Below are 72,089 nucleotides of genomic sequence, written 5' to 3' on the forward strand. Positions count from 1 at the left end.
CATCACATACACTTCTTATATTCAAATATATCCAACAACAGCATAATTCATCATCAATCTTATTCATTTCTCATAACAATAACAAGCATACTTAAAAGAAATCTCTACTTACTTGATCTTAAACTTTAACTTGAGTTGATTTTGAGTGAATTACTACCTTATGCTTGAGTCTTCTCTACTAAGCTCTCTACTCTTGTTGGATTCAAAACTTCTTCTAACCCTAAGCATAAATTCTAAGACTCACTTTTAACACAAATAAATCTAGATAAAGAGGCATGAATTCTTACCTTTTGAAGTCTTGAATCAAACCACTATTAAAAATCACTTATGAAATCTACTCTTTTCACTCCCCACTTTTTCAATAATCTTGAGTGAAAAGACTATTTTTACCCTAATACAAGTTTAAGGCATTTTTCTATTCTCTTAAAAAATTATTAAAAAAATTAACTAAGGGCTAGAAACAATTTAAATCATGTACCTCCATGGTTGGGCATTACATTCTCTCCACCCCCCCCCCCCCCAAAAAAAAAAAAAAAAATTTGTCCCGAAATTCAAACGAACAGACTCCAGTGAACGTTCTTGCATGCTTGCTCTTGTCTCCCAGTAGCTTCTTCAACTTTATGTTTCTCCAGAGGACTTTCACTAAAGGATACTCCTTGTCCAGAGCTCTTTATTTTTCTGTCCAAAACTGTACAGTTGCTCCTCATACACAATATTTTCTTCCAGTCTACTCCTCTATGCTCAGAATGGGGGATCACTATATACTTGCGAAGCATCGAGACATGAAATACATATGAACCTCTGTCCATATAGGTGGTAGTGCTAATCTGTAGGCACATTTCCTACTCATTGTAACACCTCAAATGGACCAATGAATCTCGGTGCTAATTTTCCTTTATTACCAAAACGCATCACCACATTTAGGGGGAAACTTTCAGAAAAACTTTGTCACCACTTCAACTCAACTTCCTTCTTTTCAGATCAGCTAGCTTTCTGCCTATTCCTGGTGTGTTTCATTCTACGTCTGATCAGCTTTACATCTTCTATCATTCTGAGTCATTCTGGCCTAGAGAGCTATATTCAAACTCATCTCTCCTCACCCATCTCATCCAATGCAGTGGAGATCGACATCGTCATCATACAAAGCCTCATAAGGACCATCTTAATTGTAGACTTGTAGCTGTTATGTATACACACTCCCCAAGGGTAACATCTCATGCAGTGATACTTTATAATCCCACGCATACTCTCACATGTCCTCAAGCACTTGATTGTGTCTCTCTATCTGGGCCATCTGTCTGAGGATGATAGGCAGTACTAAAAGCCAATTTGGTACCCAAATTCCTCTGTAAACTCATCTAGAAAGCTGAGACAAATCTGGAATCTCTGTCTGATACTATGTCTTGGGTACCACATGAATCTCACTCTTTCTTTAATATATATCTGGCCAATTGACCGAATGGTACTCTCCTTTACTGGAAGAAAATGGGCTAATTCGTCAATCCTGTCTACTATCACCCATATAGCATTGTATCATTTCTGCACTCTAGGGAGACCTGTAATAAATCCTCGAAATACTCTCCCATTCCATTCAGGATACTAAGTGGCTGAAGCACCCTAACGCCTTTGGTGTTCTGCTTTCACTTGCTGACAAGTCAATGCATTTAGCTACAAACGCTGCAATAATCTTTCTTCATCCTGGCCCCAATAGCCTTTCTTTAAATCTTGTACATCTTGGTGCTCCAGGAGTAATTGATGGTGTATCATGAGCCTCTGTCAGGATTCTCTTTCTTAACTCATCATCTTGAGGAACACACAACCAACTCCTAAAACAAAGAACATCATCCAACAATCTAAACTCTGATGTCTTGCCCTCATGCACTTGCTGAACTGTTTTCTCTGCACCACTCATCATTAGCTTACTGCTTTTTTTTTAATTTCTCCAGTAAGATAGACTGAACCTCTAATCGCTAGCATTTTTCCTAGTATTACCCAATCTGCTCTTTACACAACTCTTTTTATAACTTTTCTATCTTGTGAGTCGGGACAATAAGGTTCCTGCTCAGAGCAGCGCTACTACATTAGCTTTCCCGCTGTCTACTTATCTCACACTCAATCTTTAACCAGCTCCGGACCATCTTCTCTGTCTCATATTCCAACTCCTTTTGAGTAAGAAATACTTTAAACTCTTATGATCGGTGTAGATATTACTCTTGGCACCATAAAGGTAATGCCTCCAAATCTTAATGCGAAGACCACGGCTGCAACTCTAATCATATGCGTAGGGTATCTTGTCTCATACTCTTTCAATTGCGAGGGCATATGCATCACCCTACCTAATTGCATAACACAGCACCAAGTCCTTGCAGTGAGGCATCTATATATGTCATAATCTACACCCTCATGCAATAACACTAATATAGGAGCTGTCATTACCCTCTTCTTCAACTCTTGAAAGTCTCTCCTCACATGCTTCTGACCATGCAAAAGGAGTCTCTCTGTGCAAAAGAGTTCTCTGCTTGGTAAGCGTGTAACACCTTCTTCTACTATCATATTCATAAAATATATCAATAAAAGACAAGTATATTGTCAAAAGGTGGGTCCAAAATTTTCTTTACTTAATAATACATTCTTTACATAGTACACATCATTTGTACAAAAGCCTCTCAAAAAGACAGTGACAGTGCAGCCAAGTCTCCCCGCTTGCCGACATCCATCGCCCAGGTCCTCACCTATGTCCTGTATAACAAGAAAACAACAGAATGAGCCAAAGATGCTCAGTAAGTAAATCTTCTACCCTATAATCCCCGTGCATTACTTATCAATTCTTTTCGTACTCTTGTCACTTTCTCTAATCCTAGTTCTCACTATTCTTCTTCTTTTCTATTCTCATCACCCATGGGAATATCATAACCATGCATGGACGAGACATTAAAGCCTAACAATGCATTTTCTTTCGTTTCTTTTTTCTTTCTATTCTTTTCTTATTCTTATTCTTTGCCGGTCCTGGTTGATGCGTGGATTCGGACCCTTGACCATGTGGTGTACTCCTTTTCGTGTATAGCTCTCTTTCGTGTATAGCTCTCTTTCTTGTATAGCTCTCATCCGCATGTATCTCACGGCTATACAAATTCTTTTTCTCATTCTCATTCCGCTCTCTCATGGTGGAGACCGCTCTCTCTCATGCGGTTTACATGAGGGTAACTCTACACTCACGGGTTTCCCATCCACACAACCTATTTTCTTTTCTTTTCTGTAGCACTTAATAATCATTTTATTCTCTATCTGTTCTTTCTTTCTCTCTTTATTCTAAGAGAATTGGTTCTTTTCTTTTATCTCTATTCTTAGAGTGTTTCTTTCTCATTTCATATTTCTTTCTCATGTGATTACTCAATTAAACATATGCATAAGGATGGCTCATGCCTAAAATCTTTCTTATACGCATTCATGACATGCAAATATGCTATGTTGCATAAAGTAAGGTCTCTACTTCTATCATACTCCTTTTTAGACATTTCATCAAACAATAGTTGTGCATACATAACTCTATTCAATTTTTAATGATACGTCTTCTTAATCATCCAAATAAGATTTCAACTCCTTTAAATCTCACACATCCTACAAAGAAACCACACTTCAAATATTCCTCTCAAATTCTTCTAATTCTCCTCCATATTTCTACCAAAACTTATCAACACATCCACCCTACTCATGGTGGAAATTCTTTTTATAAACAACATTGAACTCATTCTGAATTCATCAACTCATTTCAAACATAGAAATTCAAGATTAAGCATATATAAATCTCTACACATCTTCATCATACAAATCACAACTTAGGTGGATTTACTTCTTAAGCTCAAGGAGACCCACTTAAGCTCTCTACTCTTTATGCTTGATACTTCCTCTTAAACCTCAATACAAACTCAATAAGGATCCTACTCTTTCAACAATAAAATTCACATCTAAGTAAGGATTCTCACCTTTTAGTGCTTAGGATCAACTTGTATCAATATCTATTCAAAAGCTCTTCAAAGATCCTTGGAAAATTGAATGAAATTTGAGAGAATTGAAGGATGAAAGAGGCGGTGGTGAAGAAGCAAATGAAGGGTTTCTAAAGCTAAACCCTGTAATATCTCATATTTTCTTCTCTCCACTCTTTCCCAATATACCCTTGCTCCTTCTTTGAAATTCCACCTATGACCTTTCATCTTGCAAAACATCCCCATTCAAACTATTCTCCATGTAATTTCCTTGCATTTCACTCCCCACTTTTCCTGCTAATTAGGGGTAGAATGGTCAATGATCCGAAAGGGAAAATCCTCTAAAACTCAAGGGAAAATTCAGCCGAGTCTTCGCCGCGACGAAGCTATTTCTTTGCCCCGGCGAAAACTCACAGCAGCTACACGGGGTGTGCACTTCATCGCCGCGGTGAAGCTTCTTCTTTGCCCCGATGAGACTGTACATCAAGATTTCGCCAAGTCTTACAAATTTTCAGGCATCACTCAACCAAACTAACACAACCCTTTCACCCAAAGGTCAACCAAACCATATTACAACATACAGACTCAAATGAGGATAAATCAACAAACATTCAAGCCATTCATCAAATCTTAACTACGTGCCTTAAGGTGGGCGTTACAGAGCTGTCAACGATTTAGCCAATTGGGCGAACCTTGCTACAAATACCGGTAGTAACCTGTTAGCCAATAAACTTCTAACCTCTTTAACTGTCTTCGACCTTTGCCATTCTAGGATTGCCTTTACTTTACTAGGATCCACTAAAATTCCTTCACTAGAAATAGTATGGCCCAGAAATATCACCTGATCAAGCCAGAACTCACATTTAGAAAACTTGGTATACAACTTCTTTTCTCTTATCGCTGCAGCACAAATCTCAAGTGTTCCCCATGCTCTTCTCTTGACTTCGAATAACTAGGACGTCATCAATAAATACCACTATAAACTGATCCAGACAATCATGGAACACCCTATTCATTAAGTCCATAAATATCGCTGGGGCATTAGTTAACCCAAACGGCAATCACTACAAACTCATAATGCCCCCTTATACAAAGGCAGTCTTAGCCACATCTTGCTCAGCCACTCTTACCTGATGGTACTCTGACCTTAAATCAATTTTGGAGAACACTGCGGCGCCTTTCAACTAATCAAACAAATCATCGATATGAGGATGCGGGTACTTAATTCATCACTGTCACTTTATTCAATTCTCTATAATCAATACACATCCGTAGGGACCCATCTTTCTCTTCACAAACAGAATTGGGGCTCCTCATGGAGAATGACTTGGTTGGATAAACCTTTATCTATGACTTTTGGAGTTGCTTTTCAATTCCTGGAGCTCGGCTGGGGCTATTTGTTAGGGGCTTTAGAAATCGACGCTGTCTCTGGTGCCAATTCATACAAACTCAACTTCTCTTTCCGAGGCAACCCGGTAAGTTCTTCCGAAAATACTATGGAAATTTTCAAACTACTGGCACACTCTGCACTTCTTGTTGTTGGACATCTCTACTTTTGCAGATTGTCGTCAGTATGCACTTTACTAATCTGCACGTCTTTCCTCCTAACTATCTCTCTAATGAGATGGAATCATCTGAGTATGTGTCTGGATTTATGATTAGACTATGGTTCCCTGGCTTGAGCAATAGCTCTATTGTTGTCACAATAGATGTCTATAGGATCAACAATCGTAGGAATCACACCAAGTTCAGTAATGAACTTCTTAATCTTGATAGCCTCCTTGGCCGCATTTGACAATGCAATATACTCAGCCTCCATTGTAGAGTCCGCTACAGTGCTTTGCTTGGAGCTCTTCCAGCTCACTGCACTGTCGTTGAGACAAAATACAAACCCCGATTGTGATAGATAATCATCTTTGTCCGTTTGGAAACTAGCATCACTGTATCCTTTTACAGTGAGCCCATCTTCCCTTCCATGAACCAAGAACATATCCTTAGTCCTCTTCAGGTACTTAAGAATATTCTTGACAACCATCCAGTAATGCTTACCTAGATCCGATTGATATCTACTACAAGTGCTCAAAGCACATGAGACATCAATCCAAGTACATAGCATGGCATACATGATGGATCCAATTGCTGATGCATATGGGATCCTTTTCATCCTATCTCTCTCATATTGTGTTTTAGGACACAATTCCTTAGAAAGATAAACACCATGTGACATCGGAAGAAATCCCTTCTTAGATTCTTCCATATTGAATCTTTTCAGTACCTTGTCAATATACGCACTCTGACTTAGGCCAAGCAACCTACGTGATCTATCACGATAGATCTTTATACCAAGGATGTAGGCTGTTTCTCCTAAGTCTTTCATGGAGAAGCACTTGGATAACCAAGTCTTTACTGACTGCAAGTTCGGTATATCATTCCCGATCAGAAGTATGTCATCGACACACAACACTAGGAATGCTACTGCGCTCCCACTCACTTTCTTGTAAACACAAGGCTTATCTTCATTTTTGATAAAACCGAATTCTTTTACGGCCTCATCAAAACAAATGTTCCAGCTCCTTGAAGCTTGCTTGAGTCCATAAATGGATCTCTGCAACTTGCATACCTTATTAGCTTGACTATCAAAAACGAAACCATCAGGTTGTGTTATATACACATCCTCCTCAAGGTTTCCATTCAGGAAAGCAGTTTTGACATCCATTTGCCAAATCTCATAGTCCTGATATGTGATAATCCGCGGATTATACAGTTTTCATTAGACTTTTTAGTCGGATTTCAAGTACTTTCTAGTGCATTTTTACCTGAATTGTTTCTTAATTCTCGACATTTTGTGTTTCAGGTTAAAATGGACATTTGGAGCAAATAAGGACAAGATTGGAAGTTTTTGACTCAGAAGTTAGCGGATCTTAGAAGACAGGAGAGTTCTGAAGCAGGATAAAGCACGATGAGGTCTATTCCAAAGAGAGAGAGCACCGAGAATCGGAGAATCAAGCGAAGAAACAAGAAGAGTGGCAATTCTATAATTTTAGAACTTGTCAAGAAGCTTCGCCGCGTTGAAGTAGGCCAGAGACGAGCATGTCTGATTCTCTCTTCGCCGCGGCGACAGTTATTATTTTCAATTTTGTTAAAAGCACAGTTTTACTTTGTGCGTGTTTTTGTTGGGTAATTGGGGCGAGGTATAAAAGAAACACTTAGCCTTTTATCCAGGGACTTCGTTTTTTTTTTAGGTTAAGCAGCTTTTACATTTTTTGGCTGAGTTTTGAGTGATTTTGAGTGGTAACAAGGGTGAAGATTCGATTCTAACTAAGGGATTCATCTTTTGGGGAGATCTCTTACCTTTTATCTCATTTTTCATTATGCTAGACGTTGATATTCTCGTTTTTCATTGTTGTATTGTTGATCTAGCTATGAACTAACCCATTTTGGGTTAGGGTTTTGATTGTAATTTGGATTTTAATGGGTTAAGTGTTGGATTGTTTTATTTTCATATGAGTATGCTTTGGTTGTGTGTTTACTCTGAGTTTTAATGCTTTTATATGAAGAACATGATGAGATTGAGAAATGAATCATGTTAGGTTTCTTGGGTAATCACCATTGTAGTATTGGATGCTAGAGATAGATGCAAGAATCAATGAAATCATTGTAGGACTCTCTTGCTTAATGAGTTTGGAATTGTTAACCTTCAAATTGTTGGGTGCAGAAGGTTAATAAGGAAGAATAGGAAAACATAGCCCGAGAGGGTATGTTTAACACCTTAGTGAGTTTGTTTTACAACCATTGTGTGTGAATATGAATTTAGTAAAATTTTAGGTTCAACCCATAAAATCTGAATGAAGTCAAAACCCTACCCTTTTTAATTGAATTGATTTTATCCGCATTTTACATCTTGCTTTGTTAATTAATTTGCAGTTAGTGAATTTGTCGTAGCAATAGGTTAAATTGCTCCCAATTATCCAAAAGATTTCGCTTGCTCCAACTTGAAAACGGTAGAGAACTTAGTGATTAGCTAACAATCCTCGTGGGAACGATACTCTCACTCATCATTATATTACTTGTGCGATTAGTATACTTGCTACATATTGCATGTTGTAGGAAACACGCATCAAGCTTTTGGCACCGTTGGCGGGGATTTGTTTTAAGTTAACATTGAGTCAGTCTATAGTTAGCTAGATTGGAGTTTTTAATTTTGTTTTTATTCTTTTTTGTTCATTTGGTTTGTGATCTCACGTTCTTTCAATTATGTCTTTGCAGTTTATGCAAAGAATGAGATGTCAATCAGTGGTTCCTGTTGATCCTGAGATTGAGAGAACCGTTCGATGACGTAAGAGAGAGAGAAGAGAAAGAGAGGGTTTAGTTGTTGAAGCAGAAGAAATAGTTGCTGAAATGGCTGAACCAGAAAACAGGACACTGAGGGAATTTTCAGTTCCCACAGTGAATGGAAGTGGGTCAAGTATTACTAGACCTACTGTGCAAGCAAACAACTTTGAGATCAAACCGGCTATCATCCAAATGATCCAGCAGTTGGTCAGATTCAACGGTTATTTGAAGGAAGATCCGAATTAGCACATTGCAAATTTCCTGGAAATTTGTGACACCTTCAAGTCGAATGGAGTGTCGGATGAAGCTATTAGGCTATGGTTATTCCCATTCTCATTGGGAGATAAAGCCAAGGGGTGGTTAATGGCATTACCACCAGGGACTATAACAACGTGGAATGATTTAGCATAGAAATTCCTGACCAAGTTCTTTCCTCCAGCTAAATCAACAAAATTGAGAATGATATGACATCATTTCTACAAGATGATGCCGAGTCATTGTACGAGGCTTGGGAGAGATACAAGGAGTTGATAAGGAAATGTCCACACCATGGGTTGCCAGTTTGGCTTCAAGTCCAAACTTTTTACAATGGATTGATGGGTAATGTGCAAACCATGTGGATGCAGCTTCAGGAGGGGCCTTGCAGAATAAGACACCAGAAGAGGCCTATGAGTTGCTTGAGGTCTTGGCAAGCAACAATTATCAAAGACCAAACGAGAGAGCAACAACAAGGAAATCTTCGGGTCTTCATGAAGTTGATGCCTTCACAGCCATCTCAGCCCAACTCACTGCACTTCAAAAACAGTTGGTAACTATGCAGGTAAACTCTATACAAGCACCTCAACTAACATGTGATTTTTGTGCAGGGAACCATGTGAGCAGCGAGTGTCAAGTTGGGAATACCTTTGCTTCGTCATCTTCATCAACGGAGCAAGTGAATTACTTGGCAGGAAATCAGAGACAACCGAACAACCCGTACTCCAACACATACAACCCGGGGTGGAGAAATCATCCAAATCTGGCTTGGGGAAATCAGAACCAGCAAAATAACCAATGTAACCAGAGGCCAGTTCAAAATAACCAACCAGGGGTGACAAATCAACCGGGAGANTTTACAACCATTGCGTGTGAATATGAATTTAGTAAAATTTTAGGTTCAACCCATAAAATCCGAATGAAGTCAAAACCCTACCCTTTTTAATTGAATTGATTTTATCCGTATTTTACATCTTGCTTTCTTAATTAATTTGCAGTTAGTGAATTTGTCTTAGCAATAGGTTAAATTGCTCCCAATTATCCAAAAGATTTCGGTTGCTCCAACTTGAAAACGGTAGAGAACTTAGTGATTAGCTAACAATCCTCGTGGGAACGATACTCTTATTCATCACTCTATTACTTGTGCGACTAGTATACTTGCTTCATTTGCATGTTGTAGGAAACACGCATCAAGTTTTTGTCGCCGTTGCCGGGGATTTGTTTTAAGTTAACATTGAGTCAGTCTATAGTTAGCTAGATTGGAGTTTTTAATTTTGTTTTTATTATTTTTTTTTTGTTTCTATTTTTATTTTATTTTATTTTATTTTTGTTTCATTTGGTTTGTGATCTCACGTTCTTTCAATTTTGTCTTTGCAGTTTATGCGAAGAAGGAGACGTCAATCAATGGTTCCTGTTGATCCTGAGATTGAGAGAACCGTTCGACGACGTAATAGAGAGAGAAGAGAAAGAGAGGGTTTAGTTGTTGAAGCAGAAGAATTAGTTGCTGAAATGGCTGAACCAGAAAACAGGACATTGAGGGAATTTTCAGTTCCCACAGTGAATGGAAGTGGGTCAAGTATTACTAGACCTACTGTGCAAGCAAACAACTTCGAGATCAAGCCGGCTATCATCCAAATGATCCAGCAGTTGGTTAGATTCAACGGTGATTTGAAGGAAGATCCGAATCAGCACATTGCAAATTTCCTGGAAATTTGTGACACCTTCAAGTCGAATGGAGTGTCAGATGATGCTATTAGGCTGCGGTTATTCCCATTCTCATTGGGAGATAAAGCCAAGGGTGGTTAATGGCATTGCCACCGGGAACTATAACAACGTGGAATGATCTAGCATAGAAATTCCTGACCAAGTTCCTTCCTCCAGCTAAATCAGCGAAATTGAGAAATGATATCACATCATTTCTACAAGATGATGCCGGGTCATTGTACGAGGCTTGGGAGAGATACAAGGAGTTGATGAGGAAATGTCCACACTGTGGGTTGCCAGTTTGGCTTCAAGTCCAAACTTTTTACAATGGATTGATGGGTAATCTGCAAACCATGATGGATGCAGCTTTAGGAGGGGCCTTGCAGAATAAGGCACCAGAAGAGGCCTATGAGTTGCTTGAGGTCTTGGCAAGCAACAAATATCAAAGACCAAACGAGAGAGCAACAATAAGGAAATCTTCGGGTCTTCATGAAGTTGATGCCTTCACAGCCATCTCAGCCCAACTCACTGCACTTCAAAAACAGTTGGGAACTATGCAGGTAAACTCTATACAAGCACCTCAACTAACATGTGATTTTTGTGTAGGGAACCATGAGAGCAGCGAGTGTCAAGTTGGGAACACCTTTGCTTCGTCATCTTCATCAATAGAGCAAATGAATTACTTGGCAGGAAATCAGAGACAACCGAACAACACGTACTCCAACACATACAACCTAGGGTGGAGAAATCATCCAAATTTGGCTTGGGGAAATCAGAACCAGCAAAATAACCAATGGAACCAGAGGCCAGTTCAAAATAACCAACCAGGGGTGACAAATCAATCGGGAGATCAAAGGTGACAAAGTTGGAGGATATGTTTGGTAAATTTATGCAGGAGACTACGAGATTCATGCATGAGATGAGGACGAATTTTAGAAATCAAGGGGCGTCCATTCGGAATCTTGAGGTACAGATGGGCCAATCGGCCGAAAAGCTTAATGAGAGACCACAGGGTTCCTTACCAAGCAATACAGTAACCAACCCACGCGCGCAAGCGAATGCCATAATGTTGAGAAGTGGGACAATTTTGGAAGAGATAGAGCAAGCTACAAAGGAGGTTGAGTAAACCGGAAATGAAGATTCGGATGAGGAAGTTGATGAAGAGATAGTTCCTGAAGAGAACCCAAGTGGTTTAGAAGAAGAGAAAAAGAAAAAGGAGGAAAGGCAAAAGAAGAAGCAGAAATTGCCATTCCCCAAGATACCACCAGAGTTGGCACATCACACCCCACCTGTGCCTTTTCCTTACAGATTGAAGAAAAAGAATCAGGATAAGCAATTTTCAAAGTTTATTGAAATTTTTAAAAAATTGCATATTAACATTCCTTTTGCAGATGCATTGCAGCAGATGCCGAGTTATGCGAAGTTCCTGAAGGAAATCTTGTCCAACAAAAAGAAGTTAGACGATGAAGAAACGGTGATGCTGACGGAGGAGTGTAGTGCCATCCTCCAGAAGAAGCTACGTCCAAAGCTCAAAGATCCAGGGAGTTTTACCATTCCTTGTATTATAGGAGATATTACATTTGATCGTGTTTTGTGTGATATGGGAGCTAACATTAATTTGATGCCTTTTTCTGTTTTCAGGAGATTGGGCATTAGTGAAGTGAAGCCAACGACCATGTCGTTGCAATTAGTGGATAGGTCAATAAAACACCCAAGGGAGATAGTAGAGGATGTGTTGGTAAAGGTGGGAAAGATAATTTTTCCAGCAAATTGTGGTGTTGGACATGGAAGAGGATAAGGAAATTCCTCTGATTTTGGGCCGACCATTCTTGGCCACAGGGAAAGCACTTATTGATGTGCAGGAAGGAAAGTTACTGTTAAGGGTTCAAGATGAAATAGTAACTTTCAATGTTTTTGAGGCGATGAAGTTTTCAGATGAAATGGATTCATGTTTTAGTGTTGATGTGGTGGACAAATTGGTGGAGGAATCTATGGAAGAAAACACCTTACAATTACCTCTAGAAGCTTGTATATCCAAATCAAAAACAGTAGAGGTAGAAGAGTCGGCGAGTAATGATTGTGCTAGGATGTTAGAAGCACTTCAACCGATTGATGAGAGTCAAGATATTGAATTTGAGGAGTTTGATTTTGATAAGGAGAAGGAAAAGGAAAAAAATGAAGAACCTCCAAAGGTTGAATTGAAACCTTTACCTTCTCACCTCAAATATGTTTACCTTGGAGACTCAGAAACCTTCCCGGCAATCATTAGTTCAGATTTGAGTACATTAGAGGAAGAGCAGTTGATTAGGGTGTGGAGGGAATATAGACTAGCAATTGGATGGACAATCTCGGACATTAGAGGTATTTCGCCATCATTTTGCATGCATAAGATACTCATGGAGGATGATTTTAAGCCTAGGGTGCAACCACAACGGAGACTGAATCCTTCGATGAAGGAAGTGGTTAGGAAAGAGGTGGTGAAACTTTTAGATGCGGGGATTATTTATCCCATTTCCGATAGCCCATGGGTGAGCCCGGTACAAGTGGTTCTGAAGAAGGGAGGTATCACGGTGGTAAGGAACGAGAGTAACGAGTTGATACCAACGAGGACGGTGACGGGCTGGAGAGTATGCATTGATTATCATAAATTGAATGAGGCGACAAGGAAGGATCATTTTCCATTACCGTTCATTGATCAAATGTTGGAGAGGTTGGTAGGACATGTCTATTATTGTTTCCTGGATGGGTATTCAGGATATAACCAAATTGCCATCGCTCCGGAGGATCAAGAGAAAACGACCTTCACTTGCCCCTACGGCACCTTTGCGTACCGTAGGATGCCTTTTGGGTTGTGCAATGCACCAGCAACATTTCAAAGATGCATGATGTCAATCTTTGGAGACATGGTGGAATGGTTTATAGAAGTTTTCAGGATGACTTCTCAGTTTTTGGTTCATCATTTGATAGCTGTCTAACTAATCTTTCTTCTGTTTTGCAGTGATGTAAGGAGACAAACTTGGTGCTAAATTGGGAGAAATGTCACTTCATGGTCCAAGAGGGGATAGTACTTGGGCATAGGATCTCCAAGGACGGGATAGAGGTTAATCGAGCAAAGACGGAAGTGATTGAGAAGCTGCCACCACCATCAAATGTAAAGGCAGTCCGAAGTTTCTTGGGGCATGCGGGATTTTACAGACGCTTCATCAAAGATTTTTCTAAGATTTCTAAACCCCTTTGCAATTTGTTAAATAAAGATGTTGTTTTTGACTTTAATGATGATTGCATGCAGCCTTTCTAACTCTGAAAAAATTATTAGTTTCTGCGCCTATTATTGTAGTTCCCGATTGGGGACTACCTTTCGAATTGATGTATGATGCTAGTGATTTTGCTTTAGGGGTAGTTTTAGGACAAAGGAAAAACAAAGTGTTGCATGTAATTCAGTATGCTAGCAAAACACTTGTTGATGCCCAATTGAATTACACCACCACTGAAAAAGAAATGTTGGCTGTAGTTTTTGCTTTTGACAAGTTCCGTTCTTATTTGTTAGGTGCAAAGGTAATCATCTACACGGACCATTCAGTAATCAGGCACCTTTTTGGCAAAGCAAGAAGCAAAACCTCGGCTGATAAGATGGATTTTACTACTTCAGGAGTTTGAGTTAGAAATTCGAGACAAGAAGGGGTCGAAAAATGTGGTGGCTGATCACTTGTCGAGAATTGAGAGACCAATCAAGGGAAATGAAGAGGAAATGCCAATTAGAGAAACATTTCCGAATGAGAAGTTGATGAGAGTGGAGGAAGCACCATGGTATGCGGATTTTGCAAACTATTTGTCATCAAGGGTGCTCCCAAGTGGTATGATGTACCAACAAAAGAGAAAATTTTTCTCAGATTTGAAGTATTACTTTTGGGAAGAACCATTTCTATACAGACACTGTACAGTTCAAATGATATGGAGATGTGTCCCGGAGGAGGAGATGGAAAGCATTCTTAGGCATTGTCATGAGAAAGAAGTAGGTGGCCATTTTGGAGGACCTAAACCAGCAGCGAAGGTTTTACAATCCGGTTTTTATTGGCCAACCCTCTTTAAGGATTCCTTCCGGATGATTCAAGAGTGTGACCAATGTCAACGGATGGGCAATATTTCGAAAAGAGATGAGATGTCGTTGAACAACATCTTGGTTGTTGAGCTTTTTGATGTGTGGGGGATTGATTTCATAGGTCCTTTCCCAAATTCTTTTGGAAACACATTTATCTTAGTTGCAGTGGATTACGTGTCAAAGTGGGTTGACGCAGTTGCATTGCTGATTAATGATGCTAGGGTAGTGATTAAGTTTGTGAGAAAGAATATTTTCTCAAGGTTTGGGGTACCACGGGCAATCATTAGTGATGGAGGGTCACATTTTTGCAATAGGAAAATGGATGCATTATTGAGTAAATATGGTGTGACACATAGAGTCGCAACACCATACCATCCACAAACGAGCAGGCAAGTGGAACTATTGAATAGAGAACTCAAGGGGATTTTGGAAAAGACAGTTAATGCATCTAGGAAAGATTGGTCACGGAAGCTGGACGATGCATTATAGGCTTATCAAACTGCATTTAAGACTCTGATTGGTATGTCTCCATTCAGGATGGTTTATGGGAAAGCATGCCACTTTCTAGTTGAACTCGAGCATAAAGCATACTAGGCAGTCAAGCAGCTAAACATGGACTTGAAAGCTGCTGGAGAAGAAAGGATGCTGACTTTGAACGAACTCGATGAGTTTCGTCTTGAAGCATATGAAAATGCCTGGATCTATAAAGAGAAGACAAAAAGGTGGCATGACAAGCATATCAGGAGAAAGGAATTTGAAGTAGGACAGAAGGTGTTGTTGTTCAATTCTAGACTTCGGCTATTCCCCAGAAAACTTAAGTCTAGATGGTCCGGACCATTCACTATTACAAGGATTCACGCATCCGGAGCAGTGGAACTTACACATGAAGAAAATGGCACTTTCACGATCAATGGACAGAGGTTGAAGCCATACATTGAGGGGGTGATGAGTTGCAACTCCATCCCAATCTGGCTTGACATCCCAACTTGAGAATTGAGAGAGTCGAGCTTTCGACTATAAACAAGCGCTTCTTGGGAGGCAACCCAAGTGTTTTTAACTTTTTGTTTTTCATTTTGGTTGTTAATTTTGTTTAATTTCATTATGAGTTTTTATGAATTCTTATGTAATTGTTTTTGGGTGTTTCAGGTGAAGTCTTTAGCCAAAGGAAGTATGAAAAAGTTCCAGACTTCGCCGGGGCAAAGAAGAATTCTTCGCCGTGGCGAAGAGACTTGAACATTGGGTAAGCTCCTGGCCGTTTTCGCCTCGGCAAAGGAATTGTCTTCGCCGTAGCGAAGAAAGTGAAAATGAATTTTTGGAAAATTGGCCAAGGCATTTCGCTGCGGCAAAGAAGCCTTGTATCCTTGGGAAGTTTTCGCCCGGTGAAGAATTCTTTCTTCGCCGCGGCGAAACCTGGGAAATTTTTAGGGTTCATAAACGAAGAACGGCGATGACACTTTTCTATGAATACAACCTTTTATTTTTCATTTGTAACGAAACCCGCCACTTCCATTTGAGAGAAAAATTTTCAAACTTCAATCTTTTGCTTCCCTAGTGCCTTTTAAACCAAATTTCTCACTCCATAACACTCCTAAACACAAAATCAACCCATTTCAACAACAATTTTCACGAAAATTTCACGAAAATTTGTGGATCCAAAATTTGGGGCTTTTTAATCTGGGCTGTTCTGGTTCAATTGGTGGTGCATACTCCTTCATATTGGTAAGATCTCGAGTACCCAAAGCTTTGTATCGAAAAATTTCAAGTTTCGAATAGTAGATCTGAAAATTTTTATTTCGATTGAGTTGATTATGTTGGGTGATTTTGAGCATTGATATTGTTTGAAGAAGGGTAGCTTATGCATTGAATGATTGTTAGGAGTGTGGGTGTTGAATTTTTGGAGTGTTTGTGTTGAATTGAAAATTTGTAGTTTGGGGGTAAAGTGCGAGTTTTTGGAAGTGTTAGTTGTTTTTGTAGGATTGAATTCGTTGTGTAGACAACTAGGTCTGAATTGTTGGGGAATAATTTTGGATAGAAGTGTTATTGTGAACGATGGCTCCTAAAATTAAGCAACCGTACAAGGGCAAGAGTAAGAATAAGGGGAAGAGTGTTGACAACCGTTTTGTGAACGATGATGCCCGTAAAAGGTATGAGACGGTAATACAAATAAAGTATAAGGGTATTATCCCTGAGCGTGGATTGACCGCGAGTCAAGCCTTGGAGTGGAGTAGAGGGAGACGTTAGGAGATGTTTATGCGTGCTCCTGAACGTCCGGCTATAGAACCGTTGGTAAGGGAGTTCTATGCCAACTTCCCAGACTGTCATGAAGATACCGTGTTTGTAAGAGGGGAGGATGTGAAATTTACGACAAAGGAGATTAATGAGTTTTATAAATTGCCGAAAATTCTCACGGATGAGTATGTGCAATTTAAAAGATCGTAGTTTGAGGATAATGTCATCCTTCCGATCATTGCGAAACCGGGTGCAGAGTGGGAAGTGTCAAAGAAACAGAAGAAGACGCTCAAAGGAACGCAGTTGATACCGATGGCTCGGCTATGACAATATTTTTTCTGTGCGAAATTAATACCGGAATCTCACTACAGCACAATGACTCATGAGAAGGCAGTTTTGCTCTACTCTATTGCCACAGGGAAGAGTATTGATGTGGGAGACATAATTTTTAATAGCATCAAGCTAGCATCCAAACAGGGGCAAACAAATTACTATTTCCCACATCTCATCACAGCTTTATGCCTTAAAGCTGGAGTCCGGGTTTAGGATGATGAGCACCGTATTCATGCTGCTCCAATTCTAGATTCAGAGTATTATAAAAAGCATCTTGACCGTATGGAAGCTGCACAACCAAGAGCAGGGGCAAAAAGGCAGAGAACAAGCCTTGCCACATCATCCAACTCCATAGTTACACAAAAAGAGATGATGCAGCAGATGATGGGCTTAATGAAATATATGAAGAGACGTCAGGATTGGATAGTGGAGCAAACTCAGATGATGCATGAGCTGCTGACGAATAGCTTTAAAGAGCTCAATGTTGACACTTCAGCATACCAATGGGCTGACTGGAACTCGGATGAGTGGATGGACTCCGAGGAAGAAGAAGAAGATGAGAAAGAAGAGGAAGAAGAAGATTGAGCCAGTGCACCTGTTTTTTTTTGTTTTTGTTTTTGTTTATTTGTTTTCATTTAATTTTGTGTCCATTCGAAACATTAAACTCAGTTTTATTTTGGTTTTGGTTTTGGATTGTGTTTAGTTGTTTAGTTGTAGTTGTTGAAAGGACGAGAGTAGGTTGTAATATTTTCAAGTTAATTATGAATTTGTGCTAACATAAAGGACACCACAGTTTCAGTTGTTTTGACAGATTTTGGATGATGAAAAGTCCGAGACTGGGTGTTCATTATGGAGCAACACTTCATGGATTAACCAGGGAGCATTCTCGTACCTGTGTTTTTTTATTTTTTTTTTCTTTCTATTCCTGATTTATGCATAATGGAACATTGGGGACAATGTCATGTTTAGTTTGGGGGTAGGAAATTTTTAGTTAAAACCTAGTTTAAGGGTATATTGGCTGGAAACCAGTACCCGCCTTAAAAACTGCCTAGCAGTACTTGGCAACTTCTAGTATAACAACGCCACGTACACCTTAAACTGAAAAAAAGAAAAAAAAAAGAATAGTTCAAGGGTATATTGGCTGGAAACCAGTGCCCGCCTTAAAAAGTGCCTAGTAGTACTTGGCAACTTCTGGTATAACAACGCCACGTACACCTTAAATTGAAAAAAAAAAATTTATTTATTTTTTGTTTGTTTTTGCCGATGATGAATTGTACAAATCAATGATGATAATTAAGTTGTTGAAATCTTATTGTTGAGAAATGTTAAGCATTGCTTTAAGTTTTTGTGTATTGACTGGATTTTTATTGAGGTTTATTGAGTGGTTCAGCCACAATGTTCATTTATTTCGAAATGCTTAGATTCATTTTATGTGATTAGGTGAAGTTTGATAATGTTGGTGGATTCTAGAACCTAGTAGAGAAGTGCTTGAGGCGAAATTTTAGGATTAGACATGGATGAGGAGATGATTTAGGCATTCTTGTTGGAACGTTTGAGCCTTTCTAGCCAACCCAGGAATGAAATTGTCCCTAGTTACCTGTTTGAGCCGTATGAATCAGTATTGCTTTATTTTTCTTGGCAAACCAAAAATTGCCCAATCCTTTAACTCTAAACACTTTGTCGTACCCTTAAGAGAATTCGGCCTTAGTGCAAACACAAAGAATGGAAGAAGAGTTGTACGAATAAACCAAAAGAATAGTTTGGGGGTTGTGAGAAGGGCAGGAAAAAAAAAAAAAAAAAAGAGAAACAGTAGAAAAGAGGTAGTTCACCTCAATTCAATTGATTGTATGTTCATATAAAAAAAATAAATAAAAAAAAAACTGTAACAAATTCGTTTGCCAGGTTTAAGGGTATATCGGTTGGAAACCAGTAACCGCCTTAAAAACTACATCGCAGTACTTGGCGATCTCAGGTTTAACAATGCCATGTACACCTTAAACCTGCACATTTGTGGTTTCAAAAATAAGGAGGATACGAGTTTGAGGGTGGTAAACAAGTGGACATGTTGATTGTTGGTTGAAAAGAAGTGGAGTTCGCTTTGACTTGAGTGTTTGCATAAGGAAAACCGAGTTCTCTTACTTTGTTTTCCTATCCTTTTCTTGGAACCCACTACCCGAGCCTAACGATACAACATGTTAAAGACCTTTTGATTCTCATCTTTGTTTAGTCCTCATTAGTGGAGAGTAGTTCGATATTTAGGCTTATGGAGTCTGCCACCATTTGATAAACTTTTCATTTTTGCATAAAATAATCCGGGAATTTGGGATGTGGATTAAAGTGGGGATCACCTACTTGGTGGACTGATTGAGGAAGACAGTTGATAATGCTTATAACTTCTTGGAGTGTTGAACATTTCCTTATAATAATTTTTCAACAACTTTTGAGACTTGTGTAATTTCTAGGTAATTCATGTGTAGAGTTGATTTCTGTTGGTTTTGTTCATTTTCCAGTGTTGTTATGTGTGTTTTATGTTTTTGTTCGTTGGTTGTTGTTTTTGTTTCTGTTGGTTTTGTACCGTATGCTCGGGGACGAGCATATCTTTAGTTTGGGGGTATTTGATAATCCGTGGATTATACAGTTTTCATTAGACTCTTTAGTCGGATTTCAGGTACTTTCTAGTGCATTTTTACTTGAATTGTTTCTTAATTCTTGACATTTTGTGTTTTAGGTTAAAATGGACATTTGGAGCAAATAAGGACAAAATTGGAAGTTTTTGGCTCAGAAGTTAGCGGATCTCAAAAGAAAGGAGAGTTCTGAAGCAGGATAAAGCACGATGAGGTTTGTTCCAAAGAGAGAGAGCACCGAGAATCGGAGAATCAAGCGAAGAAGCAAGAAGGGTGGCTATTCTGTAATTTCAGAGCTTGTCAAGAAGCTTCGCCGTGGCGAAGATTTGTACGTCACCGAGGCGAAGTAGGCCAGAGACGAGCATGTCTGATTCTCTCTTCATCGCGGCGAAGAATTCTTCTTTGCCGCGGTGACAGTCATTATTTTCAGTTTTGTTCAACGTATAGTTTTACTTTGTGCATGTTTTTGCTGGGTAATTGGGGCGAGGTATAAAAGAAACACTTAGCCTTTTATCCAGGGACTTCGTTTTTTCTAGGTTAAGCAGCTTTTACATTTTTTGGCTGAATTTTGAGCGATTTTGAGTTGTAACAAGGGTGAAGATTCGATTCTAACCGAGGGATTCATCTTTTGGGGAGATCTCTTATCTTTTATCTCATTTTTCATTATGCTAGATGTTGATTTTCTCGTTTTTCGTTGTTGTATTGTTGATCTAGCTATGAACTAACCCATTTTGGGTTAGGGTTTTGATTGTAATTTGGATTTTAATGGGTTAAGTGTTGGAGTGTTTTATTTTCATATGAGTATGCTTTGGTTGTGTGTTTACTCTGAGTTTTAATGCTTTTATATGAAGAACATGATGAGATTGAGAAATGAATCATGTTAGGTTTCTTGGGTAATCACCATTGTAGTATTGGATGCTAGAGATAGATGCAAGAATCAATGAAATCATTGTAGGATTCTCTTGCTTAATGAGTTCGGAATTGTTAACCTTCAAATTGTTGGGTGCGGAAGGTTAATAAGGAAGAATAGGAAACATAGCCCGAGAGGGTATGTTTAACACCTTAGTGAATTCGATTTACAACCATTACGTATGAATATGAATTTAGTAAAATTTTAGGTTCAACCCATAAAATCCGAATGAAGTCAAAACCCTACCCTTTTTAATTAAATTGATTTTATCCGTATTTTATATCTTGCTTTCTTAATTAATTTGCAGTTAGTGAATTTGTCTTAGCAATAGGTTAAATTGCTCCCAATTATCCAAAAGATTTTAGTTGTTCCAACTTGAAAACGGTAGAGAACTTAGTGATTAGCTAACAATCCTCGTGGGAACGATACTCTTACTCATCATTATATTACTTTATGCGACTAGTATAATTGCTATTTTTGCATGTTGTAGTTCAACGCATCAAGTTACTGCAGCTAGCATAAGTCTAATTGTTTTAAACTTAACCACTAGAGAGAAAACTTCTGTAAGGTCTATACCTGCCCTTTGTGTGTAGCCCTTTGCCACCAGTCTTGCTTTGTATCTTAGAGGGTCTGATCTTGTTAGACCTTCCTTCAGTTTATAAAGCCATTTGCAGTCAATTAGCTTTTGGTCTGTAGGTTTTGGGACTAGAGTCTGAGTGCTGTTTTGTCGTAAGGATTTCAACTCCTCCTTCATTGCTTCCAGCCACTTTTTACTGTCTTTTGAACTCATAGCTTCCTGATATGTCTCTGGTTCAGATCTCAGTGTTTCTATACCAGCCACCAGGGCTGTGTAGATCAAATCTGCATAGTTGTATCTGTTTGGGGGCCTTATTTCCCTTCTGACCCTGTCTCTGGCTAGTTGGTAATCTGCTAGGTTCTCTTCCTGTTCTTCTTCATTGTTCTTAGGCTGCATAGTTTCTTCATATTGATCCCCATTGTTTTGCAGTATGTCATTTTTTGGTTCTGTTTGTTCAGGTTGTTCTAAGTGCTCTGGCAGGTTTTGTGGCTCCACCTCAAACTGTGATCTCTCTGTTTGATCAAGCAGTTCAGAATCTGTTTTTGAGTTTCTTGCATTATCAGTAGACACTTTACAAGGGAAGGTTAGCTCATTAAAGACTACATCTCGGCTTATAATGATCCTAACTCCTGGTGCATTTCTCTTCCACAACCTATAACCTTTTGTACCATCCTTGTGCCAAGGAAGACACACTTTAGAGACCTGGGTTCAAGCTTACCCTGTCTAGTATGTGCATATGCTGCACACCCAAAGACCCTTAGGTGATTTAGGTTAGGTTTCCTTCCAGACCATCTCTCTTCAGGGCATTTAAAACCTATTGAACTGGATGGACTTCTATTGATCAAATAAGCAGCTGTAGTTAAGGCTTCTCCCCAAAAAGTCTTGGGTAGCCCAACAGTGAATAGAAGACACCTAACTCTTTCTAGGGGAGTCCTATTCATTCTCTCTGCAACCCCATTCTGTTGAGGGGTTGCCCTGATAGTTCTATGCCTTTGTAGCCCCTGATTTTAGCAGTAGGTGTCAAATTCTAGGTTACAGAACTCCAGACCATTATCAGTCCTAAAGGTTTTGACCTTTCTATCCAATTTTGTTTCTACAAGGGTTTTCCAACCTTTGATCTTGGTTAGGGCTTCATCCTTAGTCCTAAGGAGGTATACCCAAACCTTCCTGTTGTAATCATCCACAATGGAGAGGAAGTATATGTTCCCTCCATGTGACTTCACCTTTTCTGGACCCCAAAGGTCAACATGGACATAGTCTAGATAGTTTGCGGCAATATGAGTCCCTTTTTGAAAACTCATCCTGTGCTGTTTTCCAAGGATGCAGGTTTCACAAAAATCTAAAGCTGTTACAACATCACTACCAAAATAACCTTGCTGTTTCAATGCATTCATACCATTCTGGCCTATATGGCCTACTCTTAAGTGCCATTTTGCTGCAGCAGATATGTTAGTAGACAATAAAACAGAATTAGAAACATCAGGATAGAACTGCCCACACAATATATAGAGGCCATTTTTCTTAACCCCCTTCATAAACACATTTCCATTTTTGTAGACTTCCATACAACCATTTTGTGCCTTATAAGAACAGCCTGATTCATCCAAGGTTCCCAAGGAAATTAGGTTACGTTTTAACTCACGTATAAACCTGACCCTAGTTAGTAATACTAACTTACCATTATTCAGCTTAATGGTTATATCCCCTATCCCTTGAACCTCACAGGAGTGGTTATTCCCCATAAAAACAGTTCCCTGCTCCCCAATTTTAAGTCTTTGGAACCAGTCCTTATTAGGGCTCATATGGAAGCTACAACTTGAGTCTAGTACCCATTCACTGCCTCTAGATGTATTAATGGTAAGGGCTTCTGATATTTCTAGTTACTACTAGAGCTGGCTAGGTTTGTCTCTGTACTATTCTGTTTGTTCTTTTTAATCCAATCATAGCAATTTTTCTTTAGGTGTCCTACTTTGTTACAGAAGAAACATTTCCTAGATTCCCCCTTAGTTCTATCATTTCCTTTACTGTTCTTCTTATTTTTAAAGCCTACATTTCTCTGATGAGTCTTTCCATAGTCTTTACTAGATTGCCCAACCTCAACTTTTCCTTTCACAAACAAGTTGCTACCATTGCGCTTCTGGATCTTTAATTTTAATTCCCTAGATTTTAGTCCAGAAACTATCAGGTCCACACTAGGTACTGTCCCACTATACTGGAGTGCATTCTTAACTACTAGATATTCTTCAGGTAGTGAATTCAACAGAATCATAGCAAGGCTCGAATCTCCTAGCTCTTGGTCAGTACCTTTTACGATTAGGGTCATTTTTAAGAATTCATCAAGATTGTCATCTAGTGATTTAGCTATATCCATCTTATAAGAAAATAAAGCACATTTCAAGAAAGCTAAATTAGGGGCAGATTTAAGAGCATACAGAGACTCGAGTTTACCCCAGAGTGGAATTGGAGATTCCACACCATCCACCTTTCGTAGCACGGTGTCTGACAGGTTCATAATGTTCAAATTGTATGCTTCTTCGTCCACTTCTGCCTTTTTCTTTTTCTTTTCTTCTGGCCATTTGGACTCATCCTTTTCAAGTGCGATCCCGACTTTGTTGTGTGATAACAAAGCCTTCATTTTCTTTTCCACGTGTTAAAGTCGATCTTCCCATCGTATTTGGAGATCTCCATACAAGTAGTGCTCATTATACTGTAATGACAGAGCAAAAACAAAAAAGAAAAACAGTTTAAGAAGTACGTGGCATTGTTAAACCAGAGGTTGCCAAGTACTACCAGGCAGTTTTTAAGGCGGTCGCTGGTGTTCCAGCCTAAACACTCTTAAACAGATGCAGTTTGATTTGAAACCCTAATTTGAAAGAAAGAACCCCAAATTCTAAAGAAACCCTAATTTTGATTTTTGCCCAAAAAACGTCAATCCCTTGTGTTTGTGATCCAATCTCAAGAATTAGCCCCACGATTCAGCAAGATTTGAAGTCCTAATGATCTAGGAACCTTTAAATCGAAAAAACCCCCAAATTCTACCAAACCCTAATTTTCGAATCCGTTAAGATTCCTAAACCTAGATACACCTTGGACCTAATACAAGGCTCTGATACCACTGTTGTAAATAACTGTAAACAAATCAAGCAAACATCAACCTATAAACACACAATCAACGCAAACCAAACAGATTCAACACACAGTATTTACCATGGTTCACTTGTTCAATATTGAACAAGCTACGTCCACGTTGAGCTCCAGAATATGGATGCTCGCTGCACTTTCAATATCGATCAAGAAAGGTTACAACCCTCAACCTCTCTCTCTTACAAGATTTCAACCAAGATCAAACAGGATTTGAACCAACAACAGTAAACCTACAATCTGAGATAAGAACACTACACTAGGTTCCCTCCCCACTAAGAAACACAACTCAAATGGACAGATTTCCCGCAGATTTACACCCACACGAACAAACCCTAATCTTGAACCCTAAGTTGTAACTCAGAGAGATATCAACACAGAGAGAAAAATGCGTTAATGAAAAACTGAAGAGTCATCAGCTTTTATAGGTTTGACTCAGCCTAAGTCTTCAGCCGTTAGATCTGGATTCAAACCAACGATCAGGATTGAGCGTCGGTTTAAGTCACAACGGTGTCGTTTTGGAATTTCTTGGCTTAAGTTAAACGGTGTCGCTTTAAGGCTTCACATTTAACAGAAACCCTTAAAGGAAGTTCTTTCTAGGTTGTTCTTGATGCTTTATAAAAAAACATAATTAAGTTTGTAACGCTTCCAGCTAATATAGCTTTTATATGGGTCAGTTAGAGGTTAAGATATATTTAAAGATATGCTCATATGCATAGTATCAAAGACAAAATGTAATATGAGGATCCTTTTGGTAGTATAATTTGCTTATTAATCGGTAAATCAGTAAATCACAATGCAAAATTATTGTAGAGTGTAGACATGTATTGTTATTTAAGTTGTATCTTATGTTCCAAGTAGTACTCATTTTGGTAGAGGTGAATTTAAGGTGGTTCTGAGTGAAAAATGGTTTGTTTTTTATTTGTTTTGTTGGAATTTTTTTTGTGTAAAGTTGGTTAATTATTTATATACTGTATGTATTATAAGTTTGTGAAAATTCTGAGAGTAAGTTATTAAGTTAATCTGTTTCAGGTCATAGCCCTTGGAGATCATCAAGGGTTTGGAGTACATGAAGCACCAGAATTAAAGCCTTGTGTTCATTAACCATGTTTGTCGCCCACAACAAATTGAATATTGGTCATATTTTTGCTCTATGTGCATATTATTGATCATAGATTTATGATGGTGGCATGTAGGGAGATGGAGACTGAATTGGCTTTGATATTTTTAAATGAGAATTGTGCCAATGACAATTAATTGGCTTTAATATTTTTTAATGAGATTTTTGACAGTGACAATGAAGTGATTTTAACTCCATTTTGTGATTAAAATCTGCTTGTTTATTTACCCTGATTGAAGATATATGTATTGCATTGCCGATTGCTTTTTTTTGGGTTTCAATTCAAGGAACTGTATTGTGATTTTCAAATCTGCACTCTTGCTGGGTTTTAATTGATAAAATTCATTATATAAATGTGAGCGTATTTTGCATCAAACACATGGACAAAATGGTAATATTAACTATTTCAAAATTTTAAAATCTCAACGGTTACTGATTTATTTTTGCATTAGGGACAAATTAGTAATTCACATAGTTGGGGGTATTGAGTAATTACACAATTAGAAAAGGATATTATGGAAGACATGACATACACTAATAAAAATTTTTTCCAGTCAAATTGTAAAGGCCTTTATGTCTTCTAGTTAGAATCACTGTCGTTACTCTTTTAAATAATTAATCCATCTTCTAAGCACGTAATTTCCCTCCGATCTTCACCTGCGCCGTAAATTAAAACGCTTCGTCCTCAATAGCAAGTCAAAGTCCGCAATCGCCAAACAATGGATCGTGCTTTACATCGACAACAACATCAACAATACCTCTTGCAATCAAATTCCCTCAATTTATTTCACATAAGCATGCTTAAGCTACTCTTCCCCCGAACTGAATGAAGTTTCCCATTTTGACCTCAAAGAAATCTGAAACTACTTGATGGTCGCCAACTTGGAAGACCGAGAACGGTTGTTCAATCTGATCACACAAAGCAAACTGTTCAATCCCAGAAAAGTGGAGAGAAAGTGTTTGTATCGCCTGGTTGTATCAGACGATGGAGCAGCAACGAGAGATGACCATGAAGAGAATTGATTACTTGCTTGAAAAAGGGTTTTTCGAGGATGGTTTACTGAGAAAGGAATCACAACTGAGTTGAAACAATTAGCTATTCTGAAGTTGTCAGAATATTCGACAACTCGCTCTCAACCAAGCTCCGGTGTTCACTTTTTCTTGTGGTAAATCTAATATTCTAATAGGGAATGTTAACACGATTTCAGAGATTATTGGTATTATCAATATATTAAATTAGTTCTTTTGTTATATTTATGTGAAACACGTAAATCACTCTTGTAATATGATTACTGTGATGCTCGATCTTGCACCAACAACGCATTGTTTAAGGTGTATAATATCCGTGACTGTTTGAGATCCGGAAAATGGAATTCAGAAAAATAAAATACTGGTAGAGGGAAATTTTAAAGGTGGTTCGGAGTGCTAAGATAGCAAGTCATACGCTACATGATTTGTATTGATTTTAGTGGAGGTCAGGTCGCGGTACGCGAGCTGACTTACAACACCAGTCAAAAAAGTCTTAAGCAAAAGTTTTACAAGAGGAGAACATTTATCGGTTTTGTTCTTTTTTATGTAAAACTGGCCGAATCACTTAATGAAGGGGTCTTCCCATTTTATACTGACTGAAAAGTAGAATAATTGATACATTCCTGGGGTGTTCGTGTGGTGTCAGGTGTTTATAATCCAGGCTTATGTCCATTTCCCTTTTTCACACTGACACTCGCACGACTCTGTGGAGGAGACAAGGGAAAAAAAGGAGGGAAAAGAAAGGACGCGTGTTGGGTCCAACATCACTTGGCAAGAGTGTTCTGACGTATGTGTGCGTTATGCCTTTGATTGACGAGGGCCACGGCCAGGGTCCCCCACAGGCACTTCACAGGACTCTTCCCACCCGTTCACGGCCTTTTATTTCCTTTAGGACATTAACAGAAGCCCTAGTTTTAAGGTAAGGTCGAAGGTTCGGACTTTTGGAACTAAAGGTTACGTTGAAGGTTACTCGCTCATTGTTCCGACCCTGACAGCGAAGAGAGCGGTTACGCCAGAACTTTCGAGTTGAACGGCGACACCTCAGGCAAAGTCCTTAGTCGAAGATAAGCGACCTGAACAATCTCCACCTAGAGAACCTTGGATTGAGCTGTCGCCGGGCTCCTTGGTCCGGCGCCCCTCTGTCAGGTTCAACGACGAACTGGTTCACGCGTTTGCAATGCGGGCTCACTGCGCGCGCTAATTGCCTAAAAGGCATGTAGGCACATTTACCATATATCTTAACTGCTCTGCGTGCTGACGCTGGGGCACCGTTGGCAAGTCAAAAAGAGTGCACCGGAAGTGTAGTGGCTGGCGCACAGCGCAGCGTAACCGAACAAAACTCGCATGGGAGCCGGGGCCTTACTGCGTCAGGTAATGCGACGTGGGGGCCGCGCATTTAACTGGGGAGCATTATGCGGTGGAGGTGTGAGGAGGGGAGACTGGGGCTTTCTTGTCGTTCAGTTTCCACAGGTGGTAAACCGTTTCGAATTCGCACTCCCATATAAAAACTCACCTTTCTGATGAAGCCACCGAACTTTTTTCACTTCAAACAAGAAAACCTTCGCACGCCTGAAGCAACTTTCGTCCGATCGGCAATTTTTCAGGCAATCGAAGGATTCGGCATCAGCCCACGTCCAGAGAGTAAGGTTTTCCTCTCCTTCCTCTCTTCCTCTTTTTTTGTTTTGTTTGTTGTGGAATAGTGGCGTTGGGTCTCTCGGCCGTTTCCACCGGGGAGACACGACGCGACCCTTGGATTCAGAGCGTGGATGCGGCTCGAGTAGTGATTAGATTTTTAGGCGTCCTGTCAACACTCGGACGAACACGAAGGCTTAATGACCGTGTCTGCGATGTTGCAGATGGAATGAAACGTCACATCCAGACCCGAGGAAGGAGCCAGCCGTCCTCGCGGGAAGTCCGCAGGACGCAGCCCTGACGTTTAATCGGTTCTTACTCCGAGGAGTATAATAGAAAAAGACGCAGTACGATATTCGCGCCGGAAGTGTTCCTCGACATACCAACCGTCGCGGGCCCAGACACGGGCCTCGGCCGCGATCTCAGAGGAGATCTAAGGGGGGGGGGGGATTCCCTTCCATCCTTTCATCAGGTCGGTCCGGATCATTTCGAGGGATCGCACCGATGCAATTGACGCCAAACGCGTTGTCATCGCATGTCGCGATGTACATCGCGTTCGCGTTGCGGAGAGCGGGCTGAGAGGGCCAGCCAACGCGGTAGAGCTCCGTGTCTGGCCTACTACCTTAAGAAGAGTAGGGATAAGGAACGCATATACCTATCCGGGCGACCTACCATTACGCGGGGATATAATTAACCAGCAAGCGGGGCTACGAGTCAAAGTTTTCTTTTCAGTAAAAGGCTATTGCCATTTCAAGAACCAAGTAGGTTTTTATTATGAGTCTATTATCTGCTCGTCGATCATAATAACGACCTGATGTGTTTACAGTACGAACGACCCATCAGTCGCTACTCGCTGACCCGGATTGGCTCGTAAATTTCGGAGTATTAGACGAAGATAGTCGCGACGCGGAGGAAGCTCGTAACAACCGCGAACTTTGCAGAAGTAGCGGTTTGTTTCAGCGACCGGGCATCTTTAGAACCGCTTGAAGGTAAGTTACTGGTTTCTTTCTGGTCGTATAATGATTCGTGTACTAACGACCTCGATGTGCAGGAACGATGCCCCCAAGGAGTCCGGGCAGTCCCGTCGAGCACCGTTTGTCTTTCCTCGATCGAGGGAAGAGAGGAGGCTGACGTGCTCGTGCTGTCCGGCACAGCCGGTGCGAACAGTCCCCCCCCCCCGCTGCCTGCTGGCAGGGGCAACCAGGTCGGGACAGGCTGCTCAGGCACGACTACTGCCTAAGCGAAAGGCCTCGGCCCAGAAGTCAAAGAAGAGAAAGCAAATTCAGCCTGACGAGTCAGAGATCCGAATTGAGAGGAAGAGCCTTAGGTAGTCGTCAGGGGTCCCGGAGGTCGAGGGTAGAGAGCGCTCGTGGAGAGCGAGGCAAGGTTGCAACGGACGCACCGTGTTCTAGATTCATGTGGGGAGTCTGCCCGAGTACTGCAGCCGACGTTTATGCCTGCTCGATTGCGAGGTTATCGGAGTCATACAATGAATTGGCAGATACGGGCGCACGACCTGCTGGCTACGTCGTTGTCAGCATCTGAGCAAGGTAATGACCGTTCTTGGAAAATTCCAATCCGATTGTTTCCTAAAACGATATTCTGCTCGCAGGGAATATTACTGCGATTGGATGAGGAGGAGCACGAGGAAGAAGAGAGGCGGTTGGGAGACCGCAAAGGGAACTAGCGACCTCGAAGAGGAGGGTCTCGCGAAGCTAGCGAGAGTTAGAGTCCGTCGAGGCTGAAAGAGCAATAGCCAAGCGTTCGAAGCGGCGACAGGTATCTGCCAAAAGGATGCCGCCCTGCGATCAGTGGATTTCCAGAAGCTGAGCCGACCGTCGTGCAGAAGAGATCAAAGAGCTTCAGAGGACGACGCCCGTTCCCAAGGAGGTCAGCGAACGGAAAGAAGACAAGAACTGTCGGGCGGGCACTTTCGAACGGGCTCAGCGAGCTGAAGAAGCTAATGGGGGCTTCGACAGAAAGGCTGTGGCTCTTGATGCCGAACTCAAGAGAGTGGGGGGAGAGGGTCGCTGCACTAACTGCGGAGATGAGAATCAGGCTGGGGGGTTGGAGGAGAAGGCCGCGGACTGGGCGATCGCGGTCCATCTACGTCTTTGCGCAAAGATACTGACTTGGACTTTTCCGAATCCCGAACCTCTGGCAGGCGACCTTGCGGACCATGGCCGAGGAGGACAGGCTGCGCGGCCGCCAGGAACCCGACCAGGGGCCGACCAGGGGCGGTCTCAGCTCGAGGATCTTCCCGACCAGCCTTAGCGTTTAGGGAGTCGCTCTTTCTGTACTCGGCAAACTTTTGTACTATCAAACTACTGTTACAGTAATGCTATTGCAATTGAAGTTCTTTTATAAATACATATTACAATTGTGGATCACATAGCGATACATTATAAATTTGAAATGCGAAAGAACACATTCGAACTGCCTTAAGTAAACAAAGTAATGCTCGAAAAAAGAAATTATCAAAAAACCGAGCTGAGTTGGGATTACTGATAGTATGGCCGAAGGTGCTCGCGTTCCAAGCTCGGGTACCTTGGAGCCGTTCAATCTCTTGAGATGGTAGCTCCTGGTCTGATCACTTGTCGATCCGGTAGGGCCTTCCCAGTTAGGCCCTAAGCCACCCCGCACTTGGTTCTCTGCCCCGAGGAGAACTTCTTTAGCACCAGGTCTCCGACCTGGAGTTCTTCGCTTCAACTTCGAGTCAAAGAACCTTTTGCTCGCTGCGGTAGGCTGCTATCCTTAGCGAAGCCTTGCTGCGACGTTCTTCAATTAGATCCAAACTTGCTCTCAAAAGTGCTTCGTTGTGCCTCGTTGTACGGTCCCTCCGAAGAGAACCGGTCCCGACCTCGACAGGGATCATGGCTCACAGCCATATGCTAATGAAACGGGTTTCGAGGTGGAGGTCCTGGGAGTTGTCCTGTATGCCCATAAAAATCGGGGAGGTCGTCAGCCCAATTTCCCTTGGCGCTCCGAGCTGGGCTTCAGAGTGTGCTTGATGGTCTGTTGACTGCTTCAACTTGGCCATTCGCTTGCGGCCTGGCGACTGAGGCAATTCTTGTGGATGCCCAGCTCGTTGCAGAACTGCTTGAACTCCTCATTATCGAATTGCTTCCATTATCTGAATGAGGGTGTGGGGAATTCCGTAGCGGCACCATAGTTCTTGAAAAACGAAGTCTTTTAACTTCCTGGGCGTAATCGCGGCCAGTGGCTCGGCTCGACCCCATTTGTAAAGTAATCCACCGGACTACCGCGTACTGACCCTCCCTTTCCAACTGGCATGGGGCCGAAAAGGTCGATCCCCCACATGGAAAACGGCCAGGGGCTTGACATAGTAACCAGCTCGTGAGAGGGTGCTCGCGGGATGTTCGCGAACGCTGGCATTTGTCGCACTTCTTAACAAAGCTGTGCGCATCTTCTGGATTTTGGGCCAGTAATATCCGACGAACAATCTTGCTCGCGAGAGATCGAGCTGCCGTGTGGGTGCCACAGATCCCTTCATGAATTCCCGCATGATGTAGTCTGTCTTCAAGGGATACACATCGGAGGAGAGGGGCGCTGAATCCTCTCCTGTATAGCTGATCCCCGATGATGTGAAACGAGCAGACCTACTCGTAGGACTCTCGCCTGACCTTGCGTTAGGTAAGGTCCGTCTGAGGTATTGTGTAATGGGAGTCATCCAGGAATCTGACTGAACCTCGTTCATGGCTCGTTCGGTCGAGCTGATGGACGGAGCGTCGACAAAACGAACAGGAATACTATCAGGGGCCTCGGAGTCTAATGATGAGGCTATTTCGCCAAGGCGTCCGCTATAGGTTGCTCTCTCTGGGGATCGAGCGATTTTAAAGTGTCTGAACGACCCCAAAGAGGCCTTAGCTTTTTCCAAATAAGGACCATGTTCCTTCTTTGGCTTGGTACTCTCCTAGGATTGGTTGACGACCAGCATGGAGTCGCTGTAGATACTGATCGTGGTTGCACATTTCTTCGCGAGCCGCAACCAGCGAGCAGGGCTTCGTTATCGGACTCATTGTTGGTCGCCTTAAACCCGAATCGGAGAATTCCATGAACTCGAGCCCCTTCGGGCTCACCAGGAGGAGACCCGCACCTGCTCTTTCCTGTTTGATGACACCGTCGACGTAGAGGTTCCAGGTCGATAGGCTTGAATAGTTTCTGCCCGACTTCGCTGGACTGCTGCTCGTTTGGAGATAGGAGAACTCCGAGATGAAGTCTGCAACAGCTGCCCTTTGATGGTGCGACTGGGCATATAATGTAGGTCGAACTGGCTCAGCTCCAGGCCATTTGAGAAACTTTCTGAGGCCTCTGGCTTCTGGAGGACCTGCTGAGGGGTAACTCATGATCGTATGGGCATGGAAGTAAGGTCGTAAATTCCTGGAAGCGAGTCAGCAGGGAAAGCTAATGCTCCATTTCTGGATACCGCATCTCGGCGTCGATAGACGTTTACTTGCGTAATAAAACGGCCACTGAGTTTTCCCTCTTCGTATTAATGCTGCACTGACGCGAACTGAGACACGGAGGTAGACGAGCAGGTTTCCCGTGGAAGAGGTTTGGAGAGAAGAGGTGGCTTCCCGAGATGCTCTTTTATATTCTGGAATGCTTGCTCGCATTCGGAAGTCCATTCGAATTTCTTATTGGCCTTCAGAACGTTGAAGAATGGTAAACAGCGGGCGGTTAGCCTTGATATGAAGAGACTGAGCGCCGCTATCGCCCGTTCAAACTCATGACGCTGCCTTTTGCGGTCGGGCTCTTCATTTCGAGCAGAGCTGAATCTTTCGGGGTTACTTCTATGCCCGCTGGTTAACCATATATCCCCGGATTTGCCTGACGATACCCCGAATGAACATTTGAGAGGGTTCAGTTTCATTCTATAGAGTCGGAGTATGTCAAACATTTCTGCGAGGTGCTGATATGTTCAGAGGCGACCTGGGACTAACAGCATGTCGTTACATAGACCTCATTGTCCTCCGCATCTGGCTGCGAGAACATTCGGTTGACCAACCTCTGATAGGTCGCACCCGCATTTTGACGAAGGAGGCGAGAGCAGTGCATTACCTTGTAGCAGTATAGCCCCTATCCGTTTTAGAAGGTCGTATGCTCCTATCTGGTATGCATCGGGCATTTGATTGTATCCGAGTATGCATCCATGAAACTTAACAGCTCGTGCCCGCGGGTGGCGGGTACGAGTTGGGTCGATTCTCGGCAGGGGAGGAGAACTGTCTTCGGGCAAGCCTTGTTCAGGTCACGAGTCACGCAGGTCCGCCACTTAACATTCGGCTTTTACCAGGACACGGATTAGCGCCCAGGGTAGGTAGAGAGCTTCGCGAATAGATCCATTTCGGGAAGGTTCTCCACTTCGGATTTTAACCGGCATACCGCTCTGGATCCATCGCCCTTCTCTTTTGGCGCCACGGCTTAGCTTCATTGCTGACGTTCAGGGAAGGAAGGTAAACGTCCGGCGGAAGCACCCATGACGACCTTTAACTCTGCGACCAGGCGAACAATCAATGTTCTCTCTCAAGAAGTTCACCAGCTCGGAAGCGAGGCGGGATCGAAGACAGCTCCCGGATCTTTAGTATTAGCGCTTGGCTCTTTGGACAATGATACTTCAGACAGGTCCTCAACCGGACTCGCTCGGGGGGACTTCTTGAATTCTGTGGATCTATATTATACTTCCCGCCGGGGCCGGGCTGTGGCTCGATTCGGCTGTGTCATGGCCTGACGGGGCGTGCAGACCGCGAAATCGTCTTTCCCTTTGGCGGCCATTGGAAACCGCTTTTATATGCATTGCGTGAGCACTTGCGACCGTGACCTCCCGATCCCGACGTGCCCTTCAAGGTGGGGACTTCATCTTGGATGATAGATGGACAGTGGAAAACACTGCTACAAGGTTGCTTTCCAGTACTGGGGCTTCGCCAGGATTCCTATGTAAGGTCGGCGGGACCGAGTCAGTCTGGGCAGTCTGTTTAGGGCCTTGGGGACTCGGTTCACCGACTGCGACGCGGAATCTTAACTCTACTGTAACCTACGTCGTCTCGCCGAGCGACTGGGCCGCTGCATGGGCCCGACTGCGGGTATTAGAGTAGATCCCCAGTAGAACAATAGCCAGACTTTTAGCGGCAATCATAATTCCGAGCGGTGTATGTAGGTCTGTCCCGTACCTACCGGGCCTCGAGCAGGCTGTCATAACGTACACGACTTGCAAGGCGACCTCTTGAACCGAATGTGTCCACCACGCGCTCCTGTTCTCCACAAGCATCTGCGCCGTTTATGGACATTCCTCAATCCAGGGGGGTGGTTACCACGATGCGTCTTCGTTCGCGGCGGTGCAACGCGATGGCTGCACCCTGCCGCTTAGTAAGGGAGTTTGGCTTTCTCTTCGGCTCTTTCCTGAGGTCAGCGTGCCCCCCGATGGAGCCCACTGACGTTTGTAGTCGCGTCCATGATTGCAGCTGCTGGTGAACCGTCCTGCTGCCCCGTGGTTTGGTTTCCCTAGCGATTTGTTTGGGTAGGACCTTCCGAAAAACAGGTTCACACGGCTGTACCCGGCTCGCCGATCGCGTCGCTTTTCTTTCGATCCCCCCGGTTTTCTTGGCCGGCATGGGCGTCAATGTACTCTTGAAGCCTTCTTGATAAGCTCTTTCAATGCAGGTTTAGGGGGCACTCGCAGTGTGATGTCGGTATCCCGGGATTACGACAGTATTCTTGCTGTTCTCGCGCACGCTGCGGGAGTTTCCTTGGGTTTGTTCACGCGACGCTGGCTCTCGTGTATTGCTTCTCGAGGCTCGGCTTCGGACTTCCGCGGGGGTTGGGCCTTGTCGGGCCCGGTCGGGGGGACGCGGAGGTCGGACTTTTTATGTGTGGGGGCTTTCCCTCCCGTGCGCGTATTGTCTTTGGCTGTAGCCGCGTTATCTCTCACTGGACCCGCACCCCGGACAGATGGCGGGCCTGATCGCGGGGGATCAGGGGCCGCTTCTGGGCTCGTCATGGTTGCGAGTATTTTGGTCCGCAAGTTGTGACATCGGTGGGCCTGGCGAAATAGTCAGCCGCTAGTCCCTTCTGGTCACGGGTAGTTCCCGAGCATCGGCAACTACTTATTTGGTACAGAGACCTTGTGGATTTTTCGTGTGTACTCCGGATATTCATGTGAGTTTTAATTCCCCCCTGCCCCCGTAGCGTTCAGTCAGCCTGATTGCGTTCCTGGGGAAGCGCCGAGAATCAACGTTAATCACCACTGCTGAAGCCCCGGGCGTCTCTCTTACGCCTGCCTTCGTGCTGACGGTACAAGCTCAAAAAAAGGCCATCTTGCAACAACACCAAAAAAGAGATGCCTCATAAAAAACCCACAGATTGGAGCATGGCAAAATGGGCCGCAATAAGGCCACCCCTCCGTGCTCCATCTGACCAGGAGCACACAGCTGACTCGCCACCGTTGGGAGCGACCTAGCCACCGTTTGCCGCCCCCCGTGCGCCACCCGTCAGCGTAAAAGACACAATCCACAATAAAATACCTAGGAAACATAGTGGTCGACCGACCAGCAAAGACGAGGAACAGGGTAGCAGAAAAGAGAAGAAAACGGCAGCAGAGGGAGAAGAGGGAGGATGAGATTAACCCACCAAAAATGCTGCACCGGTCCTGCGCACGTGCAAAAGAAAGGTTTCCATCAAACGGCAGCATGTCTGGCATTCTGAACCCTGGTGGTAGTGAGGGCAGCTGCATTACAGGGGAAAAAGGGAGTGGAGACGACCTGTGTCTGCGTTTTGCTGCTCCCTCAACCTGTCCAGAGCTCGCTGCAGCTCCTCAATTTGCGGTAATGGAGCCAAATGGGGGGTATTTTCAACCGTGCGAGCCCTCCTTCTCGGTTGCGGTTCAGACGTCCGGAGATTAGATTCCTCCTCACCTCGGCCGGCATTTCCGGCCGCGCTCGACACATGTGACTAGGGCATGCGAGGCCGACGGGTTGTGAGAGGGCACTTTCACGACCCTCGCGGTGGTACGAACCGCCCGCGAGGTGTGAAACCTTCCGCGTAACGATCGGGATTGCTCTGCTGGTGGCGATCGGGGACCACCATGCCCAAGCATTTTTGCTCGGGTTTGCTTGCATCGTGGGTGGGACGCTCGGGGTCCACTCTTCGCCAAGTCTCAGCTTTGCGATTCTTGGTAGGGCACCCTTGGTGTGCGGCCCTTGGGAGCCCGTAGGCTTATTTTTGCCACTTGTTTACCTTGCGCTTACGCGTGCAGTGCTCGCGGCACGGGCTATCGCCCTTTGCCGCGCTTTCGCGCGACCTGCAGGCGTTTTGGCGGTTGTACGGCTCTGGCTGTCGTGGATGACTGCCTTGGTCTAGACGGTCCAACCTTGGTTGACGTCTGGAGAGTATTATCAAACTCTCCAGGTAACTCATGTGGCAGGTCCAGTTGCGGGCTGTTGGGATATTCCCAGCATTTGTGAGATAAAGGTACGTTGGAAGGGGTGTCCCTCTGGGCCAGGGGGACTCCTTCGCATGCTGGTTCCCTTGCTCAGGTTCGGATTGGCGGGCCATTGTAGCTTAAGACCAGTAAGTCAAAGATTCTCTGATGAAGGGTAGACACTAAAATCGGCCCTCCTTCTAGCGCCAAACTGTTGATGCTCGATCTGCACCAACGAATTTTTACGTGTATATATCAAGTGACTGTTTGATGTACGTGAATGGAAATGTCAAGAAGACAATAAAATAGCTGTGAGGAGATTTTAAGTGGTTCGGATGCTAAGTAGCAAGTCCTACGTCCACTGATTTGTATTGATATTAGTGGGTTGTCAGGTCGCGGTCGCGAGCTGACTTACAACAGACGAAAAGTCAAAGCCAAAGTTTTACAAGAGAGAAATTTCTGTTTGTTCCTTTTTTTTATGTCACATGCCGAATCCCCTTAATGAAGGGGTCTTCCCTATTTTATACTGAACTGAAAAGTATAATCATTGCTAAATCCGTGGTTTGGTGTGATTGTCAGTGTATAATCAGGCTTTATGTCCCATTTCCCTTTTTCCAAGCTGACATCGCACGACTTGTGGCAGGAGAAAGAACGCGTGTGGGCTCCACATCACTTGGCAGGTCTGACGTGTGCGTGTTGCTCTGACGAGGGCAGGTCGCCCTTCACGTGACTCTTCCCACGTCAGGCCTTTATTTCCTTAGGCATAACAATTACAATCTGGAAAATGAAAACAGAAATGTGTAATGGGATTGCAGGGGTGGGGCCATCCAGTTTTTGGGAACGAAGCGACACCACGACAAGTGGCTGAGAGACACTGAGAATTACGTGGTGAAGGGTTGCTTTGCAATGACGGAGTTGGGACATGGAAGTAATGTATGTAATTGTTTTTCTTGAATCTTAAATTTTGAAGTTTTAATTGGGTTTGTTTGATTTTTAGGTAAGAGGAATTGAAACAATTACCAGGTTTGATTCAAACACGGCAGAGTTTGTCATAAACACTCCTTGTGAATCTGCTCAAAAGTATTGGATAGGTGGGGCAGCCAATGTAAGATTCTTTCTTCTTCTTTATTTTTTTTTCTCTTTACGATTTGACTTTAATAATCATTTTCGTTATTTTATATTAATTCTATGCCATGTTAAGTGCTTTTTCTTTTATACTATTATTTTTTATTTAATGTGCTCATATGGTTTTGTGGTTTTGGCTGTTTAGCATGCAACACATACAGTGGTATTTTCACAGCTTGAAATTAATGGGAAAAATCTAGGGGTTCATGCCTTCATTTGCCAGATAAGGGATGCAGATGGTAACGTCTGTCCTAATGTCCGGATAGCTGATTGTGGTCATAAAAGTGGGTTGAATGGTGTTGATAATGGTCGAATCTGGTGATTATTATAAGACCTTTTGTTGTTAAACTGCTCTACTTCATGTTTCAATGTCTTAAAATTAAGTTCTCCATAATTAGAGATTTGAGATGCAACTCAAAAGTCTGGAATGTTTTTCAGGTTTGACAATGTCCGAGTCCCCAGAGAGAATTTGTTGAATTCAGTAGCTGATGTTTCACCTGATGGGGAATATCTGAGTGCAATTGAAGACCCAGATAAAGTAATTACCTTGCTGTTGGATCGCATATTGTTCTATTTCTTCTTCTTCCTCTAGCTTGATGTATCTGATAAAAACTGTATTTTGTTAGTTTTGACTAATGACTTTCTAAATGGTTTTACTATTATATGTCTTTCATATCAGAGATTTGCGGCTTTTCTGGCCCCGTTAACATCTGGTCGTGTAACTATTGCAGTTGGTGCAGTGTACACATCAAAGGTGATGATACATTTTAAATCTAGTCTCGGTTTCAGTTGGAAAAGTTTTGTTGCATACATGTGTAATTTTTTGAGACCTGGGATAGCAGGTGGCTCATAAGAGACTTAAGGAACTATTGATAAATAACATTCTTCACCTTTCAGATGGGTTTAGCAATAGCCATAAGGTATGCATTGTCAAGGCGGGCCTTCTCTGTGACACCAAATGGACCTGAAGTCCTGTTGCTCGATTACCCAAGTCATCAACGGCGATTACTACCTCTCCTTGCAAAGACGTAAGCATCTGGATAATTTGTAATTTGAAATTTAAATTATATTTTCTATAAAAAAAAATTGCATTTTTCTGAAACTCTCTGGGATATAAAATTTTATCTAGTACTTCCATTACAATGAGTGTAGAAATATGATCCAGTATCCACTGAGTATATGTACTACTGGATTCGCTACTGTTTGAACATCTAAAAGTTCTTCCCAATTTTTATCTTTTTGCAAAACTAAGTACCAAGTTTGATTATATTCAAAGTATCTATATTTTATACTCATTGAATGCTGATGTAAATATCCTTATTGGTTCAGTAATATCTTGTATGCAAATGGAAGTAACTATAGTGTATTACGGTCTTAACTAATGAAATGCTTTTCTTGTTTGCTCGCCATTCTCCACCTTTTCTCCCCATTTCTGCTGCAGATATGCTATGAATTCTGCTGCAAATTACTTGAAGATGATGTATGTGAATAGGAGACCTCAGTCAAACAAAACCATTCATGTTGTTTCAAGTGCACTCAAGGCCACTCTTACCTGGCATAATATGCGAACACTAAAGGTCAGAAACTGCAATTATTGCTGTGTTATTTACATTCATCTCCAATTATACTCGGGTTATTTACATTTAGGCTAAGTGGTCTCAGTAAAGTTAGATTACTGTGCTTTATAGGAATGTTTTGAAGCTTGTGGTGGACGAGGTCAGAAGACTGAAAATCTTGTTGGTCGGTTGAAGGGTGAGATAGATGTGCAGTCCACTTTTGAAGGGGACAACAATGTCCTGATGCATCAGGTAGCCTAAGTCTATTGTCTTCTCTCTTTTATAAATTTATAACAAAGAACTGCAACATATCGATATTAATTTGTTTAACAAGGTGACCTGAGTATGTATATACATAAATTTGTTGTTGGAGATTTGAATAGGTAAAGAGAAAATGTCACATTCCAACTTACTTTCTTCCAAATGACACGAATTGCTTAATAGCCGTCCCCAAAGCTTTATGGCTTAAAAAAGACTTCTGAACTTAGTTCATATTTCCTCCAAGTTTGATTTCTAAATTTGTCTTAATCATTGTGTCACCAATTTTTTATTTGTTTTTCTCAATGGCTAAAAATTAATTTGGAACTATAGTTCTAATGAGTTTTACTTTCTAATGAGTTTTACTTTCTCCATAAATCTCTCTAATTGAATTTATGAGTTGAATGTGTGAATATAGGTTAGCAATGTGCTTCTTGCAGAATATATAGCAGTTAAGAAGAGAAATAATATTTTTAAAGGCTTGGGATTAGAGCATATGAATAAGCCTTGCCCTGTAATCCCATCTCAGCTTACAAGCTCTATCCTCAGGAGCAGCCAGTTTCAAGTAAGCTAATATAGCTTTTATAGTTTCTAATTTAAATGATATTTGAATGCTGCTAACCTCTTTGCATGTTAGATGGATGTGTTCTGCTTAAGGGAGAGAGACCTCTTGAATCGTTTTGCTGCAGAAGTGTCACAGCGTCAAGCTAAGGGAGAAAGTAAAAATTATGCCTTCATTCTGGTGAGACTGGTCTTATGTTGCCTAATTTGCCAATTGCTTCTCTTCTCATTTCCCTTTCTCTTCTTTAATTGTTGTTTTCACTTTACCGCACGCAGAGTTACCAGCTTGCAGAAGACTTGGGTAGAGCTTTCTCAGATAGATTAATATTGCAAACCTTTATCGAGACTGAGGAAACCGTATTCGCAGGTTCTTTAAAGGTAAATATTAGCAACTATTTGTTGTATCTCATTGTGGTATGACAGTTTCGGATACACTGTTGCCCAAGTTTCAGTGTGGGTATATATAGGGTGTCACATATTCCCTGACCAAGTAAAACATACATTAACAAACTGCAGTAAGAAATCAATTTTCAAGGAAATATTGGATGAAAAGGAAATTAAGTTTTAGATGGAAGATGTAATATAGTAGTAAGGAAGTTTAGCTACATCTGTAAGTCATAGCCTGAGTTTCCCTAGATGTATGCAGAGTCATTTCTTGGTTTGTTTCCGGCAGGCAGATAACAGTACTAAAAATAAAAGATGCTCAAGGTTTGGGTGAAATGCAATTCATAACCATTAATTTGCCTAGTTTTAATAGATGGCTGTAAGGATTGAAATGAAGATTGTTAGTAAGAATTCCACTTAATAATCTCCATTATACAGCATAATCACCAAATTAATTAAAAAAAGAAACTGAAGTATCTGAGCATAAGCATCTTTTACTTGTACAGCAAGTGCTAGGTTTGCTGAGATCGTTATATGCTGTAATATGTATGGAAGAAGAGGTGGCGTTCCTCCGATATGGTTGCTTATCAACTGACAACGATGCTGCTGTGAGGAAAGAAGTAATGCAACTATGCAGTGAAGTGCGACCACATGCACTTGCCTTGGTCAATTCCTTTGGCATACCTGATGCTTTCTTGGGGCCTATAGCATTTAACTGGATTCAAGCAAATTCTTGGTTATCAGTTGATCAGTAGTTTAGTTATCGTAACCCTACCCGAAGCAGAAAAAGTAATTCCTGAAAAATATGATAAAAATGATTTTTTGTAAAAATAGCTTATTAGATGTGGGGTCATTTGTTGTTTACACAAACTCAAGACGGTGGATGCTTGAAGCTCAGTCATATTTCTTGTAAGTTTGTCAAAACTAATTCTTAAGAATAAAAGCATGTTTATTATACGGGTAATGTTATTTGTACAAATTCTCTTTTTGTACAAAGAGAGTTTGTACAAACTTACGTGATACACCATGTGAGTATCACGTGACATAAGAGCCCATGTAACATTAATGTTACATTAAGTTACGTCGGTCCCAATACCATATGACATGCTTTGTGGTGTGCTACGTAAGTTTATATAATCTCTCTTTGAACAAAGAGTTTATACAAATAGTATTACCCTTATTATAATGTTAAAAGACATTATTCATGAACATGATCCTTATGATTCTTAACAGAATCAATTTTAAACTCAAAGATGCCTTCTGCGTTGCGAGAGTTGGACCCAACTCAGGACTCTTTAATCTAATTACTAAAAAATTACAAATTTTAGGGATTTGCTTCTCATCCAAAGTTTAATAATTTGTAAGAGATATTAAGCTAATTAAATATAATCATTAGTTGATCCATACAGCAAGGTCTCTTGATTTACTGAATCTTTCAATTGTATATTCCATCTCCATGTGTAACTCGGCACAACTAAAATATCATTACTATAACAAGAGGAAATGACATGTTCCCACCCAAGGTTTGGCGAAATACCAATTTTCCACCCCTTGTTTTATAAATTCCATATTCTCACTCTTAAACCAATACCGTTAGCAACTTTTAGATTCCGACACAGGTATAGAAAATGATATTACCATACTGCCCTTGATAAAATATTTTTAAATTACTTTTAACCCCCAAATTAATAGAATTAGAAAATAACCCCACTTCCAAACCTTTTTCCGACCACCCTTCCCACCGGAAATAGCCCTCCACCCAACCATTCCACTCCCTGGTGTACCCTCTCCAAAACACCCTTATCCCCCAACCCTCTTTGCTCCTTTCTCACCATCTTGAAGGCCATTTTCCTTGGGTTTTTTTCTTGAGTTTGAAGGATTGTTTGGGTTGATTTTGTTGGATTTTTGGACGCAAAATTGACCTTCTTTAAAGTGTTTGTGACTTGTTGGATTTTTCCGGTCGTCGGCGCCTCCTAAAGTTCTCTCCTTTGACCTTTTTCCGATTGAACATAACCTGTTCGATGAAAGGTCGCAATCAGCGACCTACCCTCCAACTTGCGCTCTGGTAAACCTTCTCCCAGAAGTCGCCACCACCTTTTACGGCCGCCACCACCACAACACCTTCCACAACCACAACCACCTCACCAGCTTCCACAACCATAACCACCTCACCACCAGTAGCATCCCCACCATCCTCTCCAACCTTCTTTCCATTTCACCAAAATAGCCACCCATTTTAGCAAGAGGCGACGCACGTTAGCTTGTGTTGTTTGGGTGCTTTTTTTTCTAGTCGATTTCCTCTCGCTGGTGACTCACCATCCCTCCCTTTCCGTGGAGGGTTATTTAACTTATTTTGAAATTTTATTTTCATACATAGTTAAATGACCATTTTAGCCTTTATCGTTATATTAAATGGATTTTTTATTAATTTAAAGGTGGGAATATGAAATTTATGAAACCAGGGGGGTGTAACGCCCACATGGAGGTACGTAATTTAATTTATGCTCTTATAGTTGATGCGTCGATCTTGCACCAACGAATTTTTACGTGTATAATATCAAGTGACTGTTTGATGTACGTGAAAATGGAATGTCAGAAAAATAAAATAGCTGTAGAGGGAATTTTAAGTGGTTCGGATGCTAAGATAGCAAGTCCTACGTCCACTGATTTGTATTGATATTAGTGGGTGTCAGGTCGCGGTCGGAGCTGACTTACAACAGAGAAAAAGTAAAGCAAAGTTTTACAAGAGAGAAATTTCTGTTTTGTTCCTTTTTTTATGTAAATGGCCGAATCCCCTTAATGAAGGGGTCTTCCCTATTTTATACTGACACTGAAAAGTATAATCATTGCTAAATCCGTGGTTTGGTGTGATTGTCAGTGTATAATCAGGCTTTATGTCCCATTTCCCTTTTTCCAAGCTGACATCGCACGACTTGTGCAGGAGAAAGGACGCGTGTGGGCTCCAATCACTGGCAGGTCGACGTTGCGTGTTGTGCTGACGACGGGCAGGTCGCCCTTCACGTGACTCTCCCACGTCAGGCCTTTATTTCCTTAGGCATAACAGAAGCCCCCTAGTTTTTAAGGTTCGAAGGTCGGACCTTGGAAACTAAGTTACGTTGAAGTTTACTCGCTCCGACCTGAACAGAAGAGCTCGGTACAGAACTTGTGTGAACGCGACCTCATGCAGTCCTTAGTCGAAGCGACCTGACATCTCCACCTTAGCGACCTGGATCTGAGGGGCTCCTCTGTACAGGTTCAACGAACCTGGTTTCACGCTGCATGCGGCCTGCGCGCGCTAAAGCATGTCAGGCACATAAATGCTCTGCGTGCTGAGCTGGCACCGTTTGGCAGTGTTAGTGGCGCAGCGTACCGAAACGAGGGCATTACTGCGTCAGTTAATGCGACGTGGGGCGCATTTAATGCGGTGAGAGAGAGTGGGCTGTCGTTTCAGTTCCAAAGGTGGTAACCGTCGATTCGCAATCCCATATAAAAACTCACTTTTCTGATGAAGCCACCGAAACTTTTTTCACTTCAAACAGAAAACCTTCGCACGCCTGAGCACATTTCGTCCGATCGGCATTTTTCAGGCATCTGAACGGATTTCGCATCAGCCTCACGTCCAGAGAGTAAGGTCTTCTTCCTTCTCTTCCTCTTTTTTTTTGTTTTGTTTGTTGGTGGAATAGTGGCGTTGGGTCTCTCGGCGTTTCACCGGAGACACGACGCCGCCCTTGGATTCGAGCCGTGGATGGCGGCTCGAGTAGTTGATAGATTTTTAGGCGTCCTGTCAACACTCGGACGAACACGAAGGCCTTAATGACCGTGTGTCGATGTTGCAGACTGGAATGGAACCGTCCACATCCAGACCCGAGGAAGGAGCCCTCGTCCTCGCGGGAAGTCCCCGAGGACGCAGCCCTTGACGTTTACTCGTTCTTACTTCCGAGGAGTATAATAGAATAAAGACGCAGTACGATATTCGCGCGGAAGTGTTCCTCGACCATACCAGACCGTCGCGGCGCCCAGACACTGGCCTCGCCGCGATCTCAGAGGAGATCTTCAAGGGTGGGGGGAGGATTCCCTTCCATCCTTTCATCAGGTCGGTCCTGGATCATTTCGGGATCGCACCGATGCAATTGACGCCAGCAAGTTATGTCATCGCTGTCGCGATGTACATCGCTGCTGCTGGAGAGCGGCTTAGGGAGCCAACTGCGGTAGAGCTCGGTGTCGCCTACTACCTTAAGAAGAGTAGGGATAAGGACTCATACTACCTATCTCGGCGACCTACCATTACCGCGGGGATACATAATTACCCCAGCAATGCGGGGGCCCGAGTCAAAGTTTTTTCTTTTTCATGTACAAGGCTATTGCCATTTTCAAGAACCAAGTAGGTTTTCTTATTGAGTCTATTATCTGCTCGTCTGATCCATAAACAGCCTGATGTGTTTTACAGTTACAGAACACCATCAGTCGCTACTCGCTGACCGGTCATAGGCTCGTAAATTTCGGAGTATTAGACGAAGATAGTCGCGACGCGAGGAAGCTCGTACAACCGCGCAACTTGCAGAAGTACGGTTTTTCGCGACCCGGGCATCTTTAGAACCGCTTGAAGGAGTTACTGGTTTCTTTCTGGTCGTTAAATGATTTCGTTTACTAACGACCTCGAGTGCAGGAACGATGCCCAAAGGAGTCCGGGCAGTCCCGTCGAGCACCGTTTGTTCTTCCTCGATCGAGGGAAGAGAGGGAGGCTGACGCTGCTCGTGCTGTCCGCACAGCCGTGCGAACAGTCCCGGCTCCCCAGCCCGGCCTGCTGCGCAAGGGGAACCAGTCGGGACAGGCTGCTCAGCACCGACTACTCGCCCTAAGCGAAAGGCTCGGCCCAGAAGTCAAGAAGAGAAAGCAAATTAGCCTGACGAGTCAGAGACCGAATCTGAGGAAGAGCCTCTTAGGTCGCGTCGGGGTCCCGGAGGTCGGGTAAGGAGCCTGTGAGCGAGGCAGGTGCAACGGACGCACCTGTTCTAGATTCATTGGGAGTCTGCCCGAGTACCTGCAGCCGATCGTTTATGGCCTGCTCGATTGCGAGTTATCGGAGTCATACAATGAATTTGCAATACGGGCGACGACCTGCTGGCTACGTCGTTTCAGCATCTGAGCAAGGTAAATTGACCGTTCTTGGAAATTCCAATCCGATTTGTTTCTAAACGACATATTCTGCTCGCAGGGATACTTGCGATGAGGATGTCCATGGAGAAGACGCGTCTGGGAGACGCAAGGGAACTAGCGACCTCGAAGAGGAGTGGTCGCGAAGCTGAAGCAGAGCTTAGAGTCCGTCGAGGCTGAAGAGCACAACGTTCGAAGCGGCGGACAGGTATCTGCACCAAAAGGATGCCGCCCTGCGATCAGTGGATTTCCAGAAGGCTGAGCTCGACGTCGTGCAGAAGAGATCAAAGAGCTTCAGGACGACCGCCCGTCTCACCAAGGAGGTCAGCGAAAAGGACCAAGAACTGCGGTGGACTTTCGAACGGCTCAGCGAGCTGAAGAAGCTAATGGGGCCTTCGACAGAAGGCTGGCTCTTGATGCCGAACTTCAAGAGAGTCCGAGGAGAGGGTCGCTGCACTAACTGCGGAGATGCAGAATCAGGCTGGGGGGTTGGAGGAGAAGGCCCGGACTGGGCGATCGGGTCATCTACTCGTCCTTTGCGCAAAGAATCCTGACTTGGACTTTTCCGACCTCCCGAACCTCTGGCAGGCGACCTTGCGGACCATGGCCGAGGAGGCCAGGCTGCCGCGCGGCCGCCCAGAACCCGACCAGGGGGCCGACCAGGCTGGCGGCTCCAGCTCGAAGGATCTTCCCGACCAGCCTTAGCGTTTAGGGAGTCGCTCTTTCTGTACTCGGGCCAAACTTTTGTATATGACTATTTGCAATTGAAGTTTACTTTTTATAAATATGCACTATTTACAATTGTGGCTCACATAAGCGATTACATTATAAATTTTGACATGCGAACAGAACACATTCGAACGACCTTAGTAAACAAAGTAATGCCGAAAAAAGAAATTATCAAAAAACCGAGCTGAGTTTGGGATTACTGATAGTATGGCCGAAGGTGCTCGGCGTTCCAAGCTCGGGGTACCTTGGAGCCGTTCAATCTCTTGAGATGGTAGCTCCTGGTCTGATCACTTTGTCGATCCGGTATGGGCCTTCCCAGTTAGGCCCTAGCACCCCCGCACTTGGTTCTCTGGCCCCGAGGAGAACTTCCTTTAGCACCAGGTCTCCGACCTGGAAGTCTCTCGCTTCATTCACTTCGAGTCAAAGAACCTTTTTGCTCGCTGCTGGTAGGCTGCTATCCTTAGCGAGCCTTGCTGCGACGTTCTTCAATTAGATCCAAACTTGCTCTCAAAAGTGCTTCGTTGTCGTCCTGTTGTACAGTCCCTCCGAAGAGAACGTCCCGACCTCGACAGGGATCATGGCTTCACAGCCATATGCTAATGAAAACGGGGTTTCCGAGGTGGAGGTCCTTGGAGTTGTCTGTCTGCCCATAAAACTCGGGGAGGTCGTCAGCCCAATTTCCCTTGGCTGCTCCGAGCTTGGCCTTCAGAGTGTGCTTGATGGTCTTGTTGACTGCTTCAACTTGGCCATTCGCTTGCGCCTGCGACTGAGGCAAATTTTTGTGGATGCCCAGTCTCGTTGCAGAACTGCTTGAACTCCTCATTATCGAATTGCTTTCCATTATCTGAAATGAGGGTGTGGGGAATTCCGTAGCGGCACACTATGTTCTTGAAAACGAAGTCTTTTAACTTCCTGGTCGAATCGCGGCCAGTGGCTCGGCTTCGACCCATTTGTAAAGTAATCCACCGCGACTACGGCGTACTTGACCCTCCCTTTCCAACTGGCATGGGCCGAAAAGGTCGATCCCCCACATGGAAAACGCCAGGGGCTTTGACATGTAACCAGCTCGTGAGAGGTGCTCGCGGATGTTCGCGAACCGCTGGCATTTGTCGCCACTTCTTAACAAAGCTGTGCGCATCTTCTTGGATTTTGGGCCAGTAATATCCCTGACGAACAATCTTGCTCGCGAGAGATCGAGCTGCGTGTGGTTGCCAGATCCCTTCATGAATTTCCCGCATGATGTAGTCTGCTTCTTCAAGGGATACACATCGGAGGAGGGGGCGCTGAATCCTCTCCTGTATAGCGATCCCGATGTGATGTGAAACGAGCAGACCTTACTCGTAGGACTCTCGCCTGAACCTTGTCGTTAGGTAAGGTCCCGTCCTTGAGTATTGTTGTAATGGGAGTCATCCAGGAATCTGACTGAACCTCGTTCAGGCTCGTTGGTCGAGCTGATGGACGGAGCGTCGACAAAACGAACAGGAATACTATCAGGGCCTCGAGTCTAATGATGAGGCTATTTTCGCCAAGGCGTCCGCTATAGAGTTGCTCTCTCTGGGGATCTAGCGATTTTAAAGTGTCTGAACGACCCAAAGAGGCCTTAGCTTTTTCCAAATAGCGGACCATGTTCCCTTCTTTGGCTTGGTACTCTCCTAGGATTGGTGTGACGCAAGCTGGAGTCGCTGTAGATACTGATCGTGGTTGACCCATTTCTTTCGCGAGCCGCAACCCAGCGAGCAGGGCTTCGTATTCGGACTCATTGTTGGTCGCCTTAAACCCGAATCGGAGAATCCATGAACTCGAGCCCCTTGGGCTCACCAGGAGAGAACCCGCACCTGCTCTTTTCCTGTTTGATGACCCGTCGACGTAGAGGTTCCAGGTCGATAGGTCTTGAATAGTTTCTTGCCCGACTTCGCTGGACTGCTGCTCGTTTGGGAGATAGGAGAACTCCGAGATGAAGTCTGCAACAGACCTGCCCTTTGATGGTCGACCTGGGCATATACTGTAGGTCGAACTGGCTCAGCTCCATGGCCCATTTGAGCAACTTTCCTGAGGCCTCTGGCTTCTGGAGGACCTGCCTGAGTGGGAACTCATTGATCGTATGGGCATGGAAGTAAGGTCGTAACTTCCTGGACGCGATCAGCAGGGCGAAAGCTAATCGCTCCATTTCTGGATACCGCATCTCGGCGTCCGATAGACGTTTACTTGGAATAAACCGGCCACTGAGTTTTTCCCTCTTCCCGTATTAATGCTGCACTGACCGCGAACTGAGACACGGACAGGTAGACGAGCAGGATTTCCCGTGGAAGAGGTTGGAGAGAAGAGGTGGCTTCCCGAGATGCTCTTTTATATTCTGGAATGCTTGCTCGCATTCGGAAGTCCATTCGAATTTCTTATTGCCTTCAGAACGTTGAGAATGGTAAACACGGTCGGTTAGCCTTGATATGAAGCGACCTGAGCGCGCTATTTCGCCCGTTCAAAACCCAGGATCATACGACCGTTTTGCGGCTTCCCCGGCTCCTTACATTGTCGCCACCGGCAGCCTCTGACTCTTAGTCGGGGTTCACTTCTATGCCCCGCTCCACGGTGAACCATATACCCAGGAATTTCGCTCCTCCCCTGCGATCCCCCCCCCCGCACCCCCCCCCCACCGAACCCCCCTCAGCTTCTGAGCCCCTGGGTTACAGTTTCTTTATGACCGTACGCACCGGCCCACCACCCAACCGCACCCCCCACCCCAGCTATGTCCCACCCTTTCCACGACGCCACCTGCCCACCCCCCCCCCCCTCCCACGGTGTGATTTGTTCAGCGACCGCACACGACCACCAACTCCGGAACCCCACACCACCCACGACACCCCTCCCACCACGCCCACCCCCCCCCGCGCAATCGCCCCCCCCCACCACCTCCCCCGCACCCGCCGCCCCCCTCAGGTCGCTACACACCCCTCGCTACTACCCCGGCCCCCACCGCAGCGCGCCCCAGCAAAACCCTCCGGTTGCCACACCCCACCCCCCCACCACACTCTGAGCGTCGGTCGCACCGCACATTTTGGATCCCCCCCCCCCCCCCACACCACACCCCCCCCACCTGGGCCGCCCCCCCCAGCAAGGGCAGTACTCCCCTGTCACCCACTGTCCCCAGCAGTTATAGCCCCCCCCCCTCTCCGTTGAACCGAACACCATCGGGTTCGTCCCCCCCCTCCCCCCCCCCCCACTGCTCCTCCTCTGGGCTTCTGATCGGGCGCCTTCTTGCCGCCCTCGACCTCTCCCGAGGAGTGGCCTCCCTGCACACCCCCTGTACCACAGCTCGTCCCGCCCCGCCCCAACCCAACCGCCCCCGCCCCCGCCTGGCGCCCGTCCCGAGCTGCGCACACACGATTCGGCCCCGCGGGGCCCCCACTGCCCTTGCCCTCGGGGCCGCCACCTGTTCACGCGACCTGCGTCACCCTCTCCCTACGTCCCCCGCCCTTACCCCTTCCGCCTCTCCCTCTCCCCTACCTCTGACCAGACGGACACCATACACCCAGACCACACCCGACACCGCACCCCACCACCTTGGCACGGTACTCGATGAGCGCACACTCGGACCCGCCCACCACTCCGCGGCCACATCCCCGTCCGGCCCCCCCTTTCGCAGGCCGGTTCCTCCCCCTCATTCGCCGCATCTTTCCCACCCGCGCCGCAGCCACCCCCTTCCCGCACCGGACCCACCCCCGCACCCCACACCCTTCTCCTTTTGCGGCCCCGGCCCCGCCATTAGCGGTTCAACCTTCTGCACGGTCACGCGACGACCCACCCACCGATACCAGACACTCGTCCAACGCGTTCCCACCCACACCCCCCCCACAACATGACTCTAATAGCCAAACCACCGATACACCCCAATAGAACCCCCAGCACCCGCAAAACTCAAGTCTCTCCCTCCTCATGAAAGGGTTACACCCATGCTCGGCAATATCGTTCCTCCAATAGCGTAAGTGGGGATAGAAGACCAGCTCACAGATCTTGAGTATTCGCGAAGCCGGACCTCCTTTTCGGAATAAAAGATACTGCAAGACAGTGTCCGTCATACAGGATCCCGCTCGGGGGGACGGATCTTACGGAATTCGATGGAAATATATATTATCTTACGACGGATTCCCCTGTGAAGGCTCAAAACTGTGGCTTAGATTCGGTTGTGCCCCATGACCTAGTAATTTGGCCATTGACGGGCGGCGATGCACCGCGCGAAACTTGCTCTCTCCATTGTCCACGGTCCATCTGGGACCCTGACCCGTTTTTAGAATAGCATTCAGCGCTGCAGCATGCACTTTGCGACCGTTACCTCCCGATCCCGACGGGGTGGGAACTTCATCTTGAGATGATAGATGGAAGTAACGCTTAAAAGGTTCTTCAGTAGGGGATGCCCTGCAGGTTCCATTGAAGCCGGGACCAGGAACTCTGTAACTCTAGTCCCCTCGTCGTATCGCGAGCGTGACTGGGAGCTGAATGTTCGCTGGGGATTAGGTGATCCCCTGTAAAACCGTTTAGAGGCAATCGAGGCTGGCTTAAGGTCGGCCTCGACCAGGTCATTCTATGCGAAAGCTGACTTGAACAGAATGTTCACAGCGCTCTGTTCTCCACAAGCATCCTGCAGCGTTATGACATCCAACATCAGGGGTGGTGATTACCAGAGCGTCCTCGTGCGGATGGTGCAACGAGCTGCTCCTTCTGCAGAAGGTGATTGGTTTTTCTTCCTCCTGGCTTTCTGAGGTCGCTGCGATGTGTCATGACGATGATGGGTCATGATGCGCTTCTCGAGCATACCTGTCCTGCGCCCCCCTGTGTCCAGCGAGGTGTGGACTCCGAAAATCAGGTTCACACTGCTTGTACCCGCTGCGATCTCGTCGCTTGTTCTTCGCTCCCCTGGTTTTCTTTTGGGGCGTCAATTACGTACCTCGAAACCCCTGCTCTGATAAGTTCTTCAATAGCCTGCTTTAGGGCTCGGCACTCGTCAGTGTGATGTCCGGTATCCGGTGATACGACAGTATTTCTTGCTGTTCTGGCCTGCGGGAGTCTTCATGGGTTTTGGTTCACCGAGCAGGCTGGCTTCTCGGATTTGTCGAGGATCGCAGATATGGACACATTCAGCGGGGTGTATTGGGCCTGTCGCGGTCGTGACGGGGACAGGAGCATAGGACTTTTTCTGTGTAGCGGGGTTTTCCCTTTTGCTGATTCGATTGTCTCCCTTGCGATCAGTCGCCTGTTATTCCCCGACTGACGTACCGCTGGAGGTGCCGTGATCGCGACGGCGAGTAGTGCCGCCAGCGAATTTCTATTCGGAGATACTTTTCCGCCAAGTTGTAGAATCTGGTGAGGGAAATATCGTCCTCAGCCTGCAGTTCCTTCCAAGGTCGGTTTGCGGGCGAATCGGCTATATAAGAGTTGGATGGAATCTTCTGGGGCGTGTGAGCCACCTTGTTGAGTTCCTGTGGAAGCGGTCAACGTAAGATGCAGGGATTCATCTCTTTTTGCCTTATGTTGCTGAGGTAGCTCAAAGGCATTGAAAATTTCGATTGGCTTGGAAATGCCGCAGGAACATCGTGGCTCATTGAGGCCACGAGCTGATCGAACCCGTTGGGAGCGACCTTAGCCACCGTTTGCGTGAGAAGTCAGCGTCACAGCCAAACATCGGCATTTCGCGAGGTCCGAAACCTGGTGGAGCTCAAAGGTCGTTGAACTCGTACAAGTGATCCTGGGGTCATGGTTTCCATCAAAAGGCCGCATGTCTGGCATTCTGAACCTGGTGGTAGGGAGTGGCAGCTAGCACTTAGGGGAAAACGGGGATGTGGAGACGACCTGTGTTGCCGTTTTGCTGCTCCCTCAACCTGTCCAGAGCTCGCTGCAGCTCCTCAATTTGCGGTAATGGAGCCAATTGGGGGTTTTTCACCCGTGCGAGCCCTCCCTCTCGGTTGCGGTTCAAGGACAGTCCGGAGATCAGATTCCTCCTCACCTCGGCCGGCATTCGGCCGCGCTCGACACATGCTGACTATGGGCATGCAGAGGCGACGGGTGTGAGAGGCACTTTCACGACACCTCGCGGTGGTACGAACCGCCCCGCGAGGTGTGATAACCTTCGCGTAACGATCGGGATTGCTCTGCTGGTGGCGATCGGGACCACCATGCCCAGCATTTTTGCTCGGGTTTGTGCATCGTGGCGTGGGACAGCTCGGGGTCCATCTCTCGCCAAGTCTCAGCTTGTGATAATCTCTGAGGGGCACCCTGGTGTTCGCCGGCCCTTGGGAGCCCGTAGGCTTATTTTTTGCCACTTGTTTACCCTTGCGCTTACGCGCTGCAGTGCTCGCGGCACGGGCTATCGCCCTTTGCCGCGCTTCGCGCGCGACACTGCAGGCGTTTTGGGGTTGTACGGCTCTGGCTGTCGGGATGACATGCTTGGTAGACGGTCCAACCTCTGGTTTGACTGTCTGGAGAGTATTATCAAACCTTCAGGTAACTCCTGATGGCAGGGTCCAGTTGCGGGGCTGGTTGGGATTTCCCAGCAGCATTTGTGAGATTAAAGGTACGTTGGAAGGGGTGTCCCTCTGGGCCAGGGGGGACTCCTTCTGATGCTGGTTCCTTGCTCAGGTTCGGATTGGCGGGCCATTGTAGCTTAAGACCAGTAAGTCAAAGATTCTCCTGAGAGGGTAGAACTCAAAATCGGCCCTCCTTCTAGCGCCAAACTGTTGATGCTCGATCTTGCACCAACGAATTTTTACGTGTATAATACAAGGACTGTTTGATGTACGTGAAAATGGAATGTCAGAAAAATAAAATAGATATGTAGAGGGAATTTTTAAGTGGTTCGGATGCTAAGATAGCAAGTCCTACGTCCACTGATTGTGATTGATATTAGTGGGTGTTCAGGGCGCGGTCGCGAGCTGACTTACAACAGACGAAAAAGTCAAAGCAAAGTTTTACAAGAGAGAAATTTCTGTTTTGTTCCTTTTTTATGTAAATGGCCGAATCCCCTTAATGAAGGGGTTTCCTATTTTATACTGAACTGAAAAGTATAATCATTGCTAAATCCGTGGTTTGGTGTGATTGTCAGTGTATAATCAGGCTTTATGTCCATTTCCCTTTTTCCAAGCTGACATCGCACGATTGTGGCAGGAGAAAGAACGCGTGTGGGCTCCACACATCATTGGCAGGTCTGACGTGTGCGTGTTGCTCGACGAGGGCAGGTCGCCCTTCACGTGACTCTTCCCACGTCAGGCCTTATTTCCTTAGGCATAACAATACAATCTGGAAAATGAAAACAGAAATGGTATGGGATTGCAGGGGTGGGCCATCCAGTTTTTGGGAACGAAGCGACACCACGACAAGTGGTGAGAGACACTGAGAATACGTGGTGAAGGGTTGCTTTGCAATGACGGAGTTGGGACATGGAAGTAATGTATGTAATTGTTTTTCTGAACTTAAATTTTGAATTTTAATTGGGTTTGTTTGATTTTTGGTAAGAGGAATTGAAACAATTACCAGGTTTGATTCAAACACGGCAGGTTTGTCATAAACACTCTGTGAATCTGCTCAAAAGTTGATGATAGGTGGGGCAGCCAATGTAAGATCTTTCTTCTTTATTTTTTTTTTTTTTTTTTTCTTCGATTTGACTTTAATAATCATTTTCGTTATTTTTTTATATAATGCTTTTTCTTTTTCTTTATACTATTATTTTTTATTTATGTGCATATGGTTTTGTGGTTTGGCTGTTTAGCATGCAACACATACAGTGGATTTTCACAGCTTGAAATTAATGGGAAAAATCTAGGGGTTCATGCCTTCATTTGCCAGATAAGGGATGCAGATGGTAACTCTGTCCTAATGTCCGGTAGCTGATGTGGTCATAAAAGTGGGTTGAATGGTGTTGATAATGGTCGAATCTGGTGATTATATAGACCTTTTGTTGTTAAACTGCTCTACTTCATGTTTCAATGTCTTAAAATTAAGTTCTCCATATTAGAGATTGAGATGCAACTCAAAAGTCTGGAATGTTTTTCAGGTTTGACATGTCCGAGTCCCCGAAGAGAATTGTTGAATTCAGTAGTAGCTGATGTTTCACCTGATGGGGAATCTGAGTGCAATTGAAGACCCAGATAAAGTAATTACCTTGCTGTTGGATGCATATTGTTCTTTCTTCTTCTTCCTCTAGCTTGATGTATCTGATAAAAACTGTATTTTGTTAGTTTTGACTAATGACTTTCTAAATGGTTTTACTTATATTATATGTCTTCTATCCGAGATTTGCGGCTTTTCTGGCCGTTAACATCTGGTCGTGAACTATTGCAGTTGGTGCAGTGTACCATCAAAGGTGATGATACATTTTAAATCTAGTCCCGGTTTCAGTTGGAAAAGTTTTTGTTCATACATGTGTAATTTTTTGAGACCTGGGATAGCAGGTGGGCATAAGAGACTTAAGGAACTATTGATAAATAACATCTTCACTTTCAGATGGGTTTAGCAATAGCATAAGGTATGCATTGTCAAGGCGGGCCTTCTTGTTACACCAAATGACTGAAGTCCTGTTGCTCGATTACCCAAGTCATCAACGGCGATTACTACCTCTCTTGCAAGACGTAAGCATCTGGATAATTTGAATTTGAAATTTAAATATATTTTTCTATAAAAAAAAATGCATTTTTCTGAAACTCTCTGGGATATAAAATTTTATAGTACTTCATTACAATGATGTAGAAATATGATCCAGTATCCACTGAGTATATGTACTACTGGATTCGCTACTGTTTGAACATCTAAAAGTTCTTCCCAATTTTTATCTTTTTGCAAAACTAAGTACCAAGTTTGATTATTTCAAAGTATCTATATTTTACTCATTGAATGCTGATGTAAATATCCTTATTGGTTCAGTAATATTTGTATGCAAATGGAAGTAACTATAGTGTATTACGGTCTTAACTAATGAAATGCTTTTCTTGTTTGCTCGCCATTCTCCACCTTTCTCCCCATTCTGCTGCAGATATGCTATGAATTCTGCTGCAAATTACTTGAAGATGGTGTATGTGAATAGAGACCCAGTCAAACAAACAACATCATGTGTTTCAAGTGCACTCAAGGCCACTCTTACCTGGCATAATATGCGAACACTAAAGGTCAAAGAAATGCATTAGCTGTGTTATTTACATTCATTCTCAATTATACTCGGGTATTTACATTTAGGCTAAGTGGTCTCAGTAAAGTTGATTACTGTGCTTTATAGGAATGTTTTGAAGTTGTGGTGGACAGGTCAGAAGACTGAAAATCTTGTTGGTCGGTGAAGGGTGAGTAGATGTGCAGTCCATTTTGAAGGGGACAACATGTCCTGGCATCAGGTAGCCTAAGTCTATGTCTTCTCTCTTTTATAAATTTATAACAAAAGAACTGCAACAATCGATATTAATTTGTTTAACAAGGTGACCTGAGTATGTATATACATAAACTTGTGTTGGAGATTTGAATAGGTAAAGAGAAAATGTCAATTCATACTTTCTTCCAAATGACACGAATTGCTTAATAGCCGTCCCCAAAGCTTTATGCTTAAAAAAGACTCTGAACTTAGTCATATTTCTCAAGTTTGATTTCTAAATTTGTAATCATTGTGTCACCATTTTTTATTTGTTTTTCTCAATGGCTAAAATTAATGGAACTATTAGTTCTTAATGAGTTTTACTTTCTCCATAAATCTCTCTATGAATTTATGAGTTGAATGTGTGAATATAGGTTAGCAAGTGCTTCTTGCAGAATATATAGCAGTAAGAAGAGAAATAATTTTTTTAAAGGCTTGGGATTAGAACATATGAATAAGCCTTGCCCTGTAATCCCATCTCAGCTTACAAGCTCTATCCTCAGGACGAGCCAGTTTCAAGTAGACTAATATAGCTTTTATAGTTTCTAATTTAAATGATATTTGAATGTGCTACCTCTTGCATGTTAGATGGATTTGTTCTGCTTAAGGGAGAGAGACCTCGAATCGTTTGCTGCAGAAGGTGTCACAGCGTCAAGCTAAGGGAGAAAGTAAAAATTGCCTTCATTCTGGTGAGACTGGTTATGTTGCCTAATTTGCCAATTGCTTCTCTTCTCATTCCCTTTCTCTTCTTTAATTGTTGTTTTCACTTTACCGCACAGAGAGTACCAGCTTGCAGAAGACTTGGTAGAGCTTTCTCAGATAGATTAATATTGCAAACCTTATCGAGCTGAGGGAAACCGTATTCGCAGGTTCTTAAAGGTAAATATTAGCAACTATTTGTTGTATCTCATTGTGTTGACATTTCGGATCTACACTGTTTCCCAGTTCAGTGTGAAGGTGAAACCCTTAAAGGAAGTTCTTTCTAGGTTGTTCTTGATGCTTTATAAAAAAACATAATTAAGTTTGTAACGCTTCCAGCTAATATAGCTTTTATACGGGTCAGTTTGAGGTTAAGATATATTTAAAGATATGCTCATATGCATAGTATCAAAGATAAAATGTAATATGAGGATCCTTTTGGTAGTATAATTTGCTTATTAATCGGTAAATCAGTAAATCACAATGCAAAATTATTGTAGAGTGTAGACATGTATTGTTATTTAAGTTGTATCGTATGTTCCAAGTAGTACTCATTTTGGTAGAGGTGAATTTAAGGTGGTTCTGAGTGAAAAATGGTTTGTTTTTTATTTGTTTTGTTGGAATTTTTTTTGTGTAAAGTTGGTTAATTATTTATATACTGTATGTATTATAAGTTTGTGAAAATTCTGAGAGTAAGTTATTAAGTTAATCTGTTTCAGGTCATAGCCCTTGGAGATCATCAAGGGTTTGGAGTACATGAAGCACCAGAATTAAAGCCTTGTGTTCATTAACCATGTTTGTCGCCCACAACAAATTGAATATTGGTCATATTTTTGCTCTATGTGCATATTATTGATCATAGATTTATGATGGTGGCATGTAGGGAGATGGAGACTGAATTGGCTTTGATATTTTTAAATGAGAATTGTGCCAATGACAATTAATTGGCTTTAATATTTTTTAATGAGATTTTTGACAGTGACAATGAAGTGATTTTAACTCCATTTTGTGATTAAAATCTGCTTGTTTATTTACCCTGATTGAAGATATATGTATTGCATTGCCGATTGCTTTTTTTTGGGTTTCAATTCAAGGAACTGTATTGTGATTTTCAAATCTGCACTCTTGCTGGGTTTTAATTGATAAAATTCATTATATAAATGTGAGCGTATTTTGCATCAAACACATGGACAAAATGGTAATATTAACTATTTCAAAATTTTAAAATCTCAACGGTTACTGATTTATTTTTGCATTAGGGACAAATTAGTAATTCACATAGTTGGGGGTATTGAGTAATTACACAATTAGAAAAGGATATTATGGAAGACATGACATACACTAATAAAAATTTTTTCCAGTCAAATTGTTGAAGGCATTTATGTCTTCATAGTTAAAATCACTGTATTTAACGGATTTACTAACGGAGTATGACGTTCGGGTGGTAATCCGGTGTTTTCTTTTTGGGTGGGACAGTCTTTTACTCTTAAAATAATTAATCCATCTTCTAAGCACGTAATTTCCCTCCGATCTTCACCTGCGCACGTAAAATTAAAACGCTTTCGTCCTTCAATAGCAAGTCAAAGCTCCGCAATCGCCAAACAATGGATCGTGCTTTACATCGAACCAACATCATCAACAATGACCTCTTGCAATCAAATTCCCCTCAATTTATTTCCACTAATGCATGCTTAAGCTACTCTTCCCCCGAACTCAATGAAGTTTCCCATTTTGACCTCAAAGAAATACTGAAACTACTTGATGGTCGCAACTTGGAAGACCGAGACCGGTTGTTCAATCTGATCACACAAAGCAAACTGTTCAATCCCAGAAAAGTTGGAGAGAAAGTGTTTGTATCGCCTGGTTGTAATCAGACGATGGAGCAGCAACGAGAGATGACCATGAAGAGAATTGATTACTTGCTTGAAAAAGGGGTTTTTCGAGGATGGTTTACTGAGAAAGGAATCCATACTGAGTTGAAACAATTAGCTATTCTTGAAGTTGTCAGAATATTCGACAACTCGCTCTCAACCAAGCTCGGTGTTCACTTTTTCTTGTGGTAAATCTGTAATATTCTAATAGGGAATGTTAACACGATTTCAGAGATTATTGGTATTATCAATATATTAAATTAAGTTCTTTTGTTATATTTTATATTGTGAAACACGTTAAATCACTCTTTGTAATACATAGAGTTACAAGCTGGAAAATGAAAACAGAAATGTGCAATGGTTTGCAGGGGTGGGCCACCATGTTTTGGGGAACGACGCACCACGACAAGTGGTGAGAGACACTGGAATTACGTGGTGAAGGGTTGCTTTGCAATGACGGAGTTGGGACATGGAAGTAATGTATGTATTGTTTTTCTTGAATCTTAAATTTTGAATTTGAATTGGGTTTGTTTGATTTTTGGGTAAGAGGAATTGAAACAATTACCAGGTTGATTCAAACACGGCAGAGTTTGTCATAAACACTCCTTGTGAATCTGCTCAAAAGTATTGGATAGGTGGGGCAGCCAATGTAAGATTCTTCTTTCTTCTTTATTTTTTTTTTCTCTTTACATTTGACTTTAATAATCTTTTCGTTATTTATTATTCACATTAAGTGCTTTTTCTTTTTATCTATATTTTTTATTTAATGTGCTCTAGGTTTTGTGGTTTTGGCTGTTTAGCATGCAACACATACAGTGGCATTTTCACAGCTTGAAATTAATGGAAAAATCTAGGGTTCATGCCTTCATTTGCCAGATAAGGATGCAGATGGTAACGTCTGTCCTAATGTCCGGATAGCTGATTGTGGTCATAAAAGTGGGTTGAATGTGGTTGATAATGGTCGAATCTGGTGATTATTATAAGACCTTTTGTTGTTAAACTGCTCTACTTCATGTTTCAATGTCTTAAAATTAAGTTCTCCATAATTAGATTTGAGATGCAACTCAAAAGTCTGGAATGTTTTTCAGGTTTGACAATGTCCGGTCCCCAGAGAGAATTGTTTGAATTCAGTAGCTGATGTTTCACCTGATGGGGAATATCTGAGTGCAATTGAAACCCAGATAAAGTAATTACCTTGCTGTTGGTGCATATTGTTCTATTTCTTCTTCTTCCTCTAGCTTGATGTCTGATAAAAACTGTATTTTGTTAGTTTGGACTAATGATTTCTAAATGGTTTTACTATTATATGTCTTTCATATCAGAGATTTGCGGCTTTTCTGGCCCCGTTAACATCTGGTCGTGTAACTATTGCAGTTGGTGCAGTGTACACATCAAAGGTGATATACATTTTAATCTAGTCCGCGGTTTCAGTTGGAAAAGTTTTGTTCATACATGTTAATTTTTTGAGACCTGGGATAGCAGGTGGCTCTAAGAGACTTAGGAACTATTGATAATAACATTCTTCACCTTTCAGATGGGTTTAGCAATAGCCATAAGGTATGCATTGTCAAGGCGGGCCTTCTCTGTTACACCAAATGACCTGAAGTCCTGTTGCTCGATTACCCAAGTCATCAACGGCGTAACTACCTCTCCTTGCAAGACGTAAGCATCTGGATAATTTGTATTGAAATTTAAATTATATTTTCTATAAAAAAAAATTGCATTTTTCTGAACTCTCTGGGTATAAAATTTTATCCAGTACTTCCATTACATGAGTGTAGAAATATGATCCAGTATCCACTGAGTATATGTACAACTGGATTCGCTACTGTTTAACATCTAAAAGTTCTTCCCAATTTTTACTTTTTGCAAAACTAAGTACCAGTTTGATTATGTTCAAAGTATCTATATTTATACTCATTGAATGCTGATGTAAATATCCTTTGGTTCGTAATACTTGTATGCAAATGAAGTAACTATAGTGTATTACGGTCTTAACTAATGAAATGCTTTTCTTGTTTGCTCGCCATTCTCCACCTTTCCTCCCCATTTCTGCTGCAGATATGCTATGAATTCTGCGGCAAATTACTGAAGATGAGTGTATGTGAATAGGAGACCTCAGTCAAACAAAACCATTCATGTTGTTTCAAGTGCACTCAAGGCCACTCTTACCTGGCATAATATGCGAACACTAAGGTCGAAACTGCAATTATTGCGGTTTTATTTACATTCATCTCCAATTATACTCGGGCTATTTACATTTAGGCTAAGTGGTCTCAGTAAAGTTAGATTACTGTGCTTTATAGAATGTTTTGAAGCTTGTGGTGGACGAGGTCAGAAGACTGAAAATCTTGTTGGTCGTTAAGGGTGAGATAGAGGTTCAGTCCACTTTTGAAGGGGACAATGTCCTGATGCCGCAGGTAGCCTAAGTCTATTTTCTTCTCTCTTTATAAATTTATAACAAAGAACTGCAACATATCGATATTAATTTGTTTAACAGTGACCTGAGTAGTATGTATATACATAAACTTGTTGTTGAGATTTGAATAGGTAAAGGAAAATGTCACATTCCAACTTACTTTCTTCCAAATGACACGAATTGCTTAATAGCCGTCCCCAAAGCTTTATGGCTTAAAAAAGACTTCTGAACTTGTTCATATTTCCTCCAAGTTTGATTTCTAAATTTGTCTTATATTGTGTCACCAATTTTTTATTTGTTTTCCAATGGCTAAAAATTAATTTGGATAAATTCTAATGAGTTTTACTTTCTAAGATTTTACTTTCTCCATAAATCTCCTAATTGAATTTATGAGTTAATGTGTGAATATAGGTTAGCAAGGTGCTTCTTGCAGAATAATATCAGCTAAGAGAGAAAATATTTTTAAAGGCTTGGGATTAGAGCATATGAATAGCCTTGCCCTGTAATCCCATCTCAGCTTACAAGCTCTATCCTCAGGAGCACCAGTTTCAAGTAAGCTATATAGCTTTTATAGTTTCAATTTAAATGATTTTGAATGCTGCTAACCTCTTTGCATGTTAGATGGATGTGTTCTGCTTAAGGGAGAGAGACCTCTTGAATCGTTTTGCTGCAGAAGTGTCACAGCGTCAAGCTAAGGGAGAAAGTAAAAATTATGCCTTCATTCTGGTGAGACGGGTCTATGTTGCCTATTTCCAATTGCTTCTCTTCTCATTTCCCTTTCTCTCTTTAATTGTTGTTTTCACTTTACCGCACCAGAGTTACCAGCTTGCAGAAGACTTGGGTAGAGCTTTCTCAGATAGATTAATATTGCAAACCTTATCGAGGCTGAGGAACCGTATTCGCAGTTCTTTAAAGGTAATATAGCACTATTTGTTGTATCTCATTGTGGTTGACAGTTTCGGATACACTGTTGCCCAAGTTTCAGTGTGGTAATATAGGGTGTCACATATTCCCTGACCAAGTAAAACATACATTAACAAACTGCAGTAAGAAATCAATTTTCAAGGAAATATTGGATGAAAAGGAAATTAATTTTAGATGGAAGATAATATAGTGTAAGGAAGTTTAGCTACATCTGTAAGTCATAGCCTGAGTTTCCCGATATTATGCAGAGTCATTTCTTGGTTTGTTTCCGGCAGGCAGATACAGTACTAAAAATAAAAGATGCTCAAGGTTTGGGTGAAACGCAATTCATAACATTAATTTGCCTAGTTTTAATAATGGCTGTAAGGATTGAAATGAAGTTGTTAGTAAGAATTCCACTTAATAATCCCATTATACGCAAATCACCAAATTATTAAAAAAAGAAACTGAAGTATCTGGGCATAAGCATCTTTTACTTGTAGCAAGTGCTAGGTTTGCTGAGATCGTTATAGCTGTATATGTTGGAAGAAGAGGTGGCGTTCCTCCGATATGGTTGCTTATCAACTGACAACGATGCGTCTGTAGAAAGAAGTAATCAACTATGCAGTGAAGTGCGACCACAGCACTTGCCTTGGTCAATTCCTTTGGCATACCTGATGCTTCTTGGGGCCTATAGCATTTAACTGGATTCAAGCAAATTCTTGGTTATCAGTTGATCAGTAGTTTAGTTATCCTAACCCTACCCGAAGCAGAAAAAGTAATTCCTAAAAATATGATAAAATGATTTTTTGTAAAAATAGCTTATTAGATGTGGGGTCTTTGTTGTTTACACAAACTCAAGACGGTGGTGCTTGAAGCTCTTCATATTTCTGTAAGTTTGTCAAAACTAATTCTTAAGAATAAAGCATGTTTATTATACGGGTAATGTTATTTGTACAATTCTCTTTTGTACAGAGGAGTTTGTACAAACTTACGTGACATACACCATGTGAGTATACGTGAATAAGAGCCCATGTAACATTAATGTTCATTAAGTTACGTCGTTCCCAATACCATATACATGTTGTGGTGTGTCACGTAAGTTTATATATCTCTCTTTGAATTATACAAATAGTATTACCCTTATTATAATGTTAAAAGACATTATTCATGAACATGATCCTTATGTTCTTAACAGAATCAATTTTAAACTCAAGATGTCTTCTGCGTTGCGAGAGTTGGACCCACTCAGACTCTTTAATCTAATTACTAAAAAATTACAAATTTTAGGGATTTGCTTCTCATCCAAAGTTTAATAATTTGTAAGAGATATAGCTAATTAAATATAATCATTAGTTATCCATACAGCAATTCTCTTGATTTACTGAATCTTTCAATTGTATATCCATCTCCATGTGTAACTCGGACAAAAAATATCATTACTATAACAGAGGAAATGACATGTTCCCACCCAAGTTTGGAAATCCAATTTTCACCCCTTGTTTTATAAATTCCATATTCTCACTTTAAACCAATACTTAGCAACTTTTAGATTCCGACACAGGTATAGAAAATGATATTACCATACTGCCCTTGATAAAATATTTTAAATTATTTAACCCCAAATTAATAGAATTAGAAAATAACTCCAAACCTTTTTCCGACCACCCTTCCACCGGAAATAGCCCTCCACCCAACCATTCCACTCCCTGGTGTACCCTCTCCAAAACACCCTTATCCCCCAACCCTCTTTCTCCTTTCTCACCATCTTGAAGGCCATTTTCCTTGGGTTTTTTCTGAGTTTGAAGGATTGTTTTGGGTGATTTTGTTGGATTTTTGGACGCAAAATTGACATTCTTTAAAGTGTTTGTGACTTGTTGGATTTTTCCGTTCTGGCGCCTCCAAAGTTCTCTCCTTTGACCTTTTTTCGATTGAACATAACCTGTTCGATAAAGTTCGCAATCACGACCTACCTCCAACTTGCGCTCTGTAAACCTTCTCCCAGAAGTCGCCACCACCTTTTACGGCCGCCACCACCACAACACCTTCCACAGACCACACCACCTCACCAGCTTCCACACCAAACCACCTCACCACCAGTAGCATCCCCACCATCCTCTCCACCTTCTTTCCATTTCACCAAAATAGCCACCCATTTTAGCAAAGGGACGCACGTTTTGTGTTGTTTGGGTGCTTTTTTTTCTAGTCATTTCCTCTCGCTGGACTCACCATCCCTCCCTTTCCGTGGAGGTTATTTAACTTATTTTGAAATTTTTTTTCATACAAGTTAAATGCATTTTAGCCTTTATCGTTATATTAAATGTTTTTTATTAATTTAAGGTGGGAATATGAAATTTATGAAACCAGGGGGGTGTAACGCCCACATGGAGGTACGTAATTTATTATTCTCTTTATACCTTTATTGATTTTTACTAAAGTTATTTGAGAAAATGTGAAGAAAATGCCTTAAACTTGCATTAAGGGTAAAATGGTCTTTTCACTAAAAATTATTTGAAAAAGTGGGGAGTGAAAAGAGATAGAATTTCATGGAGAATGCAATAAAAATGAGGGCATTATGGTAATTGACTAAGGACATAGATAGAATTCTCAAGAAAGTGCAAGGGCAAAATGGGAAACTATATATATTTTTATGTTATATCAAGGATTGAAGAGTGAAACCCTAGCCACTCTTCAACCCATTTTCACGCCACTTCTCCTCCAAATCCTCTCAATTTCTTCTCTTCTTTTTCAAAAGAATTCATAGATTTTGGATCTTTTTGAGTGGATTTTCAATCCCAAGCAACTTTAGGTAAGATCCTTGCACTAAGAAGTGATTTTCATTTTTAAAGTGTTGAATTTTGATGGTTTGTGCTCATAGGATTTAAGAAGAAGAGAATGTGATAAAAGAAGATTCTAAAAGGGGTTGGATTGCTCATATCAAAGGTAAGTAAATCCCACCCAAGTTATGATTTGAGAAATCAAGTGTGTAGGGATTTTACATACATGTATATGCTTATGGATTGAGAATTGTTGATGAAATTGATGAATTATTGATGAGTGTGATGATTAGTGATGAATAGAATTTAGCCATGAGAAGTGGTTTTGGTTGTATGATGATTAATTGAAATTTGGTTGAAGTTAGAAAGAGTTAAGTATAATTTTTGGGAGTGTATTGTTTTGGACAGGTTTAGTAATTGTTTAAGGGAGTTTTACTCTAAATATTGGTGACTTGAGAAAGAGATAGAATTGTGGTCAAATTAGAGTTTGATTATGCATGCAATATGTTTGATGAAATGTCCAAGAGAAGTGTATACATGAGTTTTATTCATTTATGAATTGATATGAGTTTGTAGATGGTAGAGAGAAACTTATTTTTATGCTACATGGCATCCTTGCATTTAGAAAGAATTATAAGCATGAAACCATCTACATGCTTACATATTCATAAGAGCATGAAAAAACACTAAAATATGTTAAAGAGAAAATAGAAAGAAATGAGAATATTAAGATATTCAAATCTGAAATTTTAGTTAAAGAAGTGTAAAAAGATAAAAAGAAGAGAAGGTTGTTGCAATGGGGAGCCCGTGAGTGACAAAGTCCCACATGCACGCCGCCTTTAGTGAGCGGCCTCTGAATTCAGAAAGAAGAATTGTACAGTCCGTTAGAAGTGCGTGTGGATGAGGATTGTACCCAGAATTAGAGAATTCACTCACACGGCTAAGGCTCCAAATCCATGCCTCAACCGAGTCCGATTGACAAGAAAAGAAAGAATAGAAAAGAAAGAAAAAATAGAAAGAAAGAAAGAAAGAAAGAAAGAAAGAATAGAAAGAAAGAAAAGAAAGAATAGAAAGAAAGAAAGAATAAGAAACAGAAAACAAAATAAGAAAAATAGAAATGAAAGTGCATAATCTATGCATTTGTGCATTTGCATCATAAATATGCATAATACTATGCTCATTATTGTGAGTAGTGAAAAATTAGAGAATTGAGAGAAAAACAGTGAGCAAACAGAGAAAGAATAGAGAAAGAACAGAGAGAAGAACAAAGAAAGAATAAAGAATACTCGGGAAATGAGTTGTAAGGAAATAAAATTCAGGATTTAATCAACGAAGAGAGAAGGGTAGCATAGCGGGTTTACTTACTGAGCAATTAGTGCTCACTCCGTTGTTTTCAATGTTTTTCTAGGTAATAGGTGAGTTGCGGTCACTCGGAATGTCACGCAGTGGAAGGGATTGGGTTACACTGTCACGTTGCTATTTTGAGTATATTTTGTAAATAAGAAAAATTAAATATGGGCCCATACTTTATTACTCGTTTATATGTGTATTTTCTTATATATATTTTTAATGAGTTTTATTGATTATTTTACGAGTATACTAGCTAGAAAGAAAGTATTACAAGGGGACACTTGGCATTTCTCCAAACCTTGGGTGGGAACATGTCCTTTACTCATATAACAATAATTACACCTTATGTGAGGTGTATTAGCATTTCTCCTTAACAAGTATGAAACAATCTACTTGCATTATAATAAGCTTCAATTAAATATTACTTAAGAATAATACTGCACCAATAACCCTATCTCACAAACTTTCTCCCATAACCCTGACGTGACAATACGTAATTGGTTAGCTCACAATTAATTAGTAAGACCCATGCAGAACCCATTGTGAACTAACCAATTACAAGCTACCACGTTAAGGTTATGAGAAAAAATTTATAAGAGAGAGTTGTTAATGACATATTATTCATTACTTAACCACAATAATGTTACGGACATCGGGACTGTACATCAAATTTTTATACCGAATTACGTGTCACATGACTCAGACCAGCCACGTATCACATTAACAAATATTTTGCGAGTGAACGGCCGTTCATCAACTATGGATGACCGTTCACTATTATTGGACATGAGTCCATTATATGTGGACACCCGTCCATGCGAAATGAATGATGGACTCCTGTTCATAGTAAATTTTTTTTTTTTTTAAATTTAAAAAATTATAAACAAAATTTAGGGATGCCCGTTCATATGTTATAGACGGCCATCCCTGAATAATGGACGGGTGTCCACATATAATGGACGCCCGTCCACACTTTCAATTAAACATACAAATAATAAAACATAACATAACAGACTCCTCCCATAATATTATAAATCCCTCAATAATGCTATGGTCACTGGGACTGTGCACCGAATTTTTACACCGAATTACGTGTCATCACACTCAGACCAGTCACGTATCACTTTAACAAATATTTTGCGAGTGAACGGTCGTTCATCAACTATGGACGGCCGTTCACTGTTTTTGGACGGACGTCCATCAAAGGTGGATGCCCATCCATGCGAAATGAACGATGGACGCCCATCCATATTATATGGACGGGAGTCCATTTACTATGGATGGGTGTCCACCTATAATGGACGCCTGTCCATAGTTTAAATTTAAAAAATTTGAAAACAAAAATCATGGACTTCTATCCATATTCAATGGACGGGGGTCTATACTAATGGACGGGCGAACTCTTTTAATGGACACCCATCCAAACTATAAATTAAAAAAAAAATTAAAAACAAAATCAATGGACGCCCGTTTAAATGTTATGGACGAGCATCCCTTAATAATGGACCGGCGTCCACCGTTATTAGACGCCCGTCCAAACTTTAAATTTTAAAAAAATTATGCTCAACTTAATGGACGGGAGGTGCAGAAATTTGTATTCCCAAACCTGTAAATAGTCATTCTTAAAGGCTCCATATGCCATTCACTGAGATCAAGGCTTTTCTCTAATTCATCTAACACTGCTCTTCCTCTTGCATATATACAGAAATGTTCGAAAGCCAACTTGAAATCGGGAATGTATGACTTAATCTTCATTTTAAAAATTTTTTTAGCGACTAAAGTTGTAACGAATAGAAGTTGCTCTGACATTGGAAGAACTAATGACCCGAGTTTAGTGATATTAGTTTGAAGAGCTTCTCCGGCAACAACCATAAGGTCTTTTGAGAGTGAGACTCTAATTTGTTCGGCCTCATCCTCTTGCTGCAAGACACATTTATAATTTTACCCAATAACAAGTCTAGGAATGATAAAACAAACTTGTCCAATTATGCAAGAGTCAAAGCCATATTGAAGCTGAAACATATGACCACGTAAAGTTATCATTTATCTATAATTGAGAGACTGATAATTTTAGTATAAATAGTATCGCATTCTTACCCAAATCCAGAAGAAAAATGAAAGTTTAAAAGAGTTTTGGAAAAGAATGACATGAATGAGAAAGAGAACAATCCGAGGCCGATTGAACCAGAAGTGATCATCAGAAGGTTGAACCACTAAATCTCCTTCAACTGCAAAATGTTTCTCAGCAACCTCATGAGCTAATTGGGTTATTATGTGCTCTAACTTAGTCCCCGCAGCAAGTAGAAGCTGAAATATAGTTAACGCATTAAACTGAATTCTGGGGCATGGGAATATAATCAAGTGCATACAGTCCTAAAATGCATGTCAAAAGTTGCACACAAATTGTAATGAATCAAACAGAAGAATTGTAGTACAATAGAATTGTATGGTTGGTTAACTTACAATGAAAGTTACAAATGCTATCCAAAAATATGTATGCTAGCCTGCACACGAAAAATGGAGTTACATCAGTTCTTAAAGGTAATGATACTATGAAGAGCAGTGTTAGATGAATTAGAGAAAAGCCTTGATCTCAGTGAATGGCATATGGAGCCTTCAAGAATAACTCTTTATAGATTTGGGAATACAAATTTCTGCAGTCCACTCAAGGTGGACTCCCGTCCATTATTAAGGGACGCCTGTTCAAATCGTCCATTAAGTTGAGCATAATTTTTTTAAATTTAAAGTTTGGACGAGCGTCCAATAATCGGTCCTTTATTAAGGGATGCCTGTCCATAACATTTAAACAGGCGTCCATTAATTTTGTTTTTAATTTATAGTTTGGACGGGCGTCCATTAAAGGTGTTCGCCCGTCCATTAGTATGGAACCCCGTCCATTGAATATGGACGGGAGTCCATGATTTTTGTTTTTAAATTTAAACTATAGACGGGCGTCCATTATAGGTGGACACCCGTCCATAGTAAATGGACTTCTGTCCATATAATATGGACGGGAGTCCATCGTTCATTTCGCATGGATGGGCATCCACCTTTGATGGACGTCTGTCCAATAACAGTGAACAGTTATCCATAGTTAATGAACGACCGTTCACTCGCAAAATATTTGTTAAAGTGATATGTGGTTGGTCTGAGTGTGATGACACGTAATTCGGTGTAAAAATTTGGTGCACAGTCCCGATGTCCGTAGCATTATTGTAAATCCCTACTTTATTTCTTCTTTCTCTGCATTGTTTCAACAGACTCTATTTCTTCACTATTTTGTGTATTTGTATTAGTAGAGGATTGCTGGGTTTTGGTTAACTGCTTCAAGGTCTTGTTCCTTGAATATGTCCAAGAGTGAAAGTGCCTCTAAAGCAATGAACAACAAGATAAATTAGAACCCCAAGCAAATTCCCATTAACATAGCAAATTTGTTTTCATTGAGTTGTAGAGCATGTCATGTAAATTACCTCTGGCACATTAAGTTCAAGGCGGAACTTGGGGCTATCATAGTGGTGGAGAATTGGTCTGAATGAGTCCTCTTCCAGTGGGGCACAATTTTTTCTTTTGAAAACTCGGACCTGTACCCAAACAAAGATGTTAACAAGAAACAAATGAAAAATACTACAAAGATTAAAGACCTGCAATTAATCTTAAGACAATCCAAAGAGATCAATATGAAATTTACCTGAGCTGGAAAGCGTGATTCGCTGGGACATTTCTTGTCCTCCCAGACTGTTGGATCAATGTTTGTTCCGCCAAAACTAGCAACCTAAACAAACAAAACAAATGGATATCAATCAAATATGTACAACTCATTGAAACATTTAAAGGAAACAATAAGCTAAATTGATCTTCATCCTCAAGTTAAAACAGATCCCAATTCATTACGCAAACAAGAAGTTTCAGATTGTTGATGCTAGATTTTGACACCAACTAAACGCACGTGGGAAATGTTGAGCTGACTCAGAAGACACACGTGTACGGGGGTATTGAACTGAATAGAAGAAGAAGAACAATCTTTAAACTGGTTCAGATGCTTAAATAAGCGAATCCTACGTCCACTGGTATCGTATTAATAAATTTGAGGTCAGGTCGCGTTCAGCGAGCTGACTTACAAGAGGTTGCAAGAGAGAGAGAGAGAGAGAGAGAGAGAGAGAGAGAGTATATGCTATTCTAGAGAGAAATTAGCTAATCCCACAAACGGGAGAACCATCTATTTATAATAGGATGAATTGAGGTAATGATTACTAAATCAGGGAGTGGGTCAGATTGCCATGCAAATCCTTTGCGTCCTGTTATTCATCTGCTCGAGTGATTTACTCGACATTTGCAGGGCCTAAACACATGGACCTTCTCCAGCATTTCACCAGCCTGGTGCACACCTACTGCACTAGCAGGAGCATGCCGCTTGCATCAGTGTGCGACGTGGCTGCGTCTAAACGACTGCAGGACTTACCTAAGCTCTAACCGCTTACTCTGACAAGGCTTTGCATCAGCCCTACTTTTTTAGGCATAACAGAAGTCCCCTAGTTTTTAAGATTTGAGAATCGAACCTTGAAAACTACATATTATGCCTTGATTTGATGCGTTTGAAGAGACTGGTCGATCCGACCTAACTGCAAAGAGGTCGAAGAAACGTCTTCATATAGGCGACCTGAAATGGCTTACTCTTAGGGTCAGCGACCTATTCTTAGACCATGTTTAGTGCTATAACGATGACTGGTTTTTGACCAAGGTCTGCGACCTTATTGCACTTAGCAGAATTCTTTGCTGAAGATGAGGAATCACGTCGCTTCACGACTGACATAAGGCGAAGAGTGTTATATATAACGACCTCTTCAGATGTTATCCATTGCACTTTTGTAGCTGAGACATTTAATGAAATATCTTTTGCTCTGATAGACATGTCTTGTGCGCAATAAGTGCTAGCCATGCTGAAACGACATTCCCTATCAGAGCTTTAAATGCGGATGTGGGCGTATTTAATGTGGAGGAGGGAAACGTGCCGTCGCTTGAGTGTTTCAATGGAAGGGAATGACGATTTGGTTTCTTGAAGTGTGACGGTCACTTTTCTTTGTTGATTTGCGACACGTGGTCGCAATCAACGGTCAGATGCGTTTTCTGCCCAAACATCGTTTGACTTCGGGAAACCAAAGCGCCACTTCCTTCACTATAAAACCCCAAGCTCACTTTAGGTAATGCCACAATATTCATCTTCTTAGAGAGAGCAAAAATTTTGTGAGCCTTGGTTGTTTGTCTGTCAGACTGGTGCGAGTTTGATATTCGAAGCAAGAGGATTCATCTTCTCATTCTAAGAGGTAAGGATGGTTTCTCTGCCATTATTTTTTTCTTGCTTTCGATAGTTGCCATGCAATGACAGTCTGCCGGTAGTTGATCAGAGATAGAATATTCTCCTTGGGTTTGAGCCATTCGATGGTGGCTCAAAAAATATTCTGTTAGGGTTTTTCTAGGGTTTAAGGAAGGAAACTTTTTGCTCTTCCCCACGTCATCGTATGAAACAGTGTACAATGACTGAGTGATTCCCTGCATGTCGCTTTTCTTTTCAGACCGCAAAAGAATGGACTCCTCAATGACCAGAACTGAGGAGGGGACCAGTTCCCTTATGCAGGATGCTCCTACAGGTCCCCCTAAAGAGATCCTACCAATAATTTCTGCCGAGGAGATTCAGAGGGTGGTAGACCAATACGCTCTCAGCATGGAGGTCTTCCGAGATAGGGTACACACAGCTCGGAGTCTGCCACGAGACATGGCTGCGATCTCCGAGAACATATTCAAGAGTGGAGGGTTGATCCCTTTCCACCCTTTTGTCAGGTCGGTCCTCGATCATTTTGGGATCGTACCATTACAACTCACGCCGAATGCGTATATGATAACCGTGGCTATGTACATTGCATGCAGCGAAAACGGATTGGGCGAGCTAATTGTCCTAGAGCTTGGTTGCTCGTACATTCTGAAAAAGAGTAAGGACAAAGATTCTTACTATCTCTCCAAGCGACTTACCATCAAAGCAGGAATACATAGTTACCCGAGCAACGTAGAGTCAGACGAGACGAAGTTCTTTTTCTTTTGTCATGATGACATTTGCCATTTTTCAGGAGCCGAGTAGGTTCTCCTTTCTTTTGAGTTTGCGAACTTACTTTTGTTCTTCGCTAACGAGCTCTTTGTTTCTTCCCAGTTAACAAAACGACCAGCTTAACGCTCCTTGAGGATCCGGACAAGATCACTACTTTCAGCTTTCTGCCCGAAGAGAGTCGCGATGCAAGATTGCTCGTGACAACCGCAAATTTACGGAAGTACAATTTCTTCAACTCTGAAGCGACCCTAGAGACCACATTGAGTAAGCTTCGTAACCTTAGCTTATTTTTAGATTTTTCATGCAGCGAATTGTTTTGCTAACGATGTTCACATGTAGTGACCATGCCTCCAAGGGTGTCTAGATCACCGCAATCAAGGCAATTTGCCTTCCCTCGATTCGGTGCCACTAGACCAGCTGGAGCG

The 72,089-nt window shown here is 42.3% G+C and overlaps 1 protein-coding gene, 1 non-coding gene and 1 pseudogene across 3 annotated transcripts; 2 read left to right on the forward strand and 1 right to left on the reverse strand.

The window, feature by feature from the left end:
- Positions 1–8,764: 8,764 nt before the first annotated feature.
- Positions 8,765–8,871, reverse strand: LOC116140872. Its single transcript, XR_004129713.1, has one exon. It is a non-coding gene; the product is annotated as a small nucleolar RNA R71 (small nucleolar RNA).
- Positions 8,872–26,458: 17,587 nt separating this feature from the next.
- On the forward strand, positions 26,459–41,457 carry LOC116140737 (acyl-coenzyme A oxidase 3, peroxisomal-like). 2 transcript variants are annotated; one of them, XM_031426322.1, is made up of 13 exons: positions 26,459–26,473; positions 37,218–37,335; positions 37,426–37,507; positions 37,673–37,845; positions 37,966–38,065; positions 38,207–38,281; positions 38,425–38,555; positions 38,969–39,104; positions 39,216–39,335; positions 39,760–39,906; positions 39,979–40,083; positions 40,179–40,280; positions 40,793–41,457. In XM_031426322.1, the coding sequence occupies exons 2-13, from the start codon at positions 37,325–37,327 to the stop codon at positions 41,039–41,041; spliced, it is 1,431 nt and encodes a 476-aa protein (XP_031282182.1). In that variant the 5' UTR covers positions 26,459–26,473; positions 37,218–37,324; the 3' UTR covers positions 41,042–41,457. The 2 variants fall into 2 exon arrangements, with proteins under 2 accessions (XP_031282182.1, XP_031282184.1); XM_031426324.1 differs by lacking the exon at positions 26,459–26,473 and having other exon boundaries at positions 37,186–37,335.
- A 16,333-nt stretch (positions 41,458–57,790) lies between these two features.
- Positions 57,791–62,221, forward strand: LOC116140624 (annotated as a pseudogene).
- The last annotated feature ends 9,868 nt before the right edge of the window (positions 62,222–72,089 follow it).

Source organism: Pistacia vera, unplaced genomic scaffold, assembly GCF_008641045.1.
Source record: "Pistacia vera cultivar Batoury unplaced genomic scaffold, PisVer_v2 Contig111, whole genome shotgun sequence".
Classification (NCBI taxonomy): domain Eukaryota; kingdom Viridiplantae; phylum Streptophyta; class Magnoliopsida; order Sapindales; family Anacardiaceae; genus Pistacia; species Pistacia vera.

Bases quoted from the DNA above. Each gene is read 5' to 3' on its own strand.
- LOC116140737 (XM_031426322.1), top strand. The intron at 39,336-39,759 runs GTAGCCTAAGTC...GTGTGAATATAG, and splicing joins ACAATGTCCTGATGCATCAG to GTTAGCAATGTGCTTCTTGC. The intron at 40,281-40,792 runs GTAAATATTAGC...TTACTTGTACAG, and splicing joins TATTCGCAGGTTCTTTAAAG to CAAGTGCTAGGTTTGCTGAG.